At 44.9% G+C, this 72,089-nt stretch overlaps 1 protein-coding gene, 1 long non-coding RNA gene and 1 pseudogene across 2 annotated transcripts; 2 read left to right on the top strand and 1 right to left on the bottom strand.

Moving 5' to 3' along the window:
* The first annotated feature begins 7,619 nt into the window (after nt 1–7,619).
* On the top strand, nt 7,620–22,968 carry LOC145517642 (histone-lysine N-methyltransferase PRDM9-like). The gene is made up of 11 exons (XM_081520607.1): nt 7,620–7,804; nt 8,685–8,782; nt 9,189–9,312; nt 9,620–9,727; nt 14,069–14,118; nt 15,864–16,020; nt 17,123–17,224; nt 17,441–17,712; nt 18,424–18,491; nt 19,612–19,805; nt 21,500–22,968. Exons 2-11 carry the CDS (start codon nt 8,708–8,710, stop codon nt 21,676–21,678), a joined length of 1,329 nt encoding a protein of 442 aa, XP_081376733.1. The 5' UTR covers nt 7,620–7,804; nt 8,685–8,707; the 3' UTR covers nt 21,679–22,968.
* On the top strand, nt 10,583–10,714 carry LOC145519330 (small nucleolar RNA SNORA26; annotated as a pseudogene).
* Nucleotides 22,969–53,503: 30,535 nt separating the features above from the next.
* LOC145517648 (uncharacterized) lies at nt 53,504–65,093 on the bottom strand. Its single transcript, XR_014062230.1, has 8 exons — nt 65,040–65,093; nt 64,637–64,741; nt 60,774–60,832; nt 57,438–57,611; nt 56,423–56,547; nt 56,024–56,154; nt 54,158–54,482; nt 53,504–53,617 (listed from the first exon to the last, which is right to left on the bottom strand). It is a non-coding gene; the product is annotated as an uncharacterized LOC145517648 (long non-coding RNA).
* Nucleotides 65,094–72,089: the final 6,996 nt, after the last annotated feature.

Below are 72,089 nucleotides of genomic sequence, written 5' to 3'. Positions count from 1 at the left end.
AGAGTTCTGACAAAACATGGTCCACTGGAGAAGGGAATGGAAAACCACTTCAGTATTCTTGTCTTGAGAACCCCATGACCAGTATGAAAAGGCAAAAAGATATGACACTGAGAGATGAACTCCCCAAGTTGGTAGGTGCCCGATATGCTACTGGAGAAGAGTGGAGGAATAAGTCCAGAAAGAATGAAGAGATGGAGAAAAAGTGAAAACAGTGCCCAGTTGTGAATGTGACTGGTGATGGAAGTAAAGTCCGATGCCATAAAGAACATAGGAACCTGGAATATTAGGTCCATGATCACGGTAAATTGGATGTGGTCAAATAGGAGATGGCAAGAGTGAACACTGACATTTTAGGAATCAGTGAACTAAAATGGACTGGAATGGGTGAATTTAATTCAGATGATCATTACAACTATTAGTGTGGGCAAGAATCCCTTAGAAGAAATGGAGTAGCCCTCATAGTCATAAAAAGAGTCCAAAATGCAGTACTTGGGTGCAAGCTCAAAAATGACAGAATGATCTCTGTTCATCTCCAAGGCAAACCATTCAATATCACAATAATCCAAGTCTATGCCCCAACTTGAAAATTAAAAGATGCTTACTCCTTGGAAGGAAGGTTATGGCCAACCTAGATAGCATGTTTAAAAGCAGAGACATTACTTTGCCAACAAAAGTCCGTCTAGTCAAGACTATGGTTTTTCCAGTGGTCATGTATGGATGTGAGAGTTGGACGGTGAAGAAAGCTGAGCGCCGAAGAATTGATGCTTTTGAACTGTGGTGTTGGAGAAGACTCTTGAGAGTTTCTTGGACTGCAAGGAGATCCAATCAATCCATCCTAAAAGAGATCAATCCTGGGTGTTCATTGGAAGGTCTGATGTTGAAGCTGAAGCTCCAATACTTTGGCAACCTCATGCGAAGGGTTGACTCATTGGAAAAGACCCTAATGCTGGGTAGGATTGGGGGCGGGAGGAGAAGGGGACGACAGAGGATGAGATGGTTGGATGGCATCACCGACTCGATGAACATGGGTTTGGGTAGACTCCGGGAGTTGGTGATGGACAGAGAGGCCTGGCGTGCTGCAATTCATGGGGTCGCAGAGAGTCGGACACGACTGAGCGGCTGAACTGAACTGATGCCCCAACTACTAATTCCAAAGTAGCTGAAGTTGAATGGTTCTATGAGGCCTACAAGACCTTCTAGAACTAATACCAAAAAAAAAGATGTCCTTTTCATCATAGGGGACTGGAATGCAAAAGTAAGAAGTCAATCAGACTATACTACAAAGCTACAGTCATCAAGACAGTATGGTATTTGCACAAAGACAGAAATATAGATCAATGGAACAAAACAGAAAGCCCAGAGATGAATCCACACACCCATGGACACCTTATCTTTGACAAAGGAGGCAAAAATATACAATGGAGAAAAGACAATCTCTTTAACAAGTGGTACTGGGAAAACTGGTCGACTACCTGTAAAAGAATGAAAATGGAACACTTTCTAACACCATACACAAAAGTAAACTCAAAATGGATTAAAGATCTAAATTTAAGACCAGAAACTACAAAACGTTTAGAGGAAAACATAGGTAGAACACTCTCTGACATAAATCAGAGCAAGATCCTCTATGACCCACCTCCCAGAGTAATGGAAATAAAAGCAAAAACAAAAAAACAGGACCTCAATTCAGTTCAGTTCAGTTGCTCAGTCATGTCTGACTCTTTGCGACCCCATGAATCGCAGCAGGCCAGGCCTCTCTGTCCATCACCAACTCCCGGAGTCTACCCAAACCCATGTTCATCGAGTCGGTGATGCCATCCAACCATCTCATCCTCTGTCGTCCCCTTCTCCTCCTACCCCCAATCCTTCCTAGCATTAGGGTCTTTTCCAATGAGTCAGCTCTTCGCATGAGGTGGCCAAAGTATTGGAGTTTCAGCTTCAACATCAGTCCTTCCAATGAACACCCAGGACTGATCTCCTTTAGGATGGACTGGTTGGATCTCCTTGAAGTCCAAGGGACTCTCAAGAGTCTTCTCCAACACCACAGTTAAAAGCATCAGTTCTTCGGTGCTCAGCTTTCTTCACCGTCCAACTCTCACATCCATACATGACCACTGGAAAAACCACAACCTTGACTAGACGGACCTTTGTTGGCAAAGTAATGTCTCTGCTTTTAAATATGCTATCTAGGTTGGTCATAACTTTCCTTCCAAAGAGTAAGCGTCTTTTAATTTCATGGCTGCAAGCACAATCTGCAGTGATTTTGGAGCCCAAAAAAATAAAGCCTGACACTGTTTGCATTGTTTCCCCATCTACTTCCCATGAAGTGATGGGACCAGATGCCATGATATTAGTTTTCTAAACGTTAAGCTTTAAGCCAACTTTTTCACTCTCCTCTTTCACTTTCATCAAGAGGCTCTTTAGTTCTTCTTCACTTTCTGCCATAAGGATGGTGGCATCTGCATATCTGAGGTTATTGATATTTCTCCCGGCAATCTTGATTCCAGCTTGTGTTTCTTCCAGCCCAGCGTTTCTCATGATGTACTCTGCATATAAGTTAAACAAGCAGGGTGACAATATATATCCTTGACACACTCCATTTCCTATTTGGAACCAGTCTGTTGTTCCATGTCCAGTTCTAACTGTTGCTTTCTGACCTGCATACAGGTTTCTCAAGAGACAGGTCAGGGACCTAATTAAACTTAAAACCTTTTGCACAATGAAGGAAACTATAAGCAAGGTGAAAAGACAGCCTTCAGAATGGGAGAAAATCATAGCAAATGAAACAACTGACAAAAAATTAATCTCAAAAATACACAAGCAGCTCATGCACCACAATACCAGAAAAATAAATGACCCAATCAAAAAATGGGCCAAAGAACTAAACAGACATTTCTCCAAAGAAGACATATAGATGGCTAACAAACACATGAAAAGATGCTCAATATCAATCATTATCAGAGAAATGCAAATCAAAACCACAATGAGGTACCATCTCACACCAGTCAGAATGGCTGCCATCAAAAAGTCTACAAACAATAAATGCTGGAGATGGTGTGGAGAAAAGGGTACCCTCTTACACTGTTGGTGGGAATGCAAATTAGTACAACCACTATGGAGAATATTGTGGAGGCTCCTTAAAAAACTGGAAATAGAACTGCCATATGACCCAGCAATCCCACTACTGAGCATATACACCAAGGAAACCAGAACTGAAAGAGACACCCATACCCCAATGTTCATTGCAGCACTGTTTAGAATAGCTAGGACATGGAGGCAACCTAGATATGCATAAGCAGATGAATGGATAAGAAAGTTGTAGTACATATACACAAGGGAATATTACTCAGCCATTAAAAAGAACACATATGAGTCAGTTCTAATGAGGTGGATGAAATGGGAGCCTGTTATTCAGAGTGAAGTAAGTCAGAAAGAAAAACAGTATATCAATACAGTATATTAACACATACATGTGGAATTTAGAAAGATGGTAACAACGACCCTATACACAAGAGCAAATGAGACACAGCTGTAAAGAACAGACTTTTGGATTCTGTGGGAGAAGGCGAGGGTGGGATGATATGACAGAATAGCATTGAAACATGTATATTACCATATGTGAAACAGATGACTAGACAAGTTCGATGCATGAAACAGGGCACTCAAAGCTGGTGTCCTGTGACAACCCAGAGGGATGGGATGGGGAGGGAAGCCGGAGGGGGCTTTGGGACAGGGGGACACATGTACACCCATGGCTGACTCATGTCAACGTATGGCAAAAGCTACCACAATACTGTAAAGTAATCAGCCTCCAATTAAAATAAATAAATAATTTTTTTAAAAAGTAGGAAGTCAAGAGATACCTGGAGTAAGAGGCAAGTTTGGCCTTGGAGTACAAAATGAAGCAGGGCAAAGGTTAACAGAGTTTTGCAAAGAAAATGCATTGGTCATAGTAAACACCATCTTCCAACAACCCAAAAGAAGACTCTACACATGGATATCACAAGATGGTCAATACCAAAATCAGATTGATTATGTTCTTTGCAGCCAAAGATGGAGAATCTCTATACAGTCAGCAGAAACAAGACTGGGAGCTGACTGTGGCTCATATCATGACCTCCTTATTGCAAAATTCAGACTTCAATTGCAGAAAGTAGGGAAACCCCCTAGGCCATTCAGGTATGACTTAAATAAAATCCCTTATGATTATACAGTGGAAGTGACAAATAGATTCAAGGGATTAGAGCTGATAAACAAAGTGTCTGAAGAACTATGAACGGAGGTTCCTAACATTGTACAGGAGGCCATAATCAAAACCATCCATCAAAATGAAATGCAGAAAGGCAAAAGGGTTGTCTGAGGAGGCCTTACAAATAGCTGAGAAAAGAAGGGAAGCTAAAGGCAAAGGAGAAAAGGAAAAAGATATACCCATCTGAAAGCAAGGTTCCAAAGAATAGCAAGGAGATTAAGAAAAACCTCTTAAGTGAACAATGCAACAACAAAAAAAAAAATAGAAACAATAGAATGGGAAAGAATAGAGATCTCTTTAAGAAAATTAGAGATACCAAGGGAACATTTCATGCAAAGATGGGCACAGTAAAGGACAGAAAAGGTATGGACCACTTCTGAAGCAATAAATATTAAGAAGAAGTGGCAAGAATACACAGAACTATACAAAAGAGATCTTAATGACCCAGATAACCACGATGGTGTTATCACTCACCTAGAGCCAGACATCCTGGAATGTGATGTCAAATGGGCCTTAGGAAGCATCACTATGAACAAAGCAAGTGGAGGTGATGGAATTCCAACTGAGCTATTTTAAGTCCTAAAGGATGATGCTCTTAAAATGCTGCACTCAATATGCTAGCAAATTTGGAAAACTCAGCAGTGGCCACAGGACTGGAAAAGGTCAGTTTTCATTCCAATCCCAAAGAAAGGCACTGCCAAAGAATGCTCAAACTATTGCACAATTGCGCTCATCTCACATGCTAGCAAAGTAATGCTCAAAATTCTCCAAGTGAGGTTTCAACATATGTGAACTAAGAACTTCCAGATGTTCAAGCTGGATTTAGAAAAGGCAGAGGAACCAGAGGTCAAATTGCCAACATCCACTAGATCATAGAAAAAGTAACAGAGTCCAGAAAAACATCTACTTCTGCTTTATTGACCATGCCAAAGCCTTTGACTGTGTGGATCACAACAAACTGTTGGAAAATTCCCAAAAGATGTAAATACCAGACCACCTTACCTGCCTCCTGAGAAATCTGTATGAAGGTCAAGAAGCAACAGTTATAACCAGACATGGAACAACGGACTGGTTCTAAATTGAGAAAGGAGTACTTCAAGGCTATATATTGTCACCGTGTTTACATAACTTTTGTGCAGAGTACATCATGTGAAATGCCAGGCTGAATGAAGCACAAGCTGGAATCAAAATTGTCGGGAGAAATATCAATAACCTCAGATATGCAGATGACACCACCCTTATGGAAGAAAGTGAAGCAGAACTAAAGACTCTCTTGATGAAAGTGAAAGAGGAGAGTTAAAAAGCTGACTTAAAGCTCAACATTCAGAAAATGAAGGTCATGGCATTCAGTTCCATCACTTCATGGCAGATAGATGGGGAAACAATTGAAACAGTAACAGACTTCATTTTCTTGGGCTCCAAAATCACTGCACGTGGTGACTGAAGCCATGAAATTCAAAGACTCTTGCTCCTTGAAAGAAAAGCTATGACCAACCTAGGCAGCATATTAAAAAGCAGAGACATTACTTTGCCAACGAAGGTCCACCTAGTCAAAGCTATGGTTTTTTCAGTAGTCATGTATGGGTGTGAGAGTTGGGCCATAAAGAAAGCTGAGTGCCAAAGAACTGATGCTTTTGAACTGTGGTGTTGGAGAAGACTCTTGAGAGTCCCTTGGACTGCAAAGAGATCCAACCAGTCAATCCTAGAGGAAATCAGTCCTGAATATTCATTGGAAGGAATGATGCTGAAGCTGAAGCTCTAATACTTTGACCACCTGATGTGAAGAACTGACTCATTTGAAAAGACCCTTGATGCTGGGAAATATTGAAGGCGGGAGAAGAGGATGACAGAGGATGAGATGGTTGGATGGCATCACCGATTCAATGGGCATGAGTAAGCTCTGGGAGTTAGTAATGAACAGGGAAGCCTGGCGTATTGCAGTCCATGGGATCACAAAGAGTCAGACACAACTGACTGAACTGAACTGATTAGGGGAAAGAATATGAAGAAGAATAGATATCTATATCAATATCAAGAATAGATATCTATATCTATACCAGACCAGCTGGAATGTAAGGGATGCTTATGGTGACTGGTTCTAACTGTCAAGACTTCAATCAACTGAAGCTTGGAGTCTGCCACAGCCCAAGACCCTTAATGAACATGCCTGTAAATTTAACATGTTAGTCACTTACTCGTGTCTGACTCTTTGCAACCCCATGGACCACCAGGCTCCTCTGTCCGTGGGATTCTCCAGGCAAGAATACTGGAGTGGACCGCCACGCCCTCCTCTGGCGATCTTCCCCACTTAGGGATTGAACCCGGGTCTTCTGCTATGGGCAGATTGTTTACCGTCTGAGCCACCATGAAAGCCTGAACATGCCTGTACCCATAGATTAAAGCTTCCCCAAGTTTGCAGTTTAGAGAGACACTGCTCTGGAAAGCTCCATGGTGTTCTCCATAGTTCTGCAAGTAATACACTTTTCCTTCCCATGAGCTTTGGCTGGGTTGTATCTTCTGACTCAACACCCCCCAAGAGGTAAACTCACTTTCCTGGTAATATTTCTCTGTCCAGACTCCAAACCACCACTTGATACTAAATCCACAGTCAGTTGTCTTGCTTCCAATACATGGAAATCACGTTGTTTTTCTGTGAGCAAAGCTAGTTAAGGGCCAGAAACAGCGTCCCTATTTTATCTTGTGAAGCCAGCAGGTGTCAAGCAAACTCAGCTCTGTGTATCCTTTGTCCTCCAGTCCGATGCTTCGTTTTACAGAAAACACTTGCAAGGCTTTGAGGTTTTATTTATACCTCATTTCTGAAGGCTTTTAATACCTACATTAAATATACAGATGACTCATCAGTGCCACTTCTACTTTGAGGTTTAAAATCCTCCAAGTTTTTTCTAACATACTTATTCCATGCCTTGCGTTTAAATCTTTGACCATATGTTGTTTATCCTGTGTCTCAACAGAATTTAGTTAATTGCACCCTTTTGCCCTGAATAATGCAGTACTCATCACATAGAGTTCTTGCCAAAACTGGATTTGACAAGGTAGGGCACAGGTGGGCCTAGAAGAAAGTCCGGGAGCACGACTACAGTCTGGGGGAGCCGAGATTCCAGTTGAGGGCGCTGGAAGGAAACATCGAGCCTGAGGACAACCCGCCCACTTGAGGATCCAGGCGTAAGAGGCCTTGCCTGAAAACCAGCAAAAACGACCAAGACGCGCCTGCGCGCTGGAGGCTTCTTGACAGACACGCCCCCAGAGCAGTCAATCCCTGAGCTGTTGGGCGGGGCCTTCATCGCGCTCCGCACCCTCCCGGCGCCTATTGGCCAGACTGCCTCGGTCGCAACGCCGATTGGTCGCTCGTGCCTGACAGGGTACAGGCCGGCTGCTCGCCCTTCACTTCGCCTCAGCGCGGGAGGAGTGGACTTCGCTAGCTACTAGCGCGCCCCAGGCCGGGTTGGGCAGCGCCGCAGGACAGCGGGGAGACTGTCGGGAACACACCCTGAACAAACCTCATAACCCCTTAGCCTGATGGCTTCAAATTCCAGGGTGGGAGGCCCCAAATCCCATCAGCTTTGAGGAATCTGAGTCCTAATCTGAAGGAAGCTTGCCTCTTGTCAGCTTCAGGGACTACAAGTCCCTTCACCCACAGAAACACCGAATCCCCTAGTGCTGCGACCCTCAAATACCTAGAGTAACCCCAGTTCCCCTTAGCCTGAGGCACCCTAAAAATAGCATCACAGAGAGACCAAATTTCCTTAACCTCGGAGACCCTGAATACCTCAGCCTGGGAGCTCTTAAAACTCTTCGTCCTCAAGATCCCAACTGTCCTGCCTGTAGGAGACCTAAAGCGCCTTAATAAAAAAAAAACCCGATTTCCTCAGCCTCAAAGATCCCAAGTTCTCTCACCCTGTGCATTCTACATCAGCCAAAAGATCCCCAGTCCCCTCTGTCTGAAGAGCCCAGTTCCTTCAGCCCGTGTGACCCAGATCTCCTCAGGCCAAGTGACCTGTCGCTTAGACGTAGAACCCACGTTATGCCCAGATTTTTCTGAGTCCCCAGGCGGAGAGCCTTAAAACCCTTCTTGGAGAAATATTCCCTCTCCTGCGCTAGAACAGAGCCCTGATTTCAGCCTGAACCCAGTCCAGCAGTTAGGGGCTTCCAGGTCTCCTCAGGACTCCCTCCGTCACCCACAGACACGTCCCTCCCAGTGCCTTTCCTCGGAGGGGCTGGACTGTAGCGGAACCAAAGAAACCAAAGCTAGTTCACATCAGGCTGGTCTGTCATAGCTGGTCAGGGTCCGTCCATCCCACCAATACCCTCACCCCGACTCTCCCCTCACCTTCCTGCCCTGGACACTCCACTCAAGGAAGACAGACCAGGCTCTGGACAGTGATCTGGGCTATCTCAGCACCTTCTTCTTCCACAGGCACCTTGGCCTTGAGCACTCCAATGGCCATGAGGCCGAACAGGTCTCCAGAGGAGAGCACTGAGGGAGATGCCAGGAGAACAGTGTGGAAGCCCACGGTGAGAGACAGAGGCGGCAAAGCTGGGCTCTAAGCCAGCTCTATAGGAAGGACACGGCGCTGGTCCCTGAAGGACCACAGACTGCTTGCTTGGGCAGCTGAGTGAAATTCTCTGTGACCATACACAGGATGGGAATGCCTGGTCCTGTCTGAGATAGTGGGGTGCAGTGGGACAAAACAGGACACTAGCATCATCAACTGCTCTGTGTCCAGGGAGAGTTAGGAAAATGTTCAGTGTTTGTTCAGTTAAGCAGGACACAGTCGGGAAGGAAAGTCTTCATCCCTGCCTCACAGAGACCATCCAGTAGCTTCAGGCTACTCCCTGCATAAAAGGTGGAGGAGAAGGCCCAGCTCTAAGGTCTGACTTATATTAGTAAATCACTGATGAAATCTATTATTTTCCTTAGGCCAAAGATGCTTTCAAAGACATCTCTGTATACTTCTCCAAGGAAGAATGGGAAGAGATGGGAGAATGGGAAAAAATCCGATATAGGAATGTGAAAAGGAACTACGAAACGCTGATTGCTATAGGTAACAGGAAGTGCTGAGTGCCTGTAAGCCTGGGAAACATGAAACAGGTCTTCACCCTCAGTGCTCACTTGGCCCTCTCTTAGGTGGCTTCATTTGCTCACAGTTGCCTTTTGTGTGGAGACTAACCTGGAGGAAATTTTTATTGTTTTGTACTAAAGGGAAGTTGACCCTGCAGTGCAGAGCTCACCTCTTGCCTTGTTCTAGATTCTCCCAGCTCATCCTACTGATTTCCCTGACTTTGTGACACTTTCCATTGCTTCTGTGCTTTGTTCCTCCTTCTTATAACAAATATTTTGCTTCTTTCCAGGTTTCAGAGCCACTCGACCAGCTTTCATGCATCACCGCAGGCAGGTCATCAAACCCCAGGTAGATGACACTGAGGATTCTGATGAAGAATGGACACCAAGGCAGCAAGGTGAGGGGCCAGGAGGATTTAGAGGTGTCTTCCTGAAGCCAGCCTGCACTTAGGTCTCAACTACATCTCAGCCATTAGCAAAGAAAACATAATTTTCAGCATTCCAAAGTAGTTGTGGCCGAAAATTGACATAAGCCTGAGTGAAGATGAATGTATAGGTTTTCCAGTGTAAGTCTCAAAAGTTTTATGTTTAAAATTTATCATTCTTTTTAAATAGAATTATTTTTGCTAAACATTCTTAATGAAAGGCAGTTAAAGAAAACTTAGAAATAAATTCACCAAAGAGATTTAATACTAATCTCCTAATTGGTTATTGGATTAAATCTCTTAGAAGAGGAAATGATTAACATATTATGTCAAGATACATTATTTATGTATGTATATAAAACAACAACACATGATCTTCTTACCCTAAGGTGAAACTAATTCTTTGTTTTAATTCTGGGAAAGGGTTTGAGAGAACTGTTTATTCTCCCTGATCTTTCCCACATTTCACTGACCAGAGACAGCATCAGGTAAATAAAATGAAGCGCACTCATTATAAAATAGAAGTGAGCAGCTCACTTCCTCTTCTGCTGCTCAGACAGTGTAGAAGAGTTAATCTTGCTAGACTGGAGAAAACAATTTAGATAGTTCTATAATTCTCCATCTATGAACTTCTGCTCTCCCAGATTTTTAAAAATTGTTTATTTAGTTTTGGCTGCACTGGATCTTCGTGGCTGTGCACAGGCTTTCTCTGGTTGCAGTGAGTGGCTTCTCATCGCAGAGCACATGCAGGCTCAGTAGTTTGTGACACTGTGTCCTCTGCATCAGCAGGCAGATTCTCATTCACTGTGCCACCAGGGAAGTCCTTCTGTTCCCTTAGGTTATTAAAACTAGTGGACACAGTGCCTTCAGAGGCTAACATAGGAGGGTAAAGAAAGTCTCCATAAAACCCAGAGAAGAGATTTTAGAACTCCTCTCTGGATCCTGTCTGGAGTCACAACTGAACCAGAAGATTTTAAGTCTTAGCACTTACTAGTATGTGTATAGTTAATACCAAAGTCATTAAATTTAAACTAGAAAAAAAATAAAAGTAGTAAAAGGGACATGAAAACCAAACATTTGGTTGTCTGCAAAGGTTTTGACATGATGAGAGATTCTTCATAGGGAATACATACGCCACAGTTCACCATACCTCTGCACATCTTTATTTACCTTCTTAACAATTTCTGAGTGTATGGTACGCTCTTGCTATTTATGTACGCATTAGTGTTAGTGGCCATAGTGTTAATCGCTCCATCGTGTCCAACTCTTTGCATACCCATGGACTGTAGCCTGCCAGGCTCCTCTGTCCATGGGATTCTCCAGGCAAGAATACTGGAGTGGGTTGCCATTTCCTGCTCCAGGTGATCTTCCCAACCCAGGGATTGAACCTGCGTCTGTTGCATCTCTGCATTGCAGGCGGATTCTTTACCTCTGAGCCACCAGGGATATATATACACATTGCTGTACAACAAATCTGTAGAACTTTTCCATCTTGCTTGACTGAAGCCCTAACCCACTGAGGAACAATTCTCTAATCCTTCCTCCTCATAGCCCTTGAAAACCATGATTATATTTTCTGTTTCCATGGATTTGATTAATTTAGATACCTCATAGAAGTGGAATTAGGCACTATTTGTCTGTTTTGGATTGGTTCATTTCACTTAGCATATCATCAAGGCCCACCCCTGATGTAGCATATGACAGAATTCTTTTTTAAGGCTTAAAAACATTCCATTGTGTCCATGTGTATATAACAGATATAAGATATATCTTACATATAATCTTTGTTTATCCACCAATGAACATTTAGATTGCTTCCACATCTTGCCAACTGGGAATAATGCTGCAATGATGCATAGATGTCCACACTATTTATTCAAGATCTTGCTTTCAATTTTTTATGGAAATACACTCTTGAGTGCAATTGCTAGATCATACAGCATTTCTAATTTTCTGAGGAAACTCCATACTGTTTTCTATGAAGATTGCAACATTTTACATTTCCAACAATAGTGTATAAGGGTTCCAATTCCTCCATATCCTTACCAAACTTGCTATTGTCTTCTTATTCATATTGCCCATCACAGAAGGTTTCAATTTGTATTTCCCTATTGATTAGTAATATTGAGCATCTTTTCATATGATTGTTGGCCATTTGTGTATCTTCTTTGGAGAAATGTCTATTGAATTCCTTCTCCCACTGTGTTAGTCAGCTCAGACTGCCATAACAAAACAAACTGCATGCCTTAAATCACAGAAATTTGTTTTCTTACAATGCTGGAGCATGGAAGTTTGATATCAGGGTGCCATCGTGGTCAATCAGGTTCTCTTCCTGACTTATAGGTAGGCTTCATATTGGTGAATGCTTATTAACCCCTTATCAGATACATACTTTACAAATATTTTCTACCATCCTTTTCACTCTGTTCACTGTGTCCTTTTGCTGCACAGAGGTTTTAAGATTACTGTGATCTCATTTGTCTATTTTTACTTTGTTACTAATACTTGTGCACTTGGTACCATATCTAAGAAATCATTGCTGATTCAGTGTCATGAAGCTTCACCTTTGTTTTCCTCTAAGAGTCTTATCAAATCTTGCATTTAGGTCTTTAATCCATTCTGAGTTGATTTTTCTTCATGATGTAAGATGTTTGTTATTTTGCATATGGATATTTTGTTCCCCAGCACCATTCATTATAGGGATTAAACTTTCCCTGTTGTCTTGACGCCCTTGATGAAGATCATTAGACCATGTATCCAAGAGTGTATTTCTGTTTATTTCTGGCTGTCTATTCTGTTCCATTGATTGACATGTCTGTCTTTATGCCAACGGGCTTCCTCAGTGGCTCAGCAGGTGAAGAATCTTCCTTCAATGCAGGAGACACAGGAGGTACAGGTTCAATCCATGGGTTAAGAAGAGCCCCTGGAGAAGGAAATGGCAACCCAGTCCAGTATTCTTGCCTGAGAAATCCCCTGGACAGAGGAGCCTGGTGGGCTACAGCCCAAAAGGTCACAAAGAGTCAACACGACTGAGCGACTAAGCACACACTTTATGCCAAAACTACACTCTTTTGGTTCCTGTACCTTTGTAATATGTTCTGAAATCAGAGGCCTCCAGCTTTGCTGTTCTTTCTAAGATTGTTTTGCCTATTTGGGGTCCTCTGAGATTTGGTATTAACTGTAGGATGGATTTTCTATATCAGAAAAAAATTCCATTGGGATTTTAATAGGAATTGCATTGAATCTTTAAATTGCTTTGGGTAGTATGAACAGCTTAATAATACTAAGTCTCCAAATCCATAAACATGAGACGCCTTTCTATTTATTTGTGTCAGATTCCTTTCAGCAATACTTTGTAGTTTTCAATGTATAAGTCTTTCATCTCCTTAAGTTCACTCCCAATTATTTCATTCTTTTTGATGCTATTATAAATAAGATTATTGGGACTTCTCTGGTGGTCCAGAGGCTAAGACTCCACACTCCCAATGCAGAAGACTTGGGTTCAGTCCCTGGTCAGGGAACTAGATCCCACATGCCGCAACAAAGACCTGGCACAAATAAATAAATAAAAATAAATATATTTTTTAAAATTTAAATTTAGATCTTGAATATAGTTTTAAAAAAATAAAAAATAAATAGGATTGTTTTCTTATTTTCCTTTTTGGAATGGTCATTGTTCATGCATGGAAAGATATTTGAATGTTGATTTTGTACCATGCAACTTTCTGTGCAGGTTTTTTTTGTGTGTGGAATTTTAAAGATTTTTCTGTACATAAAATCATGTCCTCTGTGAACAGACATAATTTTACTTCTTTCTTTCCAAATGTAAGCCTTTTTTTCCTTTTCTAACCTAATGCCCTGGCTAGGACTTCTAACATTATAGTGAATATAAATGTTGAGAATGGGCATCCTTGCCTTTTTTTCTGAATCTTAGAGAAGTTTTCAGCTTTTCACTGATGACTATGATGTTAGAGGTAGACTTTTCATATATGACCTTTATTATATTGCAGTCACTTCCTTCTATTTCTACTTTGTTGGGTATGTTTGTCATGAAAGGCTAGCAAATTTATTAGATACTTTATGGATATCAGATGAGGCACAGATGAAGTTTCATATTTTTTTTTAATTTTAAGAAAATTATGTAATGCTCCCAGTGGAAGCATAGGAGTTGATGATACAGAAATCATTTTCCATTCCTCCTTTGGTAATCCTTGTCCTTGTCACTCTCTGGCTCAGAATTATGTGTCCTTAATTAGAATGCCCAGTGTTTGGAAACATTTACCAACCAAAACACTGATTCTCATCATTTTTTAGGGAAACCTTCTTCAGTGGCCTTCAGAGTGGGGCACAGTAAACACCAGAAGGTGAGTATTTCCCAAATCCTGTTGCCAAAATATCCTTCTCATGAACTCAGTCACAGGTGAGGACAGGAGAGAACACAGAGCTCCTGGAGCCAGTTGCCTTCCTGTCCTGAGTCTTTAGCACCGTGTCTGGTATCATCACCATCTTTATAGTTAGTAAGAACAGCAACAACAGTAGGCTGTTCTATTGTTACTTTATTTTCCCAATATTTCAGACTTTAAGCATTTTATGTGAATAAACTTACTTAAACCTTAAAACAATCCTACAGTACCTATAAGTAGGTATATAGTTATCACCATTATAGACCACAAAACTGAGGTAAAAAAAATGATTGATTATATGCCTGAGATCACAGTATCACTGGTAGTGCAATCTAATCCAAAGCACTTTTTCTAAACTCCTTACAAAATGATTAAAACTTCCATAGTTTTATGGAGTTTATTCATACATCTTTATATCATTCATCTGAGAGATGTTTTCAATCTCAGTTATTTTGTGCTGTGCTAGGGAGGGATATGCTAAGACATCAACTAAGGGAAGCTTAAGGACATGCTGGGCAGTTTGTAGAGTGGACGGTCCAAGATGATGAAGGCGACAGGATCCCTACCTCTGAGCCTCCCACTCCAATAAGAGGAAGCAACTCGCAACCCTGACACGCCTCTGGTTTATGACTGAAAAGCAACAAATAAGAAAATAACTGAAGGGCTTCACATAGGTTACCCACTTTATTGAGTAGAAACTCATCATCTGGGCATCACTTCAAATGCTCATTCTTGCAGGAGGAAGTAACAAGTCCTGCCCCTGAGCTCTGATTAGGAAACTCTCATGTTTGGAATCATTTGTTTAGCCTGCCCTGTGTTGTGAGCTTTGAGAGCCTAGCCCATACCCATTAATTCTCAGAAGTCTAGACCCAGCTCAAAGCCCCCGAGGGCCCCCTGAATGTTTTGTGAATGAGTGACTCCACATTTAAACATTCATCTAGGATTAAGAAGGTCAAAGAATGATAAAGATAGTATCAGTGAGCTAGACTTCAAATATAGAGGCAGTTGAAAGGGTAAATTGATGGCACGGATGTACGCTCACATTCACACTGTACTAAATGGCTCACACAACGATTTGTTGAAATGTTATTAAATTCCATGTCCACTGTAACATTAAGAATTAGCATGTATACCAATTTACGGATCAGGAAGCTGAGGAGAACCAGCTAGTCATACAGCCTTGTTCAAGCAGAACTGATGAGGCCAGCTACTTTAATTCCAAACATTGTCTCTAGGACACAGCAACCTGCAACTTTCAGCTCATTTTCTTTATTGTCTAAATGTGTTTCTGCCGATCGTCTTTTCTCTTCTCAATCTCACTGCTTTGTCACCTTATTTTCCAGATGTGTTTTGTCCCCTCCGTAATTTTCCATACTTCCTCATCCATCAAAGGTCCACTAATAAATAGAAAACCCCCGGATTTCTCTATGAGCCCTTACCCTCTTCTTTCCCTGACCTCCAGCTATTCTCCCTGCCTTGCTCTCACTTTTATGCAGAAAGTTGAAGGGAAAGAACCTTAAGATATGAATTCTAGTTTTGATTCACTACCCACTTAGGTCCTTATTTTACACTCCAGTGTTCAGACCCCCCCCCCCAAGGTATTTCCAAGAATTGTCAAAGTATTAACTAAAGTCATGCATGTGACAACACTTCATAAAGTCCTAAAGAACTAAAGAAATGCATGCTGTCTTTTACTCACCTGGAAGGGAATGTCCAGGGCACCATTAAGTAAGGAATCTAGTTTGAAGGAATTGCCAGGAGCAGCAAAATTGCTGAAGACAAGTGGCTCCAAGCAGGCTCAGAAATCGGTGCCCCCTCCCAGAAAAGCAAGGACCCCTGGACAGCACCCCAGACAAAAAGTCGGTAAGAGAAAATTTGGGGAGTTCCTCTAATTCCTGTAGAAAAGCTAATAAGTATGGCCTAGGTATGTGTCATGGACTTTGGGTAGGCTTGGGTTTAAGATGGACTGATCTGGAGAAGGCAATGGCACCCTACTCCAGTACTCTTGCCTGGAAAATCCCATAGACAGAAGAGCCTGGTAGGCTGCAGTCCATGGGGTCGCGAAGAGTCAGACACGACTGAGCGACTTCACTTTTACTTTTCACTTTCATGCATTGGAGAAGGAAGTGGCAACCCACTCCAGTGTTCTTGCCTGGAGAATCCCAGGGACGGGAGAGCCTGGTGGGCTTCCGTCTATGGGGTCGCACAGAGTTGGACACGACTGAAGCGACACAGCAGCAGATCTGAGACATGAAGTTAGCAATGGGGCCTTGGGGAAATCTTATATATTTTCTGAGGTCCTGATTGCTCATCCGTAAAGTGAAGATAAGGATACATAACTCATATAGTGTTAGAAAGCATTACATTAAATGCAAAAGTGCTGACACTTTTTTGAACTAAAAGTAGTTCAATAAATCCAGCTGTGATGATAGGGACCACGCTTTGTTAGTGTTTATGCCCAGACCTCTGCTCAATGCCTTATGAGTCATGTGCCCTTAACATATATTTTCTGAGTAGATGTGTCAGTGAACTATTTCCTAATTAAGAATGTTGGGAAGTTAAACCTACTTACAGGAAGTGCAGGACACTATCACTGAACCTGGCATCTGTGTTCAGTGTGGAGCCTCAGCCTCCTGAACCAGTAGTTAAAGGGAGAAGAAACAAAGTATAGAGAAGGGACTTCCTGGCGGTTAAGTGGTTCAGACTCCAGGCTTCCACTGCAGGAGGCGGGGGTTCCATTCCTGGTCGGGGAACTAAGATCCCACAAGCCATGCATCATGGCCAATAAACAAATAATGTAACATTGAAACATAAAATGACAAAAGTAAAAGTTTGAAAAATACATGTAAACAAGTTTTAACAAAGTGTATAGATGGACAGGTAGGAGATCTCACACTTTCCGATAAAACAGGGACTAACTCTCCAGACCCCACCAGCCTTGCTTAGCTTCTGTTCTCCATCTTAGAACTCAGAAGGAAGGAGATTGGAGTGAAGAGGTACAGCCTACGAGAAAGAAAGGGCCATGTGTACCAAGAGGTCAGCGAGCCCCAGGATGACGACTACCTCTGTGAGTGACCCTGCTGCCCCACTCACGGAGAAGGGGTTACGAGGCCTTGGTCCAATAACCTCACCTCACCGTTTGGTCCCCCAATCATCCCCTTCCTCTATGACTTGGGGTACAGGGTCCAGGCCAAATGCCGTGAGTGCCCCAGTTCTTTCTGAAGGTCTTTACGACCAGCAACATCATTATACCTCCCCTCATCCCTGTTGCTCTCGCCTCCAGATTGTAAGGAGTGTCAGAACTTCTTCATCGACAGCTGTGCTGCCCACGGGCCCCCAACCTTTGTAAAGGACTGTGCAGTGGAAAAGGGGCATGCCAACCGCGCAGCCCTCACTCTGCCGCCTGGGTTGAGTATCAGACTGTCGGGCATCCCTGAAGCTGGGCTTGGAGTGTGGAACGAGGCGTCCGATCTGCCGATGGGCCTGCACTTTGGCCCCTACGAGGGCCAGATCACAGACGATGAAGAAGCCACCAACAGTGGATACTCCTGGCTGGTGAGAAATACCCCTGTTTCCCTGTCCTCTGGCCTCTAATCCCTTGTGTGTGGTGGTGGTGGTGGGGGGTACTTCATGTCTACCTGGGAGGATGCAGATGGTGATGACACGATCGGCAATGACACAGGCAGCCCTGTGTACTGTGTGCACTGGGCATGAAGGGCAGGAACACAGGACTTCCATCTAAAGGTCAGAGGAAGGTGGAACCACAGTGGTATAGGCACTCAGGACTTCTGTATAAAGGTCAGAGGAGAGTTGGGGCACAGTGGTACAGGCACACAGGACTTCCATCTAAAGGTCAGAGGAGAGGTGGGACCACAGTGGTACAGGCACACAGGATTTCTATCTAAAGATCAGAGGAGAGGTGGGAGCACAGTGTACAGGCACACAGGACTTCTGTATAAAGGTCAGAGGAAAGGTGGGAGCACAGTGTACAGGCACACAGGACTTCCATCTAAAGGTCAGAGGAGAGGTGGGAGACAGTGGTCCAGATACACAGAGGTGACTCCTCCCTTGTGGAGCCCTTGCCTTCAATGAACCAAGAGACTCATACTTGGAATGATGAATAAGGAGCTTATCGTGTGGTCCGACTGGCAGTTGAATCCATGCAGGCTGAAGAGCAACAATGACAGCAGAGAGGAATAGTCCTTCTATTACTTCCTACCAAAAAAATAAGAGAAGAAAGCTTGTAACTCTTTTTCTGACACTCAGATCACCAAAGGGAGAAGCTGCTATGAGTATGTGGATGGAAAGGACACCTCTTTGGCCAACTGGATGAGGTGAGTGCAGTGAGTCTGCAGTTTGTAGATGTCCCTCCTCCCTCAAGCCCACACCCCTTTCCTTCTCAACCTGTCTCCCTCAATAGCTTTCACATCTTCTTTCCTCTTTTCCCTCCATATCATGCTTTTTCATTTCAAAAGACATTAGAAAGAAGGAAATAAAAATATAGCATGTGCCCTCAAAATACAAGTCTATATGCTGAACAAAACTGGGGGACTTGAAAACAACTTTAGGAGTCTAGATTCACTAGGAACACTTTAACTCACTTAATTGACACTTACCAAGCACTTAATGTTTCAGTTTAGACAGTGAACTTCATTACTGAAGCAGATCACACAACCCATGTCCTTTTGGAGAACATACTGCAGAAAGACATTACCCAATTGATTTTAGGAACAGTAACCTTAATTTTTCTATCTTTGAGTAACTGCACAGAGCCAGGATAACCTAACACGGGAGACCTTGAGTCCATGTGGGCAACAACCTCCCCAAGCTCGGTTCCAGTGAGAAGTGAGCCCTGAGGCCTGGGAAGGAATGGGGGGCAGGATGGCTGTGAGCATGGCCATCCTCTGAAGGCCTCTCCTTTCATCAGGGCAGGCAGAAAGTGAATAAACTATTACTGTTCTGGGTCTCAAGCTAAGTCAGAGCACTCTCCAAGTTTCCATGGAAGGGGGTGGGCAAGTAAATAGGGACCTGCATACACGTGGAGAGATTGGAGGAAAACCTTGGGAGAGAAGGCAGGCTGGGGTGAGTGCTGAGGGGTGTGTGCTAGCAGAGGAGCACCAAGTCCTGTGGAATGAAAGAGAACTTAATTCAGAGTTTAGAGGAGCTGGAGGTCACCAGCCTCAGGGGCAGTCCAGGTGGAGACATGTCTGGAACTGGGCTCTATAAAACGGCTAATTAGGTAAGGAGAGAAAAGCAGCCAAGAAGAGGACCAGAAACAGGATCTGGAAATGGGAATTCACACGGCCTGGTCGAAGGTGTGAACAGAAGGTCCCCATGAGGGGTGGTCGGAGCCACGGCGGCCTCAGAGCCTGAAGGCAAGGAGCTGGGCATGGTCCGACAGTGGAGGGCAGTCATCACCTGAGGTTTCTTTCCCTTTCCCGGCCTCGACCCCAGGTACGTGAACTGTGCCAGGGATGACGAGGAGCAGAACCTGGTGGGCTTCCAGTATCATGGGCAGATCTTCTACCGAACCTGCCAGGTGGTCAGGCCGGGCTGTGAGCTGCTGGTCTGGTACGGGGACGAGTATGGCCAGGACCTCGGCATCAAGCGGGACAGCAGGGGGAAGCGCGAGCTCGCAGCCGGGAGAGGTGAGCGCAACCCCTCTTCCAGCACCCCAGCCCATCCTGGGGAGCCTCCCTGGTCCGATTCCGAAGCAGAGTACAGTCCAGTCTAAAGTCAGTCAAGTCATCATTAAAATGCCTCAGAATTTGATTCATTTCATATGACTGTTAGGAAAGATTTTTATATTAAAAATGTTAGTTCTAATTTTCAAAATTTTATGCAAAAACTATGTCACATCACCTTCTGCTGAAAGGCTCAGAAGCAAACTGCAAGTTTCCCAGCACCGACCCGCCCTCTCACCTTTCCCTGTTTCTTCCTCATTTCCTCCCATTTCTAAGCGACACGTGTACAGTGATTTGCATTCAGTCCCTGTTTCAGTTTGTTGTCATGTGAGCTCATACTCTGTGCCAGACAGGGCTCCACCCACCGAAACAGACAGAACCACTGCCCTGGGGCAGCACGGGCTTCATACCAGACAGGGGCTGGTGCTCTGAGGGAAACAGCGCAGGAAAAGTGCCTCGGATCAGCGTGAGCAGAGGGTGGACTGTGGCGCAGGATGGTGGGGCAGGGTCTCTGCAGAGATAACACCCCTGGGAAAGGATTCCAGGCAGGGGAGCAGCCAGTGCCGCAGCCCCAGGGCCGGGACGAGAGGCCATGCCCGTGGTCGCAGGAGGAAGCACAGAGGGAGAGGAAGGAGGCTGGAGAGGAAGGAGGCTGGACCAGACATGGAAGCCTCAGGGCCCGTGTCCACGTGCAGGCCCCGGGGGTCTTCCTGGGTGACACAGAACAACCGTGAGGCTTTCAGCTGCAAGCGGCACGTTCTCTGTTCTGTGACGATGCTTTGGTTCATTTTGGGGAAGAGACAGCAGCGGGGAGTCCCCTCAGAGGTCAGCTCATTGCCAGACACGAGGTGAGAGTGGGCTGGCTGAAGATGCACGGGAGTGAGGGTGTGAGGAGTCTGGCCGGAGATGTATTTTTAAACAGGACTTCCTAGTGCATGTTAAATGGACTAAGACTGAATGAAATAAATGAGGTATGAATACTGCTGAGGCTTGAGAAAGGACATGCCTTTATTTTATGATTTATGGAAAACTGAGAGAGGAGCAATTTGTGAACCAGTTAGGGCAGCAGGAGCCAGAGACCTGTAGTCAGTGGGACCTGGGCCACTCGGTCTCGTCCATTCTGAAACCCACTTCCTGCAGAGATCGGCACAAAGGCTGCTCTTTGAACAAGGACCCATAAATTCAGCTTTACTCACACCTGCTCTAACTACCCACTGTGCTCCCTCCCATATGCAGGGAGCTCCAGGCCAGGCACCCCTAACTTAATAGACCCTTTCTCCTCACAGGGAGCCGCTCAGGAAGATTCCACCTATGTCATCAAGTCTTATCGCTCAGTAGGGTAAAATACCTGTGACCAGGGTGACATGACTTTTCAGATACTTACACGCATGGAAAAGTCCCTGCAGATCCACCTCTATCAGGAGAGACGCTGCCTCTGATGTTGCAGGAAGGTCCCTAGTCTGGGTGATATGTAGAAAAGGCCCTTGACACAGGCTTCCTGGATTTCTGTAGATGTAGTGAACAAGAATGGAATGGAAAAGTGGACTGTAAAGACTCACTTGATGGGAGACAAATCGTGCGCTGTCAACACTTAGCTGATTAGTGGGCAGGCCTTCCCATGACAAACCAGCTACCTGACCAAAAGCTTCCTCTTTCAGGAGAACTGAAGCCCAAGATCCACCCATGCGCCTCCTGCTCTCTGGCCTTCTCCAGTCAGAAATTCCTCAGCCAACACGTCCAACGCAATCACCCCTCTCAGACGCTCCTGAGACCATCTGAAAGAGACCACCTCCAAGCAGAGGATCCCTGCCCAGGCAATCAAAATCAGCAGCAGTAATATTCCGATCCACACAGCCCGAGTGACAAACCTGAGGGTCGTGAGGCCAAGGACAGGCCCCAACCTTTGCTGAAAAGCATAAGGCTGAAGAGGATTTCAAGGGCCTCTTCCTACTCACCCAGAGGGCAAATGGGGGGTTCTGGGGTGCATGAGAGAATGACAGAAGAGCCCAGCACAAGCCAGAAACTGAATCCAGAGGACACAGGCAAATTATTCTTGGGGGCAGGGGTCTCAGGGATTATGAGAGTCAAGTACGGAGAGTGTGGGCAAGTCTCCAAGGATAGGTCAAGTCTCATCACACATGAGAGGACACACACAGGGGAGAAGCCCTGTGTTTGCGGGGAGTGTGGGCAAAGCTTCAGTCGGAAGTCCGTTCTCATCAGACACCAGAGAACACACACAGGGGAGAAGCCCTATGTGTGCAGGGAGTGTGGGCAAAGCTTCAGTGATAAGTCAAATCTCATCTCACACCAGAGGACACACACAGGGGAGAAGCCCTATGTGTGCAGGGAGTGTGGGCGAAACTTCAGTCAGAAGTCAGTCCTCATCAGACACCAGAGGACACACACAGGGGAGAAGCCCTGTGTTTGTGGGGAGTGTGGGCGAAGCTTCAGTCGGAAGTCCGTTCTCATCAGACACCAGAGGACACACACAGGGGAGAAGCCCTATGTGTGCAGGGAGTGTGGGCGAAGCTTCAGTCAGAAGTCAGTCCTCATCTCACACCAGAGGACACACACAGGGGAGAAGCCCTGTGTTTGCGGGGAGTGTGGGCGAAGCTTCAGTCGGAAGTCCGTTCTCATCAGACACCAGAGGACACACACAGGGGAGAAGCCCTATGTGTGCAGGGAGTGTGAGTGAGTCATGACCAACAAACCACATCTTAGCCACAGGAGGATTACTGCAGCCACCCCATGCCTCAGCTCTAAGGGGGCCTCAGAGGAGGTCTATGACCCGTTACTGTCCCCAAGAGTATGAGGAGAGACTTCCCAGGTGGTCTAGTGGCCGAGACTCCAATGGAGAGACCCATGTTCAATATCTGATTGGGGAACTAGCTCCCACATGCTGCAACTAAGACACAGCTCAGCCAAGTAAATAAATACATAAATAAATATTTTAAAGAAAGAGTGTGATAAGCACAGAATTAGTTGATTAAATAGACCTTCCACTTTCATGACAGGAGAGGAGGTAGATAAACAGCAGAGGGTTTCTTAAGTGTTCCGGAGATGTTCATGCCAATTGCCTTCGTGGTTTTTTGTACTCCTCTTCTAATAAATTTTGTCTCCAAACAAATCTGAAGCCCAGACTACGTATGCATTCTCCCCTTATTACTGAGAGCAGTGGGGTCCAGTGGTAGCTGAACCCCTGGGAAGGCATAATTCTGGAGCCAGCACAGTTAGGCACTGGACAGTCAGTTCCTGGGTCCAGGGAGAGGAATCTAGGGTTTGAGACAGACTCATCAAGGAAGGGAATTCCCCGGCCTCCTGGGAAGTGTGGCCTCTCCTCATTATAGAACTTGACCCTCCTTTGGCCTCTCCTGGTTGCCCTCTGGTTTCCTCTGTTTTCTGTGGCCTCAAAGGTGAAGGCTTCATGCATGGTGTGTGTGCGTGTGTGTGTGCCTCCCTCAGCCTGGGCCATCTGGTCTTTGCCGCTCCCTCAGGGTCATCACAGCATGTGGACTCCAGATTCGACCACAGGGGTCCAGTTCTCAGCCCTGCCCTCAGCAGCTGTGCGACCTGGGGCAAGATGCCCAGCCTCTCTGTGTCTCTGTTCTCATCTGTGATACATGGTGGAGGCAGCAGCATTTTGGTCTGATGCATGAGCACAGGGAGAATCTGGCAGAGGCTGGCTGAGAAGGCAAGCCCCACCTTTGCTGTTCTTTGTGTTGTTTTCTTCAATCTTATTTTTTAATTGAAGGATAACTGCTTTACAGAATTTTGTTTTCTGCATGTCCTTCAGCCCCCACACCTTCCAGGTCTTCAGAGCTAGACGAGGAAGGGGCCATTTAGGCACTTGGCTGCCCTGATGAGTGGGTGTGAAGTCAGGGGTGCTAAGGGAGGTGACCTCCCTTCCCACCACTGCCGTTCCTGCTGAGCTGGGCAGCCCCAGAGCCCCTCCACAGACAGGCAGTGCCGACAGTCGTCCGCCTGCCAAGAACAGAGCCTGGAGCCGCGTGTGAAGGAAATCCCTGTCCGGCCCCCATCCCACCCCCACACGGAGGGTCCTCAAAGCCCACACAGTGGCTTCTCTATGCACGGGCCTCGTACCTGTGTCCACGTGCTCTGGCCAACGGTGTCATGACCTTGAAATTCTTAACTATGGAATAGTTCATCCTTACACGTCCCTTTTATGAGTGAAGTCTGATGGACCCGGGGTGTGCTGTGAGCAGAGCAGATACGCACAGCACGGGTCCCAGGGGTGACCAGGCTGCACGAGGGGACAAGGTGGACACAAAGGCCCCCCGGTGAGTGAAGGTGGGGACGGCATCAGGAAGCTACTCTTGCTTAGACCCAGAACTGAGTTCCGACAGAGAGTGGAGACAATGGCGTTCTAAAGAGTCGACCACACCCTCCCCTCTGTGAATGACCTCTGCCCTGGCCTCATCCTTCCAGGATGTGTTTAGGAGGCTGAAGTCCGCCCAGTCACCAGAAGACACCAAGGGGAGAGTGGGCCACGGGGCAGGGGGCGGAGGGTGCAAACTCCAGGACTGGGGGTGACGGCCCTCAGTTCCCTCCCTGTGCCAGGCTTCTGAAGCGTCTCTACATGAACCATGTCAGTAATAACCACCCACTATTATTTTCTCGTTTCTTTCATGCTTTCTCAAAGGAACACGTTTGTCTGTGGCTTGATTTCCCTACAGGAAGGGAAGCCATATAGAGTCCCCATCTTCTGCGGCTTTAGGCAGGGGCCACGGGAGGGAGAGTTAAGGGTGGTGCAGGCAGAGGGGCTTCAACTGAAATACGGTGGGGACCCAGCAACTTGCAGGGGCTTCTCACCTGCACCTCCCACCGGAGCTGGGCCTGGAATCCCCTGGGAGCCTGAGCAATTCATAGCTTCTCCCTCCCCTCTGCTCCCCTCTCTTCCCCTCAAAAAGCTGGCTCCTGGGCCAGCCCACAACACCCCCAAATCCCCCATCACCCACAGCCCCGCACAGGCCCTCCCTCACAGAAGTGGGACGACCTGCATGGTGGCGGGGATGGTGTGTGACCCCAGAGCTTGGGGTCTCAGCTGACCTTGAGCAATGGGACTGGTGCTTTACACAGCCTCCCAGCCCAGGGAGCTGACAGCAGCCACAAGCCACGATCTGAAGTGGGGGGGTGGGGTGGGGATGTGAGCTGTCTGAGGTCCCATCCTGTCCCCACGACAGTGGCCAGGCCTCACCTGACACCATGACTGCCCTGCACGGGCACACAGGACAGCAGCAGTCACGGGGACGGACAGCCAGCTGCCTCCGCCGCAGGCTCCACTCTGACTGCAGCGGTCCCACGGCTGTACCAGCCCCACCTGCGCGCCGCTCTGCTTGGCTGCCAGGGCTCAGGGACCCTACGTGAGTCGGTGAGGGCAGAGGTCCAGAGGCCAAGCCTGTCTTCAGCCACCAGTCCCACCCTGGTTGCCAGACTCATGGGCCCAACCGGTACCTGAAGCCTTTGGGAGAATGACACCACAGACGCTGACCTCAGAGCTCAGACCCCTGAAAACTTACTAAACAGATTGCTTTTAGTCTTTTTTTAAAGGAGGAGGTTGGCAGGAAGGAGGGAGGGGAATGACTTCCTTGGTGGTTAAGAATCCACCTGCCAATGCAGGAGACATGGGTTCAATCCCTGATCTGGGAAGATCCCACCTGCCATGGAGCAACTAAGCCCATGCACAACTACTGCAGCCATGAAATTAAGATGCTTTCTCCTTAGAAGAAAAGTTATGACCAACCTAGCATATTAAAAAGCAGAGACATTACTTTGCCAACAAAGGTCCATCTAGTCAAGGCTATGGTTTTTCCACTAGTCATATACGGATGTGAGAGTTGGACTATAAGGAAAGCTGAGAACCTAAGAATTGATGCTTTTCAACTGTGGTGTTGGAGAAGGCTCTTGAGAGTCCAGTCGTCTTCAAGGAGCACGAACCAGTCCATCCAAAAGGAAATCAGTCCTGAAATATTTATTGGAAGGACTGATGCTGAAGCTGAAACTCCAATCCTTTGGCCACCTGATGCCAAGAGCTGACTCATTTGAAAAGACCTTGATGCTGGGAAAGATTGGAGGTGGGAGGAGAAGGGGACGACAGAGGATGAGATGGTTGGATGGCATCACTGACTCGATAGACATGAGTTTGAGTAAACTCCGGGAGTTGGTGATGGACAGGGAGGCCTGGTGTGCTGCAGTCCATGGGGCCACAAAAAGTCAGACAAGATTGAGCGACTGAACTGAACTGAACTGATTCTTAAAGATCTTATTCAGAAAATCAAAAGACAAGCCACAATCTGGGAGAGAAGTATTTGCAAAACTCATATCTGATGAAGGATTTGGACTCAAAATAGACAAAAGACCTCTTTAACAACCCCATAAAAAACGAATAAAGATCTGAACAGACACCCAGCCAAAAAAAGATATACAGATAGTCAAAAACAAAAACATGCTCAACATCATACACCATTAGGGAATTATAAATTAAAATCATGAGATATCACATCACACATATTATTAGGACTGTAAATTCTAAATATATGACAATACCAATTACTGGAGTCTGAGGAACAGCAGGAATGCCCCCTCACTGCTGGTAGGCTGCATGCAGAGCCACTTTGTAACACAGTTGGGCAGTTTTCTCCGAAGCTAAACAAACCTCACCTTGGGATCCAACAATCATTATTTCCAGTATTTAGGAAACTGCTTTGAAAAATCCATGCCCAAATGCAAACAAAGATGAACTTAGGCACAGCAGCGCTATTCATAATAGTCAAAAACTTGAAGGCAAGTAGAGTAGGCCACCCCAAAATAAGCCTCTCTGGTGTGAGGATTATTTACATCGGCTTCAAGGGGAAAAAAAGAGGACTCCCAGTAAACTAAGTAGCAATTGCCTTTTGTGAAGGACATTTACAACAGAGAAATCTCTGCATTTAAGGGTTGCCCCTGTTTGCACCAGAAATAGAAGGATAATTAACTCAAGTAACTTATCAATGGAAAGGTCCTATCTTAAATCTACCAACAATCATCCTTCTTTACTGTGTCTTGATGATAACCTTCCATAACTGGCTTCTCTCATTCCCCAAGGTCTTACTTCTGTCTTCAGCTGAAGATGGTATTTAAGGTGATGGCTTAGGACATTTCAGGGAGTGACTCACTTTTCTTTGGTAGCTCCCCTGTATACAGTAGGCATTTGTTGTTTTAGTCACTAAGTCATGTTCAACTCTGGGATCCCATGGACTGTAGCCCCCCAGGCTCCTCTGTCTATTGGATTCCCCAGGCAAGAATACTGGAGTGGGTTGCCAATTCCTTCTCCAGGGGATCTTCACAACCCAGAAATCAAACCCATCTCCCCTGTTCTGCAAGCCATCAGGGAAACATAGAGGAGGTATGCTTCTGTTTTTTCTCCTGGTGATTTGTCTTTTATTATGGAAGGGCAGAATGAAAATTGTTTTTCCTCCCATACACATGCAGTGGAGTATTACTCATCAGTAGAAAGGAATGAACCACCAACCCTCAAAAGGCATGGTTAAATCTCACGTGCATATTACTCAGTGAAAGAACGCAGTCTGAAGAGACAGCGCGCAGCCTGACCTCATTGATGAGGGATGGGCTCGGTTTGGTTGGTCCTCCTGTTTCCTGGTTCTCAGAGGGAGCAGGCCCCAAGGGGCTGTGGAGCAGATATGTGGGGTTCTGCTGCAGATAAGAAATTCAAACTGAAATAGAGATGAATATCTTATGATTTCTCCAAAATAGTTACAGAACAATCAACTGGAAACCATATGAAATGAAATGACTGTAAACACAAACTGTCAAACTTACACCAAATTCACTCAGATTCATTAACAGACATTTAAAATGCAAAACAATCAAAATTACTTGTATATATAAGAAAATATACATGACTTTGGCTTTGGTCTGCATATCATGAGCTTTGAGTTGTAACACAGAAAACACCAATACACAAAAGAAAAAAATATGTGGACTTTATAAAATAAAAGATTTCTCCCCTGAAAGACCTTATTCAGAAAGTCTAAAGACAAGCAACAAACTGGGAGAATAATATTTGCAAACACATATCTAATAAAGGATTTGGACCTAAAATAGACAAAGACCTCTAAAACAGCCCCAGTTTAAATTAAAAAAAAAAAAAATGGGTAAGGATCTAAACAGAAACACCTGGCCAAAGGAGATATGCAGATGCTCAATATCATAGAAAAATTATACAAAAGTATCATACTACTAGGGAATAACAATTAAAATCATGAGTTAATACACTGCACCTATTAGCACTGCTGAGCTCCGAATATATGACAGTGGCGATTGCTGGAGTGTGAGGAACAACAAAAGCTCTCCTTCATTGCTGGTGGTGTTGAAGGAAGGGGGACCCCTTCCAGGCCCCGAAATTGGGCTCTTGTCTAACACTCGGAAATGAATTGTCCGAGGAGACACACGTGCTGACAAAGAAAGAGATTTTATTGGGAAGGGCGCCTGGATGGAGAGCAGTAGGGGAAGGCAACCCAGGTTTTATGGTGATGGGATTAGTTTCCAGGTTGTCTTTAGCCAATCATTCTGACTCAGAGTCCTGTCTGGTAGTGCTGAAGGAGGAAAGTAGGCCAAACAGACTCCATCTTGAAAATCAGTCTCCGTCATGAAACCACTGTGAAATTTGGACTATATGCCTGGGTGCTCACCCGATGGACACTAAATTATATGCCCAGTATCCATGGAGATGACGTATCAATTGGAAAACTGACCCCCGGATAAAAGGCCTTCAGGACTGTCACCAAAGGAGTGTACTAATTTACCCCAAAGCAAAACAAATTATCTGTACAATATCTATTGATATATGTTACCCTGTTTATCCAACTAAGACTTACTGCATATAAATCACAGCTAGCCTTGATTATATCTCTCCTTTACACTATCCAGACTAGTTTCAAGGAATCTGGGGATGTGGGTTTAAACACGTACACTTATGGTATATAAGGTTGTCACAAAAACTGGTCAGGGTCCTTGGCTAAGAGGAGACTCTGTAATAAATTGCACTCTACTATTTGCGTTGTCCTTCTGAGTGAGTTTGCTTCCCGGAGAACATGGCTACAACAGTGCACACCCTGTTCAGCCAAGATGGATGCCAGCGAGGATTCTAGGAGGTGGTTGGACATATGGTGTCTCCTTTTGACCTTTCCCGAACTCTTTCGGTTGGTGGTGGCTTATGTGTTCCATGTTCCTTACCAGGACCTCCAGTCATAAAACAACTCAAGCAAATGGTTACCATGGTGCCTGGGCAGGGTGGGCGGTCTCAGTCAGTGTGCTTCCCCTAACAGTGGGATGCCTGTGCAGCCACTTTGTAACACAGCTGGGCATTTTGTTCCAAAGCTAAACAAGTCTCACCTTGGGATGCTCAGTATTTAGTCAACTGCTTTGAAAACCTATCTCCAAATTCAAACAAGGAGGAAATTATGCACAGCAGCACTATTAATAATAGCTAAAAACTTGAACAAATAAGGATATCCTTGAATGCACAAGCAAAGTGGGATACATCCATGTCAAGACAAACAGAATATGCCGTCCCAAGAAATGCCTTTCTGGCATAAGGAATATTTCAGTCTCATTAAAAAAAAAACAAACAGGAATCTCAGAAAACTGTATGGAGATGAAGGACATTTACAATAGAAAAATTTCCATATATAAGGGCTATCCCTCTTTGCACCAGAAATAGAAGGATGATTAAACCTCAAGTAGCTCTTTTCAATGATGGAGCCCTGACTTAAATCTGCAAACAATCATACATTTCTTTACTGTGTTTTGCGTGATAACCTCCCCCAAGGACTTTCTCCTATTGTTTTTATCTGAAGATAGTATTTTAAATAATGGCCTTGGACGTTACAGGGAGTACCTCACTTTTTCTGGGTAGCTCTTGTATATACAGGAGGTATGTGCTTAGTCGCTCAGTCATGTCCGACTGTTTGCGACCCCATGGACTGTAACCCGCCAGGCTCCTCTGTCCAGGGGGGCTCTCCAGGCAAGAATACTGAAGTGAGTTGCTGTGCCCTCCTCCAGGGGATCTTCCCAACCCAGGGATCGAACCCAGGTCTCCCGCATTGCAGGTGGATTCTTTACCATCTGAGCTGCCAGGAAAACCCATACAGGAGGTATACAGGTTATTAAACTTCTGTTTTTCTCCTGGTAATCTGTTTTTTCTTTTTTACAGGGGAAGTCTCTACCAAAAATCTGGAAGGGTACAAGGAAAATTGTTTTTCTTTACAAGCATAAGCAATGGAACACCACTTAGCAATAGAACGGAATGAACCATCAGCTCATACACTGTTAGTGAAAGAATCCAGTGTAAAGAAGCTGCACACACTATTTAACTCAACGAGGCAGCAGTTGTAACCAGGGAGGGTTAATTTTAAATTTACACTGGCTCTGCTTCTATGACTGTAACTCTTTTTTGTTATAATAAATATACATAATGGCCTGCCTCTGGGAGATAATCTGAGCCCCCTATGAAGGACTGTAAGGAAGTGAGACTAACACATCCCCCTGCCTGAGGCTTGCCATTCTAGGAGACATCTGCAAGGATTGAAAAGTCTTCTTGCTTTGTTTCCTCACCTGCCCCCATTTCTGATCCATAAAAGAGCCTGGCTACCAGGCCCTGACAAGATGGATATTTTGAGGCACTAGCCTGCCGTCTTCTCAGTCAGCTGGCTCCCCAATTAAAGTCTCTTCATTGCCTCGACACCTTGTCTCTTGGATTCATTGGCCTGTTGTGCGACGAGCAGAGTGAGCTTGGACTTGGTAACACAGTGAGCAGGGCATGAAGCAGGATCTTAATTCCCTGCCTAGGAACTGACCCCGGCCAGCCTGGATGAAAACCAGGAATCCTAGACACCAGAGCAGCAAGGGCTACAGGCTAGAAGATGTTTTCCCTTGACTCTTTGTCCCAGGGGAAAATGCATTTATCCTGGAGGCAGAGACTGTAAATGCAAGTATAAAATTCATTATCATAGACATAGTGCAACAACAAGTGGGAGAGCACATAGAGAAACCATTTGTTTAGTTGAGACAGAAGCAAGGCAGAGACGCGCATCTGGAGAGAAAGTGTGTGGGCAGCCCCCCCCCAGGGAGGAGCAGCGCAGTAAAGAGGCGGTTAAGTCATTCATACAGGTCAGTTCTTCCAGGTCTTCGTCTTCCATCATCCAGTTATCTGGTTTCTTTTTCAACCTGATCTATGCTGGGACCCTCCCCTTGGTGTGCACACACCCCTCAGCCAAGATGGACCTCAAAGTGAAGGGAGGCGCAAGACTCTTTATCGCCTGGCACTGTCCCCAGACTTTCAACCCACAAAGAGCCTTCCTGTGCATGTGGAGTATCTCCTTTGTCCCAAAAGACGGGGAGCAGCAATTACTGACTCCTTTTCTCACACAGGGTTTTGCCCTTCTTTGTCCTTGCCTTGACTATTACCTTGCCTATTGCCATGACTGTTACTTTAAGGTGTTTCCAAGAGACAAACCCTGGCTATTTACCCTGTTTCTGTTGTTACTGCCATTTCAGAAGGCAAACAGGAGGCTGATTGTAAATGCCTTAACCGGCGTCCAGCTATCTCTTATCTCAGGAAATGCTAACCGTTGTGAGTATCCAGCTGAAGCCCACTTCTTCATGCCCTGTGAAATGCAAACAGGAGGCCAGTTGCTAGTGTCTAACCTGGAGCCCAGCTATCTCCTACATCAGTGTGACCCCATTTATGACATCCTGGATGAGGCAAAGCTACACAGATAATAAGCAGAGCATGGGGTGGGGGTTTAAAGGATTCCATGTGATACTTTAGAATGGATACCTGTCACTATGCATTTGTCTGAGCCTGCAGATGTGTATAGCCCAAGGGGTCGATTATAATCAATTTGATTTTAGTTATTTTGGGTGTAGGAGTGGAACACACAATGGGACACCGCATCTGACTGTAATAGAACTACATAGAAAAACCTCACTGTGTGGGATGAGGCAAAAGGGGCTGACAACTGTGGGCATGAGCAGAATCTGTAGACTAAAGGCAAAACGGAGCTTCATAAACAGTGGGCTTGATTTTACAGAGGTCTCTCCAGGGTGTGGTAGCTGAGAATGCTCAAACCTCTGAACATGTCATCTGGAAAGGAGCAGCACACAGAGAAACGGCGGAGGGTGGGCACCGGGTTCCTCACTGTGGGACTGACAGCTACACATAAAGGGAGAGAGGGCCTCTGCCCTGGTGACCCTGGGTCTGGGCTTCCTGGGAGGATGACGTGGGGAGCTGACTGGCCGGGGAAACGCACAGACCTCTGCACTGGGAAGGCCCTGCACACGCAGGAACCTCACACCCCATGGTTTCCCCATACCCGCTGGAAACACTCAGCCCTCCATGATATGCGAGGTGCTGTTTTTAAGACATTCTTGACCCCAGGCAGGTACAGGAGTGTGAGGGCCTTCCTTACCCTTAAACTATCACAGAAGCCAGGCGCTGGAGCCTGGAGCCAGGATGGGGATGCCTGGGCCTCTAACCAGCAGCTGGTTGGAAGGAGGAGCCAGTCCTGAGGGCAAGAGCTCCCTGTCGTCTGTGAGCCTCGGGGCCCTGATGGGGCTCATCGCCAGTGAGGACACGGGCAGGGCCGGCAGTGGTTCTGTTTTCCCAGGGACCCTTTGATGAAAAGGCTTCCCGGGTGGCTCAGTGGTAAAGAACCCACCTGCCAAAGCAGGAGACACAGGAGAAGGGGATTCGATCCCTGGGTTGGGAAGATTCTCTGGAGGAGGAAATGGCAGTCCACTCCAGCATTCTTGCCTGAAAAATTCCAAGGGCAGAGGAGCCTGGCAGGCTACAGTCCCCAGGGTCAGACATGACTGAGCATGGTCACATGCCCTTTGATGAAACCATGCAACACTGGTCTCAGAAGTCTCATGATAGGGTTTCAGACTGACACAGGGGTTTCATAGGAACAGAGAAAGAAGCTGAGCTCCTGACAGGCAGCCCTTTCTGGCTGTGAGTTTATTCCACCAGGACTGCACCACAGTCACCCGCGTGGAGTCTGCTATGACCCACATGCACCTGCCCAGCCTCTCCTCTTCCTGCAACGATTCCAGTGACATTTCCTGCCTGGACCCTCTCCCAGACCAGGTGCATCTGTCCAGCCACCGCATCCCCGTCTCACCTTGAGGGCCAAGAGGCCTCACAGAGGACTGTGATCCCGCTGCTCCCACACCCAGGAGGCAGCCTGACCTCCCCTGGTTGCTGAGCCCAGACGCCCAGGGCCTCCCAGTCTCCCACTTCCTTGTACCCCAGCAACTGCCAGTTCCCCCTCCAGAGCCTATGGCCAGTCCCCACACTGATTTCCCTCTAGGGCCATAACCTTGGCTCAAGCCTGATCCCTCCATCAGGCCCTGACAAAGCTCCCTGCCCCCACGGTGACTCTTACACCCCATCTCAACATGGTCTTTCTGAAGCATGAACTGTGGAACCACATGCTGGGGTCATAGGGCAATATTTCCAGAATTAGCGAAGCTCCATGGCAACCACCGTCATGGGCCATTCTGTTTGTCATTCGTCATTCTGGCCCTTGGACTTCCCTGGTGGCTCAGACGGTAAACTGTCTGCTTACAATGTAGGAGACCCAGGTTCAATCCCTGGGTCAGGAAGATCTTCTGGAGAAGGAAATGGCAACCCACTCCAGTATTCTCGCCTGGAAAATCCCATGGACAGAGGAGCCTGGTAGGCTACAGTCTATGGGGTCGTGAAGAGTCGGACACGACTGAGCGACTTCACTTCACTTTTCACTTCACATTCTGTCCCTAAATAGCAAGTTCCAACCTCCATATTAGGCAAGGTGGACAATCAAAAGACCCCCAACCAATGAGAACACCATCCCATTTCATAGGAACTTTCTTTGTCCTGAGACTATAAAAATTAGCTCAAGCCCATGAAAGAGATCAGCTCTTCCTGGTCGGTCAGGAAGTCTGCCTGCTCTCTCATCAGTGGCCCTCCCTACCTCAGTCCTCTGTTCTCAGCAAATTCTCTCTAAAAGACTGTCTGCTCTGCCTGTGTGTCTCTCTGTCTCTCTCCCTGCCATGTAAGGACACAGTGTTCCACATCTTATCCTTTGCTTATACTCACAACACTCCCTTTCCCTTGTAGTTACATATCAGAAAGGCCATAGAGTCACTGAACTGCTAGACTCAATTACTGGGCTATTGACACCAGCCCAGGACTGTTTTTGACAAGATCCTAACACCTCTGTTCCCCATCTCTAAGTCCTGACTGCAAGCCCTCGTCTTATATAAGCCCCTGGACTCCTCATGGGAGGGGGCGCAGTTCTCGAAGCATGATCCTATGGGGTTCCCCTCTCCACTGGCTGGAAATTTCTTTTAGGAAGTTCTATGTTCTGTAACTTCAGAGTTAAATTTTTATGCCTTCAAAGATTGTATAAGGTATTCAGCACAGACCTTTTTCAATTTATAAATCGAGCCAAAGCAAAATTCCTATTTTTAAATAAGAGGTTCTGGGATCACCAGAGTAGGGTAAAGCTGAGGAAGTCAGGCCCTTTTTGCCTCAGTTTCGTTCAGTTCAGTCACTCAGTCATGTCCGACTCTGCAACCCCATGGACTGCAGCACACCAGGCCTCCCTGTCCATCACCAACACCTGGAGCTTACTCAAACTCAAGTCCACTGAGTCGGTGATGCCATCCAACCATCTCATCCTCTGTCATCCCCTTCTCCTCCTGCCTTCAATCCTTCCCAGCATCAGGGTCTTTCTCAGTGAGTCAGTATTCCCATCAGGTGGCCAAAGTATTGGAGCTTCAACTTCAGCATCAGTCCTTCCAATGAATATTCAGAGCTGATTTCCTTTAGGATGGACTGGTTGCATCTCCTTCCAGTCCAAGAGACTCTGAAGAGTCTTCTCCAACACCACAGTTCAAAAGCATCAATTCCACAGCGCTCAGTTTTTTTATGGTCCAACTCTCATGTCCATACATGACTACTGGAAAAACCATAGCTCTGACTAGACAGACCTTTGTCAGCAAAATATGTCTTTTCTTTTTAATGTGCTGTCTAGGTTGGTCATAGCTTTTCTTCCAAGGAGGAAGCGTCTTTTAATTTCATGGCTGCAGTCACCAACTGCAGTGATTTTGGAGCTCAAGGGAAAAAAAAAAAACACTCTCACTGCTTCCACTGATTCCTCATCTATTTGCCATGAAGTGATGGGACCGAATGCCAAGATCTTCGTTTTTTGAATGTTGAATTTTAAGCTAGCTTTTTCACTCTCCTCTTTCACTTTCATCAAGACGCTATTTAGTTCTTCGCTTTCTGCCATAAGGGTGCTGTCATCTGTGTAACTGGGGTTATTCAGGCAGCCTCTCCCTCTCTTGGTGCTGGGAAGCCCAGTTCCAGCCTCCTGCCTGAGAATGCAGCCTTCTAACTCCTGAGAACCCCCAGCAGTGCACTGTGGACCCTGAAGGGACTCGTCTAGAAGGGCTGTTTGTGAGATGCTGTAGGGGGAAAGGGGTGAGACTCAGGCCAATCTTCTTTGCTCAGGCACATCCCACTCATTTATTACACAGCCAGGAAGCCAGCTGGCCCTAAGGCTCCGCTTGCCCCCAGGATCCAAAGGTGGGCATGGGAAAGTGCTACCACCTTGTGGCCATTTTCTGTAACTACAACATGACAACAGGAACCTCAGCTCAATCCACAAGGCCTGGGCTTCCCTTCCAGCCAGCTGCCCCCACGGAATGGCAGCTGATGTTTAGAAAGCCAACTGCCAAAGGAAAATCGCCCTCACACCCTTAAAGGAGAAGAAAGAAAGAAAAAACCAGAAAGCACAGACGCACTCAACCTCCCCCACCAAACAAGGCGCTCATCATCCCTGATTAACGCAGGAATGCCAATGGAAAGGACAATGGGAAGTCACATTGCAACACTCACAAATGCCAACATGGCAAGGCTATAGGCAATCAACATGGCAGAGAGTCTGAAGGAAGAAGAACCACCCTGGACTGTGGCTGGGAGCACCCATTGACAGCAGCCGCTAGAAGGGAGACAGCAGACTCTGAACGCCTGAAAGAAACACTCTCAAGTCAGGCCTTATGTCATTCCCACACCTTGGCCTGTATCCTGAGAGCTCCATCGATCAAAAGGCACATGCACCCTCAACAGACCGCCAGCACTGCTTCCTTCAGGAGCCTAGATGTGCAACCTGCAAAATCCCCAACGAGAGACTGAAGCTTAAAGAAAACATTGTACACAGTTCCGGTAGACGGTTTCTCACTCACAGAAAAAAAAGATATGGAAAGTAGGGAACTCCAACCCTGGGAGACACGGATGGATGGCCCAGGAAGGATCAGAGGCCAGGAGTAGTCAGGCAGGCAGAGGAAGAACTCGGTATATGAGGTGTAGTCTAGGCCAAGCGAGGACAGAGAGAGAAGGCGACAAACTGACATCCCAGGAAGAGATGCTGAGAATTCGAAGTCAAAAAAGGGTTTTGGAAAGAAAGAAAGAGCACGGCCTGGAACAAATTAGCAAGTAAGTACCCAAAGCGAAAGCAGATCTGTACCTGTAATGAATCACCCACGTGGGCTGTACCCTTTCCTCCTCCCTTCCATCCACACAGACATACAACTCTGTAGCGCTAAGAGATGATCCATACCAGTTTTCTGTTATCTTCCTGCTTTCCATTGGCAAAAAAAAAAAGAAAGGGTACCTGAAGTATAAAAGGCATGAAGACCTGATGCTCACCACTAAGCTCGACCTCCTAAAGCAGATAGTCTCCCCAACACCATAGAGAAAACCCATAGATGATTTCATACCTGAATCAGGCGACTGTGCAGTGACAACCGTCACAGCAAGTCAATTGGACTATGCTGCGGGTAGTATTGGCAAGATGTTAAAGAAAAGGGAAGGAAAGCAGTGTCTACTGTATGACGTTCGACCTCCCTAAGTTGGGACGCTACAGCATCCCTGGAGGCCGAGCAGGCTTGAGTCCCACTGCTGAACTGGGGTGGGGTCAAAACAGTCTGGCAGTGAACAATTTTTAAAGGTTTAGTGTGCGCTGTGTCAGGCTGGGACAAAATTACATTGTGGGATCGAGGCCGCTAGAAATTTCAAGGCAAAATTTAGCCAGTCTTCACCTCTGCTGGTCCTGGGGATCTTAGCTCAAGCCTCCTTCCTGACAACGCTGCCTCCTGGCATAGAAGCACCCTCAGTAGTGTACTGTGGACCCTAAAATGATGAGTCTGGATTGGGTGTTTGTGTGATGCTTTATGGGGAAATAGTAGCGAGACTCAAGGCCTTTTCTGTTTGTTCAGGTAGAATCCAGATAGATAGTTCAGGTAGAATCCAAAACACAGAAAACTAATTAAACTGATCACAACAACCACAGCCTTGTCTAACTCAAAGAAACTATGAGCCATGCCATGTAGGGCCACCCGAGACAGACGGGTCATGGTGGAGAGTTCTGACAAAATGTAGTCCACTGGAGAAGGCAATGGTAAACCACTTCAGTATTCTTGCCTTGAGAATCCCATGAACGGTACAAAAAGGCAAAAAGATAGGAAACTGAAACATAAACTCCCCAGGTCAGTAGGTGCCCAACATGCTGCTGGAGAAGAGGAGAGAAATAGCTCCAGGAAGAATGAAGAGATGGAGCCAAAGTGGAAACAATGCCCAGTTGTGGATGTGACTGGTGATGGAAGTAAAGTCCCATGCTATAAAGAGCAATACTGCATAGGAACCTGGAATGTTAGGTCCATGAATCAAGGTAAATTAGAAGTGGTCAAACAGGGGATGGCAAGAGTGAACATCAACATTTTAGGAATCAGTGAACTAAAATAGACTCTAATGGGTGAATTTCACTCAGATGACCATTATATCTACTACTGTGGGCAACAACCCCTTAGAAGAAATGAAGTAGCCCTCATAGTCAACGGAAGAGTTGGAAATGCAGTACTTGGGTGCAGTCTCAAAAATGACAGAATGATTTCTGTTCGTTTCCAAGACAAACCATTCAATATCACAGTTCCAAGTCTAGGCCCCAACCAGTAATGCTGAAGAAGCTGAAACTGAATTATTCTATGAAGACCTACAAGATGTTCTAGAATTCACACCCAAAAAAGATGTCCTTTTCATCATAGGGGACTGGAATGCAAAAGTAGGAAGTCAAGAGATACCCGGAGAAACAGGCAAAATTGACCTGGGAGTACAAAATGAAACAGGGCAAAGGCTAACAGAGTTTTTCCAAGAGAATGCACTGGTCATAGCAAACACCCTCTTCCAACAACACAAGAGAAGACTCTACACACGGACATCACCAGATGGTCAATACCGAAATCAGATTGATTATATTCTTTGAGCGAAAGATGGAGAAGCTCTATACAGTCAGCAAAAAACAAGACCGGGAGCTGACTGTGGCTCCGATCATGAACTCCTTATTGCCAAATTCAGACTTAAATGGAAGAAAGTAAGGAAAACCATTAGACCATTCAGGTATAACCTAAATCAAATCCCTTACGATTCCACAGTGGAAGTGAGAAATAGATTCAAGGGATTAGATCTGATAGACAGAGTGTCTGAAAAACTATGGATGGAGGTTTGTGACATTGTACAGGAGACAGGGATCAAGACCTTCCCCAAGAAAAAGAAATGCAAAAAGGCAAAATGGTTGTCTGAGGAGGCCTTACAAATAGCTGTGAAAAGAAGAAAAGTGAAAGGAAAAGGAGAAAAGGAAAGATATACCCATTTGAATGCAGAGTTCCAAAGAAGAGCAAGCAGAGATAAGAAAGCCTTCCTCAGGGATCAATGCAAAGAAATAGAAGAAAACAATAGAATGGGAAAGACTAGAGATCTCTTCAAGAAAATTAGAGATACCAAGGGAATATGTCATGCAAAGATGGGCTCAATAAAGGACAGAAATTGTATGGACCTAACAGAAGCAGAAGATATTAAGAAGAGGTGGCAAGAATACACAGAAGAACCATACAAAAAAGATCTTCATGACCCAGATAACCACGATGGTGTGGTCACTCACCTAGAGCCAGACATTCTGGAATGTGAAGTCAACTGGGCCTTAGGAAGCATTGCTACAAAAAGCTAGTGGAGGTGATAGAATTCCAGTTGAGCTATTTCAAATCCTAAAAGATGATGCTTTGAAAGGGCTGCACTCTATATGCCAGCAAATTTGGAAAACTCTGCAGTGGCCACAAGACTGGAAAAGGTCAATTTTCATTCCAATCCCAAATAAGGGCAATGCCAAAGAATGCTCAAGCTACCACACAATTGCACTCATCTCACACGCTATCAAAGTAATGCTCAAAATTCTCCAAGCCAGGCTTCAACACTACATGAACCATGAACTTCCAGATGTTCAAGCCGGATTTAGAAAGGCAGAGGAACCAGAGATGAAATTGCCAATATCCATTGGATCATAGAAAAATCAAGAGAATTTCAGAAAAACATCTCCTTTATTGATTATGCCAAAGCCTTTGACTGTACAGATCACACCAAAATGTGGAAAATTCTTCAAGAGATGGGAATCCCAGACCATCTGAACAGTCTCCTGAGAAATCTGTATGCAGGTCAAGAAGCAACAGTTAGAACCAGACATGGAACAATGGACTGGCTCCAAATGGGGAAAGGAGTACATCAAGGCTGTACATTATCAACCTGCTTATTTAACTATATGCAGAGTACATCGTGTGAAATGCTGGGCTGGATGAAGCACAAGCTGGAATCAAGATTGTCAGGAGAAATATCAATAACCTCAGATACACAGATGACACCACCCTTTTGGCAGACAGTGAGGAGGAACTAAAGAGCCTCCTGATGAAAGTGAAAGAGGAGAGTGAAAAAGCTGTCTTAAAACTCAACATTCAATAAACAAAGATCATGACATCTGTTCCCATCACTTCATGGCAAATAGATGGGCAAACAATGGAAAACTAACAGACTTTATTTGGGGGGGGGGGCTCCAAAAATCACTGCAGATGGTGACTGCAGCCATGAAATTATAAGATGCTTGATCCTTGAAAGAAAAGTTATGAGCAACCTAGACAGAATATTTAAAAGCAGAGACAATATTTTGCCGACAAAGGTCCATCTAGTCAAAGCTATAGTTTTTCCAGTAGTCATGTATGGATGTGAGAGTTGGACCATAAAGAAAGCTGAATGCCAAAGAATGATGCTTTTGAACTGTGCTGTTGGAGAAGACTCTTGAGAGTCCCTTGGAATGCAAGGAGAGCAAACCAATCAATGCTAAAGGAAATCAGTCCTGAATATTCTTTAGAAGGACTGATACTGAAGCTGAAACTCCAATACTTTGGTAACATGATTCGAAGAACTGACTCATTGGGAAAGACCCTGATGCTGGGAGAGATTGAAGGCAGGAGGGGTAGGGGACGACAGAGGGTGAGATGGTTGGATGGCATCACCAACTCAATGGACATGAGTTTGAGCAAGCTCTGGGCATTGGTGATAGACAAGGAAACCTGGCATGCTGCGGTCCATGGAGTCACAAAGATTCGGACACGACTGAGCAACTGAATAACAAGATGTGCTGCATGTATACGGTAGACTATTTCTCACTCATATAAAACTGCTGCTGAAGTTAGGGAATTATGACACTGGTAGTCACAGGGATGGAGTTTGAAGGATCATACACTAAGGCAGAGGTAGAACATGGTGTGTGAGGTATTGTCCAGGTAAACTAAAAAATAGATGTGCAAGTCAACAAATTTCCAATTCTGAAAGAGACTCTGAGAATTCAAATCAAACAAATGGTTCCAGAAAACAATTTAAGGGATGGGATGCATTAGGAGGTCCATACCTAAATTGACAAGAAATCAATATATGTAACAAGTAATCCACAAGGAAAATCCTCTGCCTGCCTTCCTTCATTCCTTCCTTCAACATATGCACAGAAATCTTTGTCTCTAAGAGATAATTCATAAAATTTATCCCCTATCTTCCTGTTTATATTCACAGAAAAGTGTATCTGATATAAATAACTCACATGGACCTGATGCTCACCACTCTGCTCTACCTTCTAAGGCATAAAGTTGGGGGGGGGGAAGTAGAGATTTCATAGAAAACTTTCATTCCAGTCCCTATGATGAAAAGGACATCTTTTTTTGGTGTTAGTTCTGGGAGGTCTTGTAGGTCTTCATAGAATCTCTATTTTAGCTTCTTCAGTATTAGAGGTTGGGGCATAGACTTGGATTACTTTGATATTGAATGAATTGCCATGGAAATGAACAGAGTTCATTCTGTTGTTTTTGAGACTGCAGCCAAGTACTGCATTTCACATTCTTTTGTTGACTATCAGGGCTATTCCATTTCTTCTAAGGGATTCTTGCCCACAGTAGTGGATACAATGGTCATCTGAATTAAATTCACTCATTCCCATCCTTCTTAGTTCACTTATTCCTCAAATGTCAGTGTTCACTCTTGCCATCTCCTTCTTGACCACATCTAATTTACCTGGATTCATAGACCTAACATTCCAGGTTCCTATGCAATATTGCTCTTTACAGCATCGGACTTTATTCCACCCCCAGACACACCCACAACTGTTTCTGTTTTGACTTAGCCTTTTCATTCCTTCTGGATTTATTTCTTCACTCTTCTCCAGTAGCATATTGGGCACCTACCAACTAGGGGAGTTCATTTTTCAGTGTCATATCTTTTTGTCTTTTCATATTGTGCAGCTGAATATTAAATGCCAGCTGAATTGCTAGGCAGTTAATATTCAGGAAGATCCAGGTTTTTGCCATTGTTCAGTTGCTAAGTCATGTCTGACTATTTGTGACCCCATGGACTGCAGCACGCTAGGCTTCCCTGTCCCTCACTATCTCTGGGAGTTTTCTCAAACTCATGTCTGCCGAGTGGGTAAAGCCATCCAACCACCTCATCCTCTGCTGCCCCTTCTCCTCCCATCCTCAATCTTTTCTAGCATCAGGGTCTTTTCCAATGAGTCAACTTTTCACATCAGGTGGCCAAAAGATTGGAGCTTCAGCTTCAGTCCTTCCACTTCCAATGAATATTCAGGGTTGATTCCACAAGAACTTTCTCTCCAACACATACAAATGATTAGTACACCTCAGCTAAAGAAAAAAAAAAAAACTCAACAAAAAAATCAGCCAAAGGTCTAAATGAATGTTTCTCTAAAGAAGTCATAGAGATGGTCATAAAGCACATGAAAAGATGCTCAGCGTCACTAGTTCTTTGAGAAAGGCAAATCAAATGTAGAATGAGGCATCACCTCACATTGGTCAGAATAGCCACATCAAAGACCTACAACAATAAATTCTGCAGAAGGTGTGGAGAGAAAGAAACCCTCCTACACTGTTTGTGGGAATGTAAATTGGTACACCAATTAGGGAGAACATTATGGCGGTTCTTTGAAAAACTAAACATAGAAGTACCCGGTGACCCAGCAATCCAATACCTAGAAGTAGATACAGAAAAAAAAGCAAAAATTTAAAAGACAGCTGCACTCCACAGATCATGGCAGTGCCGGGTACAACAGTCAAGACAAGGGAGCGACTTCAGTGAACAAGGACAGACAGACAGATACAGAGAATGAGGTACATATACACTGGGTACAACAGTCAAGACAGGAGGCAACTTAAGTGAGCAAGGACAGACAGATGGATCCAGAGAAACAGCCAAGACAGGGGGGCAACTTAAGTGAACAAGGACAGATGGACACAGAGAATGAGGCACATATACACAATGCAATATTGCTCAGACATAAAAAAGGATGAAATAACACCATTTCCAGTTACAGGGAAGAAACTAGAGGTGAACAAACTAAGTGAAATCACTGAGAAAGGGAAAGACAGATAATAGAGAGTATCACTTCTGTGGAATCTAAAAATGGATACAAATGAACGTCATTACAAAAGGCAAACTGATTCACAGACTCAGAAACTTATGGAAAGGTGACAAAATGGAAAGATGGCAGGGGGTGGGGGGAGTAATTAGCTGGTACAGACCAAGATTTACATGTCAAAATGGGTGTGATTGTTGTTGTTCAGTTGCTCAGTCATGTCCGAATCTTTGCAACCCCATGGACTGTAGCTGGCCAGGCTCCTTTGTCCATGAGAATCTCTAGGCAAGAATAATGGACTGGTTTGCCATTTCCTTCTACATGGGATCTTCCCAACCCAGGGATTGAGCCCAGGTCTCCTGAAAGTCTCTTGCATTGCAGGTGGATTCTTCTGCCACTGAGCGAGCAGGGAAGCCATAAAACAGGTGCTGAAGGGTTCTAACTAGTCACAAGTTTGACAGGGTTTTAAACGACATCTGTCCTCAAGAAATGTCCTGGGGTATTTCATCAGAAAAGAATTCCAAACAGGGCCAAGATTCAAGAAGCCATTTTCAAGAGGTAAATTGTACTCCGAAAGTATAAAATAATAAAAGCACATGGAAAGATACTCCACACCAATAGTTATTAAATCAATGCCAATCAAAACTACCATAAGGTATCACCTCACGCTGGTCACAATGGCCATCATCAAAATGATCTACAAAGAATAAAGATAAAATAAATAAGTAAAATAAAAGATCTGCAAAGAATATACAGAAAATGAAATCCTCCTACAATCTTTTTGAAAATGTAAATGGTGAAGCCACTATGGAAAACAGCATGGAGCTTCCAAGAAACACGAGACATAGGTATCATATGACCCTGCAATCCCACTCATGGGCTTAGGTCCAGAGAAAGTGAAGGGAAATTAGCTCAGTTGTGTCTGGCCCTTTGCAACCCCATGGACTATACAGTCCATGGAATTCACTAGGCCAGAACACTGGAGTGGGTAGCCTTTCCCTTCTCCAGGGGATCTTCCCAACCCAGGGATCAAACCCAAGTCTCCCTCATTGCAGGCGGATTCTTTACCAGCTGAGCCACAAGGGAAGCGCAGGTCCACAGAAAATCACCATTCAAAATGACACATGCCCCTTGATTTTCAGGGCAGCACTATTTCAACAGGCAAGACATGGAATCCACCAAAAGGTCCACTGACAGAATAATGAAGACTAGGGGGTACATCTATACACTGGAATACTACTCAACCATAAAATAGAATGAAATAAGGATGCTGTCAGCAGCATGGATGGACTAAGAAATCATCACAGTAAGTGAGGGAACTCAGAGAGAAAGATAAATATCGTGAGATATCACTTACAGGTGCAATCTATAAATTCATACCAATGACTTAATGTACAAAACAGACTTCAGAGCCTGAGAAAATCAAACTATGATTATCAAAAGAAAGTTAGAAAGAAGGGATAACCAAGAGTTTAGGATTAGCTATACACGCTAATATCTAACAAATTAATAATCAAATAGGACCTAGTGAATATAACAGGGAACTCTACTGAACAGACTGTAATCATCTATATGAGGGAAAAAATGGAAAAAGAATAGATATGCTTCTATGTAAAATCACATTAAGTTCCTGTACCGCTAAAACTAACAAAACAATGGAAATCAACTTGACTCCAATAGAAAATAAAAATTAAATTACCTGAAATCCATCTAGGGAACCCCAACGCCCCATCTAGGGCGACCCTATGGATTAGATATGTGATATGCTATGACATTAATATGACACGACCAAAGGTTTTCACTCAGCAGAACACAGAGCAGAAACCCATTCAAAGGTGGCTGACCTCACGTGAATGTCCCAAGATGAAGAGAAGAAAAAGGATCACAGGTGAATCAGGGCAACACCCTCAATTCAGATGTTGGGAATCTCCGAGGGGCAAGAGCAGACACAGGGTCTCCAAGTACGGGATCCGGACCCACGTGGATGGGGGGAGACCCACACAATCCCCGGATCCTGCATCTGGGGTCGAGTGACTCTTGGTTAGGACACCAGGTCTCTGCTGGCTGGACCCCTAAGGTGGAAACGAGTGGGTTCCTGGAGCCTCCTGGGATGTTAGAAAGAAGCGTAGGGTCTCCTCTCCCCACACTTGTCCCAGGGAAGTCCTCCTCTCCCGCCCTTCGGTTCTGTCTGATACCGTTTTTACAGCTGTCACGATAACGTTGAAGACACTACCTTGGTTCCATAGGCTCAGCCCTTTGTTTTCCCACTGAGGTGTTGAGAAAACACACCAGGCGCGGGGCTAGGAGAGAGGGGCAGGTCTGGTCTCTGCTGAGCAGGGACAGCCGACCGGAAGGCGATCATCATAGCAACCTCACCTGCTGCCCGTTGGTTTTCTGCCTCATCCCAGTACCCTGGAATCAACTTAGCAGGTGAACCTTCCTTCTTACTCAAACTGAATGCGCTAGAAAAGGGAAATAATTACCAGGTGGCCCACCTGAGGTGTCTCCGTGAGCCCTAGGGCAGGTGAACCTGGCAGGAGGAAAGACTAAGAGCCCTACGGCAGCCCTGACTCCTGGGAGGGCCACGGAACCCCACTCAGAGGAGGGCACGTTACCCAGAGGAGCCCACCTCAGCTCCAGACCCCAGGCCTCTGAGCACTGACATTCAGACACAGGCATGGAGTTTTCCAGGACAGAGGACAGGCCCAGTCTGCACCCAGGTGTCCACGTCCTAGTGCACACAGAACATGGTCGGTGTCAATATTCTCACACTATTTCAACAAGCAAGACATGGAATCATTGTACAAAGCACGCAGTCTTGTCTAAATATAATAAATGCAGACAGGACTTGAAAAGTCAAGGTGTTCGTCATTCAGACGTGTGACTGTTTGTGACCACATGGACGGTAGCCCTCCAGCTTCCTCTGTCCGTGGGATTCTCCAGGCAAGAATACTGGAGTCGGTTGCCATTCCCTTCTCCAGGGGATCTTCCCGATCCAGAGATCAAACCCACGTCTCCTGCACTGCATGCAGATTCTGCACCATCTCAGTCACGTTCTAGAGAGCAAAGGAGTCAGGGATCAGTGAGAGGAGGCGACAGGTCCTAGAGAGGAAAGACGTTACAGAAAGACGTCAGAGATCAGTGAAAGGCAACGTCACGTCCTAGAGAGGAAATACGTCACGGATCAGTGCGAGGCGGCGTCAGGTCCTGGAGAGGAACGATGTCACGGGAAGACGTCACGGAGCCGTGAGAGACGGCCAACGTCCTAGAGAGGAGGACCTCAGGAATCAGTGAGAGGCGACGTCAGGTCCTAGAGCGGAAAGGCGTCAGGGAGCGCCGCCTCTCACTGATCCCCGACGGCTTTCTGTGGCGTCTTTTCTCTCCGCTGCCTCTCACTGATCTCTGAGGTCTACCTCTCTAGAACGTGACGCCGCCTCTCACTGATCCCTGAGGTCGTCCTCTCTAGGACCTGACGTCGCCTCTCACTGATCCCTGAGATCGTCCTTCTTAGGACATGTCCCCGCCTCTCACTGATCCCTGATGTCTTTCCTTGACGTCTTTCCTCTCTAGGACGTGACGCCTCCTCTCACGGCTCCCTCGGGTCGTCCTCTCTAGGAAGTGACCCGCCGCTCACTGATCCTTGAAGTCGTCCTCTCTAGGACCGGACGCCGCCTCTCACTGATCCCTGAGGTCGTCCTCTCTAGGACCGGACGCCGCCTCTCACTGATCCCTGAGGTCGTCCTCTCTAGGACCGGATTCCGCCTCTCACTGATCCCTGAGGTCGTCCTCTCTAGTCCCTAACAGCGCCTCTCACAGTTCCGTGACGTCTTTCCTCTCTAGGACTTGACGCCGCCTCTCACTGATCCCTGAGGTCGTCCTCTCTAGGACCGGACGCCGCCTCTCACTGATCCCTGAGGTCGACCTCTCTAGGAACGGACACCGCCTCTCACGGTTCCGTGACATCTTTCCTCTCTAGGACTTGACGCCGCCTCTCACTGATCCCTGAGGTCGTCCTCTCTAGGACCGGACGCCGCCTCTCACTGATCCCTGAGGTCGACCTCTCTAGGAACGGACACCGCCTCTCACGGCTCCGTGACGTCTTTCCTCTCTAGGACTTGACGCCGCCTCTCACTGATCCCTGAGGTCGTCCTCTCTAGGACCGGACGCCGCCTCTCACTGATCCCTGAGGTTGACCTCTCTAGGAACGGACACCGCCTCTCACGGTTCCGTGACGTCTTTCCTCTCTAGGACTTGACGCCGCCTCTCACTGATCCCTGAGGTCGTCCTCTCTAGGACGTGACGCCGCCTCTCACTGATCCCCGAGATCGTCCTTTCTAGGACCTGTCCCCGCCTCTCACTGATCCCTGACGTCTTTCCGCGACGTCTTTCTGTAACGTCTCTCCTCTCTAGGACGTGACACCGCCTCTCACGGCTCCCTGAGGTCGTCCTCTCTAGGAACTGACCCGCCTCTCACTGATACTTGAAGTCGTCCTCTCTAGGACCTGTACCCGCCTCTCACGGATCCCTGACGTCTTTCTGTGACGTGTTTCCTCTCTAGGACGTGACACCGCCTCTCACGGCTTCATGACGTCTTTCCTCTCTAGGACTTGACGCCGCCTCTCACTGATCCTTGCGGTTGTCCTCTCTAGGACGTGATGCCGCCTCTCATGGCTCCATGACGTCTTTCCCCTCTAGGACTTGACGCCGCCTCTCACTGATCCCTGACGCCTTTCCTCTCTAGGACCTGACACCGCCTCTCACGGCTCCGTGACGTCTTTCCTCTCTAGGACTTGACGCCGCCTTTCACTGATCCCTGACGCCTTTCCTCTCTAGGACGTGACGCCGCCTCTCACTGATCCCTGAGGTCGTCCTCTCTAGGACCTGACGCTGCCTATGACCGGCCCTGACTTCTTTCCTTCTCTATGCCCTTTGACGGCCCCCTTCAGGTCCTCTCCACAGACCCCGTGCACTGCCACTCGTCCACTTATGACTCCCCACCTCAGGTCCGCTTGACTACTCCCCTCAGGGTCCTCTCCGCGTACCACCACTTCCCAGGTTCTCTCCGTGGGTCCTCCCCCACCAGGTCCTCTCATGGGCCAGAATCGGATCCCCAGCTGCTCTCGACGGCCCGCCGCTAGTCCCCTCTCGTCGCCTGCCAATGGTCCTCTCATTGGCCCACTGCTGGTCCTCACTACATCCTGACCCCGGTCCTCACTACTCCCTGACATCGGTCTTCACCATGGCACGTCTCTGGACCTCCTACGACCTGACTCTGGTCCTCGCTATGCCCTTACTCTGGACCAGACTACACGTTGATTTTGGTTCTATGTCCTGACACTTTCCCATTCAATTCCTGACACTGCTTCTCACTTTGCGGTGACTCTGGTCACTACATACTGTCTTAGTTTACTCTACATCCAGACTTCGGCCCCACTGCGGCCCTGACTCTTTGCCTCACTTGGACGTTACTCTGATCCTCACTCAGCGCTGTCTCTGGTCCTCATTTGGGCCGGACTCTAAAAGAACTGTTAAAATATGCCAAACAATACCTACATAATGAAGTTATTTCAAACACAAATACAGATCACTTCAAAGGAATTCAGAAGCACCTTGCAGATGAGATTTCCTGGAATGAACCACCACCAAAATGGGAACCAAGATTATCCTAAGTCTACAGAACCACAGAGTGCATGCCAGCAAGTTATCACAGTGTCTGAGTTCTTGAAACACCCCAAGTGCTACTTTCCTGGTTTCCCAGATTAATTCCTTGGAGTAGGACATTTGCAACAGTCCAGACAGGATGAAGAGAGGATTGTCCTCAAGGCACAGCTGGCCTTGGCAGCGGCTAGGGCAGTCCCTCTTCACTGTCTGCTCCTGCCCTTGAGTTCCAGTTGCCAGATGGGGTATGACTCGGTCTCCACCTTCCCAGGCAAGAATGCCAGGTGATCTGCCCTCTAATGGAATTCTCCAACCTTCCACTCGCTTCAAAGAGGCTGGCATGGAGAAAATCTTGGAGCATCTGATCAAGTCAGAGGACCCACAGGGGCCATCCCCAAGTCAGCCCGACAATGAGCACCAAATCTGATCCCAAAACGCCACTTCTGTACACCTGTGCTAAACTGAATCTCAGAGATAGTTTCAGGTGAGGTAAAAAGCACTGCTTTGCTAGCAAAGAGGGACACAGAAAACTCATGCCTTCAAAAACTGCCCCAAGGCAGAAGGATTTGCTTAGGAGTTTTATAGCTATGGGCTTCCCTGGTAGCTCAGCTGGTAAATAATCGGCGTGTAACACAGGAGACCCTGGTTCAATTCTTGGGTTGGGAAGACTCCCTGGAGAAGGGATAGGCTACCCACTTTAGTATTCTTGGGCTTCCCTGGTGGCTCAGCTGGTGCAGAATCCACCTGCAATACGGGAGACCTAGATTTGATCTCCAGGTTGGGAAGATGCCCTGAAGAAGGGAATGGCTACCCACTCCAGTATTCTGGTCTGGAGAATTCCATGGACTGTATCGTCCATGGGATCACAAAGAGTCGGACTGAGTGACTTGCACTTAACTGCAATGGATAAAGGGCAGAGTTGTTGTAAGGTTTAGGGTGTGTACAGGGCCTGAACTCCCTTTATCTGACCTCAGGTGGTCTCTTGGTGAGCTTCTCTGGAATGAAGAATGCTACAATTTTCCATTTTGCTGGAGAGGATGTTTACTTGGGTAAAAAGTTTAGAGATATTTTTGCGTGTATCCCTTTTGACAGAAACAGGACCCTGACCCAAGACAGAATACTTTCTTGACTGCTCTTTCCTTCTCTCTGCATCCCCTCCCTCCCCTGATTAGCACCTCTTCCAATCTGCCCATTGGAGCTCAGGGTAGGTCATGGAGCCGGGAGTCTATTCCTGACAAAGAAACAGGGGACATGGGAAAGGCTTCTGGGCCCAGGAGCCCCACAGGGTCCTGCTCGATTTCACTCCCAGGCCCTGGCCCTACACTAACTACGGCCCTGAGCTGTCCATGATGGCCTGAGCTTTCCCAAACTGTCCTCTTAACTCTCTCTCTAACTAAGGCCCTGATGCTGGTTGTAACGAACACCCTGACAATATCCCTGGGACAAACGGTCTAAAGTGTCTATTACTAAGGTCTTCAGTTTTCTCTGAGGCCCTGACACTCTCCCTAACTAAGCCCTTAACGCTGTATTTAGGTGACGGCCTGATGCGCTCCCTCTCTCAGGCACTGAAGATGCACCCCTGATGCTCTCCCTCACTTCAGGGCACTAAGGCCTTGAAGAAGTCTCTACCTGAGGGGCTGGTACTGTCTGTAACCAATTTTCTGACTCTTTCCCTAACTAACATCCTCATTTTGCCTCTAAATAACACCCTGAGACCCATCCTAATGCCCTGATGGTGTCCCTAATAGCCCTCAATATCCTTATTTTTGCCATGATCCTGTCCATAACTAAGGCCCTGAATATGTACTGAAGTAGGTCTCTGATGCTGTCCCTAACTAACACCCTGACACTGGACACAACTATGAACCTGACGCTAGCCCTATTAAGGTCTGAGATGCTGCTAAGTAACAGCCTGAACTTGAAGGCCCTCAAGTTATCTCTAACTGAAGCCTTGAAACTGTCTTTAACTAAGCCCCAGACACTGTCCCTACCTAAAGCCTGAACTATACTTTATGAAGGCCCTAAGCCTGTCCCTAACTCTGACACTGCCCCTAATTGAGGCCGTGATACTGCCCTTTATAGCCTAAGCTGTCACAAAATAACACCCCGATCATATTACTAAGGCCCTGACTATGTCCCTAAGAAAGTCACTGAAGTGCATCTAACTAACAGCCTGAACTAACTCTTACTCAAGCCATGAAGTTATCTCTGAGGTCCTAACAAGGTCCCTAATTAAGGCCCTGTTGCTGGCCCTAACTAATGTCTTACTGCTGAATCTGAGTCCCTGATGCTCTTCCTGTTAGCTTCTGTCCTACCAACAGAGTTTTGCCAAGAAAACACACTGGTCATAGCAAACACCCTCCTCCAACAACACAACAGAAGACTCTACAGTCAATACTGAAATCAGATTGATTATATCCTTTGCAGCCAAAGATGGAGAAGCTCTATACAATCAGGAAAAACAAGAATGGGAGCTCAGATCATAAACTGAGTCATAAGACTGTAGCTCAGATCATCAACTCCTTATTGCCAAATACAGACTTAAATTTAAGAAAGTAGGGAAAACCACTAGACATTCAGGTCAGCAGTGACCACAGGACTAGGAAATGCCAAAGAATGTTCAAGTTCAGTACAGTTCAGTTCAGTCGCTCAGTCGTGTCTGATTCTTTGAGGTAGTTTGAGCATTCTTTGGCATTGCCTTTCTTTGGGATTGGAATGAAAACTGACATTTTCCAGTCCTGTGGCCACTGCTGAGTTTTCCAAATTTGCTGACATATTGAGTGCAGCACTTTCACAGCATCATCTTTTAGGATTTGAAATAGCTCAACTGGACTTCTATCACAATTGCACTCATCTCACATGCTAGCAAAGTAATGCTCAAAATTCTGTAACCCAGGCTTCAACAGTACATGAACCATGAATGTCCAGATGTTCAAGCAGAATTTGGAAAAGGTAGAGGAACCAGAGATCAAATTGCCAACATCTGCTGGATCATCAAAAAAGCAAGAGAGTTCCAGAAAGATATCTACTTCTGCTTTATTGACTACACCAAAGCCTTTGACTGTGCAGATCACAACAAACTGTGGAAAATTCTTAAACAGATGGGAATACCAGGCCACCTGACCTGCCTCCTGAGAAATCTGTATGCAGGTCAAGAATTAACAGTTAGAACTGCACATGGAACAACAGACTGGTTCCAAATCAGGAAAGGAGTATGTCAAGGCTGTATATCGTCACCTGGCTTATTTAACTTCTCTGCAGAGTACATCATGCGAAATGCCAGGCTGGATGAAGCACAAGCTGGAATCAAGATTGCCGGGAGAAGTAACAATAACCTCAGATACCTAACGACACCACCCTTATGGCAGAAAGCAAAGAAGAACTAAAGAGCCTCTTGATGAATGTGAAAGAGGAGAGTGAAAAAGCTGGCTTAAAACTCAACATTGAGAAAAATAAGATCGTAGCATCTGGTCCCACCACTTCATTGCAAATAGATGGGGAAACAATGGAAACTGTGAGAGACTTCATTTTCTTGGGCTCCAAAATCACTGCACATGGTGACTGCAGCCATGAAATTCAAAGATGCTTGCTCCTTGGAAGAAAAGTTATGACCAACATAGACAGCATATTAAAAAGTGGAGACGTTACTTTCCCAACAAAAGTCTGTCTAGTCAAAGCTATGGTTTTTCCAGTAGTCATGTGTGGATGTGAAAGTTGGACCATAAAGAAAGCTGAGCACTGAAAAATTGATGCTTTCAACTGCAGTGTTGGAGAAGACTCTTGAGAGTCCCTTGGACTGCAAGGAGATCCAACCAGTCCATCCTAAAGGAAATCAGTCCTGAATAGTCATTGGAAGGATAGATGCTGAAGCTGAAGCTCCAATACTTTGGCCACCTGTTGCAAAGAACTGACTCATTAGAAAAGACCCTGATGCTGGGAAAGATTGAAGGCAGGAGAAGGGGATTATAGAGGATGAGATGGTTGGATGGCATCACTGACTCGATGGACATGAGTTTGAGCAAACTCTGGGAGTTGGTGATGGACAGGGAAGCCTGGGCTGCTGCAGTCCATGGGGTCACAAAGTGTTGGACATGACTGAGTGACTGAACTGAACTGAAGCTCTTCCTAACTAAGGTCTTGATGATGACTCTACCTAAGGCCCAGACACTGTCATTAATAACCTAACTCTTTCCATATATAACACCCTAATTGTGGCCCTAACTCATGACTTGACAATGGTCCTGTTTCTCTGATCCTGTTCCTTCGTAAGGTTAAGAACCTCCTCCTCACAAAGGCCCTGACACTGTCAATAATAATGACCTGACTTTTTCCCTAAGTAACACCCTGATTTTGTCACTAACTAATGCCCTGACACTGGTTCTAACTACAGCCCTGACGCTGGTCCTATTGAAAGCCCTGAGATATCCCTAAGGAACAACCTTTCCTGAAGTCTTGACACTGTCCCTAGCTTAGGCCTTGATGCTGCCCCTTATAGTCTATGCTGTCACTAAATATCCCTCTGAATCTGTCCATAACCAAGGCCCTGAATATGTCCCTAATAAAGTCTCTGAAGTGTCCCTAATGAACAGCCTTAACTGACTCTTGCTAAGGCCATCAAGTTATCTCTGAGGTCCTGACACTGTCTCTTAGGCCCTGATGCTGGCTCTAACTAATGGCCTGACGCTGACCCTTACTAAGTCCTTGCCCAGGAGTTGTCCTGGCTGCTGGACAGCTTTCTGTTTTCATCTCTCTCCAGCTGCCTGCCATTGGCCAGTCTAAGATTCTGTGATGTGGTTGGTCCCACATAGGATGTGCCTGAGGAGGCTTACCTACCGGAGGATGGTCATGGCCATTCTACCCTCCAAGGGACAGTGGTTCAGGGTGGGAATCTCTCAGCCAGTGTCTGACCTCAGGTTCTGTGTCCCTATTTGTTGTAAAACCCTTGGAGTTACTTCAGTAACATTTTTAAGTGGGTCTCCCCCTTGGCATATTTATAAGATAAATTTTTACTGAATTAAAATTCAGGAACAACATTAGAATGAGCAGGAAGACAAAGGACACCCCCAGTGATCTATTACTTGGAGGATTTTACAATTCTCATGAGAAAACACTCACTCTCCTCACCCTCTAGGCATCAGCACGAGGTAGGAATCATCTGCATTCTTTATTTATCCCTCTGAATCTTTCAGAACCTTTCCTTCAGGAGAAATCTCTGGGCTCTTCAGGAACTGTGAGTGGTGATGTCAGGTAGATCTGAAACTGAAAAGCAGAGGAAAAGAGAAGGTAAGGAGATCAGAGTTCTTGATGGAGAAGCAGGGGCATCCATGTTCAATCTCAGCCTGTTGAGTCTGAGTTAGGATCCAGGGAACGTAAGGACCACCAGGACCTGGCCCCCTGGCCTTGTCACCTGGTGTGGGGACTGGAGACACCCAAACTGCCCTGGCCACTTTCAGAGAAATGAAGAAGGTGGGAGAACACCACGGGAGCCACATTGGAAAAGGTCACTGCTATGAAGTAAGATGCACTTTTCAAGACAGTGAAGGATGATCCCTTGGTTCTCAAAGACTTGCAAAGATTCTGTGTTCTTCTGGAGACATGGTGAAGCCTCCAGTCTTTGAGGGCAGTGATGAGAAGGAACTGTGCTCAAAACCATCCAGCACTCACTCCTTGAGGGTGCTGAGGATGACCAGTGTCCAGCCCAAGGGTGTTGTGGGCCTGAAACCCCCTTATCACCTGGGACGGGAGGGGTCCCACGTGCACCCCCTGAGCCAGCGGGGTCTCGGCTTGTAGGCTACAGACCTTTATCAGGTGCATGATCTGCAAACTTCTTGTGCCATTTTGGATGGTGGATCTTTTTCTTACTCCTTTTGTGCACAACAACTTTTGTTTTGAAGAAGTCTAATTCATCTCTTTTGTTGTTTGTGGTTTTGGTAGCAGATCTAAGAAATCATGGCCAAATCCAATGTCGTGAAGTTTTTCTCTCATGTTTTCTTCTATGGGGTGTATAATTTTGGTTCTTACATCTAGGCTTTTGATCCATTTCGAGTTGATTTTGTATAGTGAGGGAAGTAGGGGTCCAACTTTGTTCTTTTGCATGTGGGATCTGGTTGTCCCAGCACCTGTACTAATTGTTGGGGAAAATATTTGCAAATGATGCCACCAAAAAGGTCTAATTTCCAAAACACACAAACAACACATGCATCTCAAAAAAAAATTTAAAAATGGGCAGGTCTAAATAGACATTTCTCCAAAGAAGACATACAGATGATCAACAGGCACATAAACCAGAATTGAAAGAGACGTGTGTACCCCAATGTTCATTGCAGCACTGTTTACAATAGCCAGGAAATGGAAGCAACCTAGATGTCCATCAGCAGATGAATGGATAAGGAAGCTGTGGTACATATACACAATGGAGTATTACTCAGCCATTAAAAAAATACATTTGAATCAGTTCTATTGAGATGGATGAAACTGGAGCCCATTATACAGAGTGAAGTAAGCCAGGAAGAAAAACACCAATACAGTATACTAATGCATATATATGGAATTTGAAAGATGGTAACGATAACCCTATATGCGAGACAGAATAAGAGACACAGATGCACAGAACAGTCTTATGGACTCTGAGGGAGAAGGTGAGGGTGGGACGTTCTGAGACAATAGCATTGAAACATGGATATTATCATATGTGAAACAGAACACCATTCCAGGTTCGATGCATGAGACAAATGCTCAGGGCTGGGGCAATGGGATGACCCAGAGGGATGGGATGGGGACGGAGGTGGGAGGTGGGTTCAGGATGGGGAACATATGTAAACCCATGGCTGATTCATGTCAATGTATGGCAAAAACCACTACAATACTGTAAAGTAATTAGCCCCCAACTAAAATAAATAAATTTATTAAAAAAAAAAAAAAAGAAAAACAACAGGCACATAAAAAGACACTTCACACCGCTAATTATTAAAGCAATGCAAATCAAAACCACAATGAGGTATCACCTCATAGTCATCAGAATGGCATCGATAAAATGTCTACAAATAACAAATGCTGGTGAGGGGGTGGAGTAAACGAAATCTCCTACACTGTTGGTGGGAACTGATGCAGCCACTGTGGAAAACAGTATGGAGGATCCTCAAAAAACTAAAAAGTTGCCATATGAATTAGCAATCCCACTCCTGGGCCTATATCCAGACAAAGCTATAATTCGAAAAGATACAGTCACCACTATGTTCATAGCAGCACTATTCACAACAGCAAAGATGTGAAAGCAACCTACCTGTCCAACAACTGATGAATGGATAAAGATGTGTGTGTGTGGCTGTTGGGTGTGTGTGTGTGTGTGTGTGTGTATAGTCCATGGGGTCGCAAAGAGTCGGACACAACTAAGCAACTTCACTTCACTTCATATATGAGTATCTCCCATGCACATGAGGTACACACATTATTTAACTTATTTGTGCAACCATGTGAAAGTAATTAACATCACAAAAGTGCATACTTAAAATGAATTAAATGGTTAATGCCACATTTTGTATTTTTAATGACAACAAGAAAAAAGTGTAGTGGTCATAATTGTTATAACATAAATGAATATTAAAAACGTCCTTAGTGAGAAAAGCCATACCATAAAAGGCCACCCAGATCCCATATTCATCTTACCAGCTTTAAATCCATCAAGGCTGTCCAAATGAGGGGAAAATTCAGTAATAGTTCCAGGAAAAGAAAACTGGACCAGGATGGAAAAAGGTATCTTCACACAGTTGGGGTAGCAGGTGACAGTGGAAGTGGGCCTGTGTATTAAACCATAACACAGAATTCATGCTTGCCTCATGGGGGGGCTAGGTGTTGGTTCCTCAGGAGAGTGTCACTGTTTTGGGTAAAACACACTGAACATTCTGTGTGCATTTGCAAATATGAGTACTTTTTGCCATTATTAAAAGCTTTCTGTACATTTAAAATTAATGGAAAGAGAGTTACTTTTCAAAACAACCATGACAATACCATTCAAGAACTCAGGCAAGACAGGCATCAGACTTTGTTATAGAGGCCAAGACTTACCAAACCAAGTTCAACCACAGTTGTGACACTTATTTCCCTTGTAGGAGTCCATGTGGTATTAGTATTAAGAGGCATCGTGGGAAAAGGGTGTTAGTAGCCACTAAGTCGTGGGTCCTGTGGATGATCTGGATTGCAGGAGAAACAGTGAGATTTTAGCTTCACAATCTTTTACATTATTTCATAAAATATGTTAAAAGACAAATTCAGCAAAAAAAAAATGGAATACACACAAATCAATTTTGTTTCTATACATGAATAACAAACCATCAAAAAGAATAAGGAAACAATCACATTCACAATTCAAGAAAAAAAAACTATCTAGGAATAAATTTAACCAAAGACATAAAAGACCTATAATCAGAAAACTATAGGGTATTGATAAAGAAATTGAGAACAGAAAAGAAAAATATCCTATACTCATGCATCAGGAAAAATATTTTTAAAATTTTTCTACTGAGCCCAAGAGCCTAGCAGTCCATGCTCCACAGCAAGAGAGGCCACTTCCAAGGGAAGCCCACACACCGTAACTAGGAGCAGCCCCACGACCACAACTAGAAATGGCCCATGCACAACAAAGACCCAGTGCAGCCAAAAATAAAAATAAAACAAAAAGTAACTTTTAATAAAAGTCTATCAACAAAAGAAAAAATAATGTGGACTTTATAAAATTAAAAATTTCTACTCTATGGAAGACCTTATTGAGAAAACCAACAGACGGAGCACACCCTGTATGTATGCTCAGTTACTTCAGTCATGTCTGACTCTGTGACCCTATGGACTGTAACCTGCCAGGCTCCTCTGTCCATGGGGTTCTCCAGGCAAGAGTGAGTCGCCACACCCTCCTCCAGGGGATCCTCCCAGCCAAGGGGTCAAACCCGCATCTCCCACGTCTCCTGTATTTGCAAGTGGATTCTTTATCACTAGTGCCATTTCCAAAACACATATCTGAAAAAGGATCTGACTCAAATTATACCAAACGACCTCTTTAAAATTTGGTGAAGACTGAAATACACACCTGGTCAAAGAAGGTAGATAGTAAGTAAGCATGCAAGAGTACACTCAAGATGCTGGTGGAATGCATGTACAGTCAACTTTGGAAGACAGTTTGGCACTTTTCTCCAAATCTAAACAGTCTCACCTCAGGATCCAAGAAGTGTATCTCTTGTATTTAGACACCTGCTTTGCAAAACTGTGAAATAAAAACTAGCATCAAGTAATGTACGAGTGCTCTAGTCATAATAGTTAAAAACTTAAAGATATCAGAACATCCTGCCATAGACGCATTCATAAGTAAATCAGGACACAGACATGTCAAGGGGAGCACAATACAGCACACCCAGAATATGCGCATTTGACAAAAGGGTTATTTTGGGCTGATTAATTTTTAAAAAACAGCAGCACCGGGAGAATCTTGGAAAACCAAGTAGAAATGCCATTTTATGAAGCAGATTTACATTTATTAAGGATATCTCCATCTGTAAGGGTGTGTCCCTCTCTGGGACGGGAACTGGATGATGACTAAATATCAAGAAAAGCTTGTCTAAGCTGGATGTTAATCTGCAAAACCACCATACTCTTATTTACTGTGATTCACATAATAAATGCCCTTAAATGGCTTCTTCCATTCCCTAACCTCCTCCTTTCATTCTTAGTTGATGACAGCGTTTAAGGTAAAGTCTTGGACCATTTCTTGGACCAGTCTTGGAATGCAAAAGTCAAGAGGCATCAGAAGTAACAGGCAAACTTGGCCTTGGAGTACAAAATGAAGCAGGGCAAAGGCTAACAGAGTTTTGCCAAGAGAAGGCACTGGTAATAGCAAACACCCTCTTCCAACAACATAAGAGAAGACTCTACATATGGACATCTCCAAGATGGTCAACACCGAAATCAGACTGATTATATTCTTTGCAGCCAAAGATGGAGAACCTCTATACAGTCAGCAAAAACACAAATGGGAGCTGATTGGAGCCCAGATCATGAACTCCTTACTGCAAAATTCAGACTTAAATTGAAGAAAGTAGGGAAAATCACTAGACCATTCAGGTATGACATACATTAAATCCCTATGATTATCCAGTGGAAGTGACAAGTAGATTTAAGGCATTAGATCTGATAGACAGAGTGCCTGAAGAACTATGAATGGAGGCTCGTGACATTGTACAGGAGGCAATGATCAAGACCACCCCCAAGAAGAAGAAATGGAAAAAGGAAAAATGGTTGTCTGAGGAGGTCTTACAAATAGCTGAGGAAAGCAGAAAAGCTCAAGGCAAAGGAGAAAGGAAAGATATACCCATTTGAATGCAGAGTTCTAAAGAATACCAAGGAAAGATAAGAAAGCCTTCCTCAGTGATCAATGCAAAGAAATAGAGGAAAACAATAGAATGGGAAAGACTAGAGACCTCTTCAAGAAAATAAGAGATACCAAGGGAATATTTCATGCAAAGATGGGCACAATAAAGGACAGAAGTGGTATGGACCTCACAGAAGCAGAAGATATTAAGAAGAGGTGGCAAGAATACACAGAAGAACTATACAAAAAAAGATCTTAATGACCCAGATAACCACGATGGTGTGATCACTCACCTAGAGCCAGATATTCTGGAATGGGAAGTCAAGGGGGCCTTAGGAAGCATAACTACAAACATAGCTACTGGAGGTGATGCAATTCCAATTGAGCTATTTCAAATCCTAAAAGATGATGCTGTGAAAGTGCCACACTCTATATGCCAGAAAATTTGGAAAACTCAGCAGTGGCCACAGGACTAGAAAAGGTCAGTTTTCATTCCAATCCCAAAGAAGAGCAATGCCAAAGAATGTTCAAACTACTGTACAATTGCACTCATCTCACACACTAGCAAAGTAATGCTCAAAATTCTCTAAGCCAGGCTTAAACAGTACATGAACCATGAATGTCCAGATGTTCAAGCTGGATTTAGAAAAGGAAGAGGAACCAGAGATCTAATTGCCAACATCTGCTGGATCATAGAAAAAATAACAGAATTCCAGAAAAACATCTACTTCTGCTTTATTGATTATGCTAAAGCCTTTTACTGTGTAGATCACAACAAACTGTGGAAAATTCTTAAAGAGATGGGAATACCAGACCACCTGACCTGCCTCCTGAGAAATCTGTATGCAGGTCGAGAAGCAAAAGTTAGAATTGGACAAGAGGGACTGGTTCCAAATTGGGAAAGGAGTACATCAAGACTGTATATTGCTACCCTGTTTATTTAACTTATATGCAGAGTACATCATGTGAAATGCTGGGCTGGATGAAAGACAAGCTGGAATCAAGGCTGCTGGGAGAAATATCAATAACCTCAGGTACACAAATGACACAACCCTTATGGCAGAACATGAAGAGGAACTGAAGAGTCTCTTGATGAAAGTGAGAGAAGAGAGTGAAAAAGTAGACTTAAAACTCAACATTCAAAAAACTAAGATCATGTCATCTGGTCCCATCACTTCATGGCAAATAGATGGGGAAACAATTGAAACAGTGAGAGACTTTATTTTGGGAGGCTCCAAAATCACTGCACATGGTGACTGCAGCCATGAAATTCAAAGATGCTTGCTCCTTGGAAGAAAAGTTATGACCAACCTAGACGGCATGTTAAAAAGCAGAGACATTACTTTGCCAACAAAGGTCCGTCTATGGTCTTTCCAGTAGTCATGTATGGATGTGAGAGTTGGACTAAAAGAAAGCTGAGCGCTGAAGAATTGATTCTTTTGAACTGTGGTGTTGGAGAATACTCTTGAGAGTCCCTTGGACTGCAAGAAGATCCAACCAGTCCATCCTAAAGGAAATCAGCCCTGAGTATTCATTGGAAGGACAGATGCTAAAGCTGAAACTCCAACACATTAGCCACCTGATGCGAAGAACTGACTCATCTGAAAAAACCCTGATGCTGGGAAGGATTGAAGGCAGGAGAAGGGGACGACAGAGGATGAGATGGTTGGATGGCATCACTGACTCGATGGACATTAGTTTGAGCCAGCTCTGGGAGTTGGTGACGGACTGGGAAGCCTAGTGTGCTGCAGTCCATGGGGTTGTAAACAGTTTGTCTCAACTGAGTGACTGAACTGAACTGAACTGAACTTGCACCATTTCAGGAAATGACTCAGTTTTCAAGGTATCTTTCAAGTATACACGAATGCATGGCATATATTAAACCTCCAACTGTTTTTCTCCAGTTCATCTCCCTTTCATTATGAGGATCTCAATGAAGAACATCGAAGGGTAGGGGGAAAATTATCTTTCCTCTCATATAATGCAATACAATAGTATTCATAGATACAAAGGAATGAACCACCAACCCATTTATTAAAAAAGCATGAATCTAACACTTACATTACTAAGTGAAGAAATCAGCCTCAAGTGCTACACACTGTACAAACTTATCAGACATTCTAGAAAAGGCAAAACAGACATGATAAACAGTTTATGAAATATGTGGGTGAAATATTTCATATGGTATTGTAGTGATGAATACCTGCCACTATGCATTTGTCTAAACACATATATTTTTGTTTTTAGAATCCAACAAGTAAATTATTACCTATTCAAATTTATTTATTTATAGTATGGGAGTGTCAAAGACTGGAATGCAGAATTTAACAAAGAATCTAACTGATGGAGAAATGTATGAAAAACTTCAGGACTTCCCTGGTGGTGCAGTGGTTAAGACTCCACGTTGCCAATGCAGGAAAGGTGGGTTCAATTACTGATCAGGGACCTAAAATCCCACATGCCATATAGCACAGCCAAGAGATTTTTTTAAAAAAGAAGAAAAAGAAAGAACCCACTCTTGGTGGTAGGACAAAATGAGCTGACCTAAGTTCACTGTGGAAATGAATAGGATCTGCAGGCCAAAGGCAAAGTGTACCATGCATAAACAATGGACTCTGTAAGTTCTTTCCTATGGGAGGTGGAGCTAACAGGACTGGAACTACTGTATCAGTCATCGAACGGAACAGGCACTGGACTTGATAAATGACAAGTAGTGGGAGCTGGGTTTCTTACCCCTGGAGTGGGAAGTTACAGGCAGACAAAGGGAGAAGGTTACAATACCTGTGTCATAACAGGTCAGGTAGGAGACATAATTATAAACTATCTTTAGCCTAATACAGAAACACATAGCTCCCTGTGAAAATCTTCGTAACTGTGTGTATGCATAGTCTGGGATACATGCATATGTATTTTCATGCATTGTCTGCTGAGAACAGTAAGTTACCACATGCAAGTTTTTATTACCATTCTCTAATAAAAAGGAATAAGGGTTCTTTAAATATGTGGCTGATACTAGGACTGAGACAGTAAATATGTAAAGCAAGATCATCTTAAAATATGAGAAAGAAGTACCAAAAAACCCCATGAAAGCTGAATTATGTAAAATAAAAACAGGAGAGCATGGAAAAAGCTCTCAATAGCCAAAGCAAGAATAAACTAAGCAGTCTAATAACGTAATGCTGGATTATAACCAAACGTTTAAAATAATTTTCATGTGTCCAAACTGGTTTAAAAAAAAGTTACATAGGTTTTATCAGTAGTGTTGAATAAAAATCTCTATGCAGAAAGATTCTAACAATTGATACAGACACTCAGCTGTCCATCAAGTATGTGAAGCTAACTCCCCTCTCTCCTCCGTAATAAGGCACACAGGATGGACATGGGGAAAACCGACAATAAAGACAAATTACAAAGGTTGGCAAAAATGTACAGAAATTGGAACTCCAACTTTACTTGTGGAGATGTAAAATGGTGCAATCATGTGTGTAAAACTTCAGTAATTTCTCAAAAATATAGAAATGTAATTATCATACATTTTGGAAGCTCCACTTCTAGACATACATACAAAGAATTTAAAACAGGTGTTCAAATATAAAGCTGTACACCAATATTCATAGCAGCACTGTTCTCAACAGCCCAAGGTAAAAATAATGAAAACATCCACCAACAGGTGAATGAATAAGCAAAATAAGGTAGATCCGTCCATAAGATGCATTCCTCTGCCATATAAAGGAATATAGTAAAATAGAGAAGCAGCTTCAGAAAACAGTAGGGGGTTCCTCAAAAACAAACACAGAGTTAACACAGAATCCATCAATTCCAGTCCAGGGAATACACCCAACATATTTAAAACCAAGAACTGGAACAGATATCGTATCCCATATTCACAGAAGCGTTATTCACAGTAGCCAAAAGGTGGAAGCAACACGAGCGTTCCACAGATGAATGGATAAGCACAGTGTAGTAGATACACAACGGAACATGATTCAACCTTTAAAAACAAGACAACTCTCACACATACTCTAACGTGAATGAACCTTCAAGTCATCATGTGAAGTTGAAACAAGGCTGACACAAAAGGAAAAATGTGCTATGATTCCACCAGTACGAGATATCCATATTAAGACAAATTCCAGGTAGAATAAGGTAGCCAGGGATTGAGGGTGGTGATTGTTTAATGGTTACAGCGTCACTTCGGGGAAAGAAAAAGATTCTGGAGATAAATGGTGAGGATATTTTTACAACGTGAGTGCAGCTAATGCTAGAGAAGTGCATACTTAAAATGACTCAGATGATAAATATTATATGTTTGTAATCACAATTAAAAATGATACAGGTTACAACATGGAAAAGCACTGAAAACATCCTCAGTGAAAGAAGCCACACAGAAAAAGCCATGCAGATCATAGTCATCTTGTCATTTTAAATCCACGGAAGTTTTTAACATGAGGGAAAGCCCCAGTGGTGGTCCGAGAAAAAGAAAACTGCATTAGAATGGAGAAAGACATTTGCACAAAGTTTGGGCAGCTGATGGAAGTTGAAGTGGTCCTATGGATAGGATTGTAATGTGGACACCATAACTATCCCCCATTTGGGGGTTATGGGCTGGTTCCCTGGGAAAGTGACCCTGTTTTGGGTAAAACACATTGCATTTTTTGGTGTGAATATAGAAAACTTTGTACCACTATTTAAACTTGACACTTTTGAAATTTTACTAGAAAATAAATTACTTTTCCATACAACCATGTAAGTCACATGCCAGAAAATCAGAGATGGCATCAAACATTGCAATAGAGTCCAAGCCTTAACCAAACCAAATTCAACTAAAGTAGTGATGCTAACTGCCTTGCAGTAGTCCACATGGTATTAAAGGTCGCCATAGGAAGAGTAGCCACCATGCCTTGGGTGCTGTGGATGGCCCTGATGGAACTGAAACTATGAGATGTCTGAATTCTAGTTTTCCATGTAACACCACACCAAAGCAACTGGCAGAACTATAAAGTGAATTCAGGGACTTCCCTGGCAGTCCAGTGGTGAAGGTTCTGCACATCCACTGCAGGGGATATGGGTTTGATCCTTGGTCAGGAAACTAAGGTCCAACATGCTGAGTTGCATGGCCAAAAAATAAACCAGTAGAACTGCAAGATCATGTGTGATTCTCTACACTAATAATGAACTATCAGAAAGAGAAATTAAGAAAATAACCCCCTGTACAATTGCATCCCCCCAAAACTAGAAATTTAACCAAGGACTTGAAAGAACTGCAAGCTAAAAAATGCAAGATACAGTGCTCAATTAAACTGAACAATATGAAAAGATATCCCATGCTCATGGGTGACAATACTGTTAAAATCTCCATTCTAACCAAAGTAACGTACACATTCATACAATCACTACCAACATCTCATTGACATTTCTCACAGAAACAAAAACAATGTTAACATCTGTGTGGAACCACAAAGGACCCAGAAGAGCCAAAGTGACCCTGAGAAAGGAGAACAGGCTGGCAGCACCTCCATCCCCGACTTCAATCTACATTACACACCTACAGGCACCACAAGTCGTGTGAAACTGTATCAGAAACAGGCACAGATACCAGAAAGCCCAGAAATAAATTGATTACCAATTTATTTTACAATTGCATCAAACATTGCAATAGAGTCCAAGACTTGTAAATTGTAATCAATTTACAAGGAAGGAGCTAAGAACATACACCCAGGAAAGGACAGTCCCCTCAACAAACTGTGCTGGGAAAAACGGACACCACACACCAAGGAGCAACACTGGACACCATTCTATACCACAGACAAAAACTGACTAAAAACCCACAACTTTCCACATCAAGCCCTAACTGTCCTGGGTCCTCTGAAGACAGACACTCAGAAACAGCCACACGCAGAAAGTTTCTTCCCAATTTTCCTCACCTTTTCCTTCAGCGGCACCACCTCCCTGCAGGTCCTGAGGAAACCAGACTCCTGTCAGACTCAACTGAACCCCACAATGTACCAAAGACAAAGCCCCAGCAGGTCCTGAGGAAACCAGACTCCCGTCAGACTCGACTGAACCCCACAATGTACCAAAGACGAAGCCCTAGCAGGTCCTGAGGAAACCAGGCTCCTGTCAGCCTGAACTGAACCCCACAATGTCCCAAAGCCAAAGCCCTAATGGGTCCTGAGGGGCCAGACTCCCATCACCCTGGATTGAACCCCAAAATGTATCAAAGCTGAAACCCCAGTGGGTCCTGAGGAGACGAGACTCCCTTCAGCCTGAACTGAACCCCACAACGTCCCAAAGCTGAAACCCCAATGGGTCCTGAGGAGACCAGACCCCTGTCAGCAGCCACACGCAGCCAGGTGCTCAGCCAGAGCGGAAATTCCGCTTGGAGTGGGAGTGGGTCAGGGAGGCGGGCTCCTCGCTCCCTGCCAGCCAATGAGAACTGCAGATCAAGCCTCCCGCACTCGCGCAGGCACAGGAAAGTGGAGACTCCGCCCCTCAGGGCAGTTCTGCTAGGCCCATTAAACTATGGAAATTCAAACTGAAATATTGCCAATATCCAAAACTTCTCCAAAATAGTTAAGGAATAATTAACTTGACACTGTATAGAATGAAATGTAGTCACCAAATTCACTCAAATTTATTAACAGACATTTAAATTTTGAAACTATCAAAATTGTGGACATAAACATAGAAAATCTACATGACCCTGGGTTTGGCCTGTATATCATGAGCTTTGAGTTTTAACACACAAGCTGTCAGTCCACAAAAGAAAACTATTGTGGACTTTATAGAAATAAAGATGTCTATTCTGAAAGACCTCATTTGGAAAATCAAAATACAAGCCACAAACTGGGAGAAAAATATTTGCAAAATTCATATCTGATACAGGATTTGGACACAAAATAGACAAAGACCTCTTGAACAACCCTATAAACAATAAGTAAAGATCTGAACAGATACCCAGCCAAAAAAACTTATGCAGATAGTACAAAACAGAAACGTGCTCAACATCATACACCATTAGGGAATTACAAATTAAAGTCACGAGCTATCACACTACACATATTAGGACTGCTAAACTCTAAATATATGACAATACCAACTGCTGGAGGCTGAGGACTAGCAGGAACGCTCCCTCACTGCTGGCAGGACGCACGCACAGCCACCTTGTAACACAGTTGGGCAGTTTTCTCCAAAGCTAAACAAACCTCACCTTGGGATCCAACAAGCGTACTTCCAGTATTTAGGAAGCTGCTTTGAAAAATCCATGCCCGAATGCAAACAAAGATGAACTTAGGCACAGTAGCACTATCCATAATAGTTAAAAGCTTGAAGTAATCAGGGTATCCTTCAATAGATGAATGCATAATCAAAGTGGTGTATATCCATGTCAAAGCAAGTAGAACATGCCACCCCAAAATATGCCTCTCTGCTGTGAAGATTGCTTAAGCCCACTTCCATGAAAAAAAAAAAAAAAAGAGGAATCTCTGGAAAATATATAGCAATTGCCATTTTGTGACAGACATTTACAACAGAGAAATCTCTGCATTTAAAGGTTGTCCCTGTTTGCACCAGAAATAAAAGGATAATTAAAACTCAAGTGACTTATCAATGGAGAGGTCCCGACTTAAATCTATAAACAATCATACCCTTCTTTACTGTGTTTTGTATAATTACCTTCCATAACGGGCTTCTCCCATTCTTCAGAGTCTTCTGTTTTTAGCTGAAGATGGTATTTAAGGTGATGACTTTGGACATTTCAGGGAGTGACTCAGGTTTCTTTGGTAGCTCCCCTGTATACAGAAGCTATTTGTTGTTTTAGTCACTAAGTTGTGTTCACCTCTTTGTGACCCCACGGACTGTAGCCTGCCAGGCTCCTCTGTCCATGGGATTCCCCAAGCAAGAATACTGGAGTGGGTTACCATTTCCTTCTCCAGATCTTCCCAACACAGGGGTCAAACCCAAGTCTCCTGTGTTACAGGAAGATTCTTTACCACAAAGCCACCAGGGAAGCATAGAGGAGGTATGCTTCTGTTTTTTCTCCTTGTAATTTGTCTTTTATTATGGAAGGGCAGAGTGAAAATTGTTTTTCCTCTCATATACATGCAATGGAGTATTACTCATCAGTAGTAAGAAATGAACCACCAAACCTTGAAAAGCATGGTTAAATCTCACATCCATATCACTCAGTGAAAGAACACAGTCTGGAGAGAAAGCACACAGCATGACCTCCTTTATGACATTCTAGGAAAAGCAAAGCTACATAGATGATAAGCAGATCATCTGCTGAAGGGGGTTGAAGTATTCCTTGTGATGCTTTAGAATGGACACCTGTCACTATGCATTTGTCTATGCTCATCAATTTGTATAGCCCAAGGGATCAAACAATCTATTCAAGTATAGCTATTCAGAGTGTAGGAGAGTCGCAGGACAGAATACACAATGGAACAAAACCTAACCACATTAGAAATGCACGAAAAAGATATCTCACTGTAGGAAATGGGGCAAAATGTGTTGACTTTGGAAATGAATGAAATCTATACACAAAAGGCAAAATAGCCTGCACATAAACACTGTGCTTCATTTTATAGAGATCTTTTCAGAGTTCAGTAGCTAGCAATTCTGAGACCACTGTACATGTAATCTGAAGAGGAAAAAAGAGCTGACAAATGCAAATGGTGGGGCCCAGGCTCCTCGCTGCAGGAGTGGGAAGTTACAGATAAGCAAAGAACAAGAGGATGAAGCTGAGCCCCTGACCACCACTCCTTATGGCTCTGAGTTGTGTCCAACAGGACCACCATCACCTGCACGTAGGTGCTATAACCCACCTGCCCCCTCCTGGCCTCTCCCCTTCCTCCCTGCGAAGATTCCAGCGACATTTCCAGCCTGTACCTCTCTCCCAGGCCAGGTGCATCTGTCCGTCCACGGCCTCGCCATCTCATCCTGGGGGCTGACAGGCCCCTCGAGGACTGCGATCCTGCTGCTGTCCACAGCCAGGAGGCAGCCCCAACTTCTCCAGCTGCTGAGCCCAGACACCTGATGTAACCAAGCAGGAGCCTATGGGGGCCTCCCAGGACAGATCCCGTCCCGTATCCTCTGCTGCAGCTCCTCTCTGAAGTATGGAGATAACAGTATCTGAGGCACACTCAGGGAGTTGTTTTACAGCTGCCAGAAGCCCCACTGAGTGGAAGAACTTGATGAGCATGAACGCGTCACCCCCAGAGTGTCCAGTGCCTGAGGATTTGTGAGGTTAGCCGCCTGTTACCTCACCAACCAGAGAACCGTGCACCAGCGAATCACATACTCTATGAGCCCCCTCCCTCATGTGGCCTGTAAAACTGCTTTCCTTCAGGGATTTCAGGGTTTAGAGCACGAGCTACCTGTCTCCACATATTGGTGCCTTTACAATTAATGCTGCACTTTCCTTTACTGCAACTGGTGTCAGGAAACTGGCTTTACTGCACTCAGGTGTGTGGACTCAAGTTTGGTTCAGTAACACGGAGGCCTCCCAGGTTCAGTTCCTTGTGCCCCAGGGACTGTCAGCTCCTTCTCCAGGGCGTATGGCCAACCCCCACACTAATTCTCCTCTACACCCTCAGACCAAAAAAGGACAAACATTCTGTGATTCTGCTAGTATGAGATAGTGGAATCATGTCAAAGCAAGTCAAGTTCAAAGACAGAAAAAGCAGAAAGTGATTCCCAGTGGTTGAAAAGAGTTGATGTTTCATGGATGCAGTTTCACTTCAGGAAACTGACTTCCAATGACACCTTCAAAAATTGTTATATAAATAATTGGAAACCATACAAAATCAAATGAAAGTAGAAAGAAATTTTACAACTTACACCAAATTCACTCAAACTTCTCAACAGACGAAATACAAAGCTGTATATGCAATACCTCAGTTTTGCTTATAAATTTCAGCAAAACAAAAAACAAAATAAATAAAAACTAAAGTCTATCCAAAAAAGGATATAAAATACATAACATGACCTTTAAAAAGTTAAAAATTTAAACTCTGTAAAAAACCTTATTCAGAAAATCTAAACATAAGCCACAAACAGAGAAATACATTTACAAAATACATACCTGATAAAGGGTTGTACTCAAATAATACCAAAAAATCTGGAACAAACAACCTCATTAAAGATGTATAAATCTGAACACCTAGCGAAAAAAAAATACAGCTAGTAAATAAACACATCAAAAATACTAAAAAATAATATATCATTAGGAAATTACAAATTGAAACTACAGTGAAATAGCACTGCACACCTATTAGAACCAGTAAACTTAAAACCAAACCCAGGGGCTTCCCTGGTGGCTCGGTGGTAAAGAATGCACTGGACAATGCACGAGACGCAAGTTTGATCCTTTATCCAGGAAGGTCCCACATGCCACAGAGCAACTTGGCAGCTTTTTTTTTTTCCCTCAAAGCTAAACAAGGCTCACCTGAGGATCAAACACTGCACATCTAATATTTAGAAAACGACTTTGAAAAAGTGTCCAATACCTGTAATAACTACAAACTTTAAAATATCAGGATGTCTTCCATAGATGACTGTGTAAGCAAACTGGGATACATCCTAACAGAGAGGGAGTAAATGTTACCCCAAAATACACCTCTTCAGCATGAGTAAAGTACAGTTTATTACACCGGCCAGGCGAGGCTGAGTTTCCTCTTTATCCAGGGACCCCGACCAATTTTTGTGACAACCTCTTATACCCAAAGTATACGTGGCCAAGCCTCTCACAGCTCCCCGACGTCTCTCCTCTCTAGGACCTGACGCCACCTCTCACGGCTCCCTGACGTCTTTCCTCCCGGACTTCTTTCCTCTCTAGGACTGACGCCGCCCCTCCCGGCTCCCTGACGTCTTTCCTCTCTAGGACAGACGGCGCCGCTCACTGCTCCCTGATGTCTTTCCTCTCTAGGACTGACGCCGCCTTTCACTGCTCCCTGACATAACCATAAGCCTAAATCCTAACCCTAACCCTAACCTTAACCCTAAACCCTAACCCTAACCCTAAACCCTAACCTTTAACCAAACCCTAACCCTAAAGCCTAAAGCCTTAAGCCTAAACCATAAGCCTAACTCTAACCCCTAATCCTAAACCCTAAATCCTAACCCCTAACCCTAACCCTAAAGCATAAACCCTAAGCCTAAGCCTAAACCAAAGCCTAACCCTAACCCCTAAACCCAACCCTAACCCTAACCCCTAACCCTAAAGCCTAAAGCATAAAGCCTAAGCCTAACCCTAAACCCAAGCCTAAGCCTAACCCTAAACCCTAAAGCCGAAACCCTAAGCCTAAACCTAAACCAAAGCCTAACCCTAACCCTAACCAGCACCCCTAACCCCTAAGCCCAACCCTAACCCTAAAGCCTAAAGCCTAAACCCTAAACCCTAAGCCTAAGCCTAACCCCTAAACCCAACCCTAACCCTAACCCCTAACCCTAAAGCCTAAAGAATAAAGCCTAAGCCTAAGCCTAACCCTAAACCCTAAAGCCTTAAGCCTAAACCCTAAGCCTAACTCTAAGCCTAAACCATAAGCCTAACCCTAACCCTAACCCTAACCCCTAAATCCTAACCCCTAACCCTAAGCCTAAAGCCTAAGCCTAAGCCTAAACCCTAAAGCCTAAAGCCTAAAGCCTTAAGCCTAAAGTCTAAACGCTAAGCCTAACCCTAAGCCTAAGCCTAAACCAAAGCCTAACCCTAACCCCTAAACCCAACCCTAACCCAAACCCTAAAGCCTAAAGCATAAAGCCTAAGCCTAACCCCTAGCCCCTAAACCCTAAGCCCAACCCTAACCCTAAAGCCTAAAGCCATAAGCCTAAAGCGTAAACCCTAAACCTAACCCCCAACCCCTAACCCTTAAGCCCAAAATCCTAAACCCTAACCCTAACCCTCATCTAACCCTAACCCCTAATCCTAACCCCTAAACCCTAACCCTAAACCCTAACCCTCACCCCTAAACCCTAACCCTAAACCCTAACCCTGACCCTGACCCTAGCCCTCTAACCGTGACCCTAACCCTCTAACCCTAACCCTAACCCTAACTGCAAGGAGATCAAACCAGTCAGTCTTACAGGAAATCAACCCTGAATATTCAATGGAAGGACTGATGCTAAAGCTGAAGCTGAAGCTCCAATACTTTGGCCACCTGATGTGAAGAGCTGGCTCACTGGAGAAAACCCTGATTCTGGGAAAGCTTGAGAGCAGGAGGAGAAGGGGGTGGCAGAGGATGAGATGGTTGGGCAGCACCACTGACTCAATGGACAAGAGTTTGAGGAGACTCTGGGAGGTACTGTAGGACAGGGAGGCCTGGCGTGCTGCAGTCCATGGGTTAGGGTTAGGGTTAGGGTTAGGGTTAGGGTTTAGGGTTAGGGTTTAGCCTGCAGTCCATGGGTTAGGGTTAGGGTTAGGGTTTAGACTGCAGTCCATGGGTTAGGGTTAGGGTTAGGGTTTAGGCTGCAGTCCATGGGTTAAGGTTAGGGTTAGGGTTAGGGTTAGGGTTAGGGTTTAGGCTGCAGTCCATGGGTTAGGGTTAGGGTTAGGGTTAGGGTTAGGGTTAGGGTTTAGGCTGCAGTCCACGGAGTCACAAAGAGTGAGACGGGACTTAGAGAGTGAACAACAACAAAACTTAAGAAAAATATATTCAACTATAAATTCTCATCCCACTGTTTAAAAAAAGAGCCCCCCTATGTTAACATGCTGAATATCATGATTTATAAGAGGCATGCAAGTCAAGAGCACAACGAGTGATCACTGCACAGCAGTGTGAAAGGCCATAATGAAAATTCTATGGGGAAGAAATGATGCAACTACACGGAGAAGTGGGAGCACATGTATGGTACTTATAGCACATAAAAGATAAAAACGATGAGGAGAGAAAAATGGAACTGCCTTAAAGAAATAAAAATAGAGCTATTATAAGATCCTGCAGAAACATTCTAAGGAAAATTTGAGAAGACAATGTTTTGAAAAGGCACATACTACCAAGTGTGCACTGGACTACACTTTACAATAGTCAAAAAGTGCAAGTAAACATATTAGTTATGGAGAGAGAAATGGATAAAGATAAACAGACCCATGCATGCAATGAAACCTGACTCTGCCAGAAAACAGAATTAAATAATGTGATTTTCAGGAACATTAATAAAACTAGGGATGATCAAACAACATGAAGAAAATAAGAATCAGAAAAAGATGTATCTTTAGATATCATTCATAGCTGGAATCGAAAAATACACACCAATATATTCATTGAGAGACATAAGAAGACTCAGACCTAGAAAACAATCTTCTGATTACTAGAGGATAAAAGCAAATGGAAAGGGATAAAATACAAGGTTACAGTAAACAAATGTAGTCATTTCATGTAA

The sequence above is a fragment of the Giraffa tippelskirchi genome, chromosome 8, assembly GCF_054371585.1.
Source record: "Giraffa tippelskirchi isolate mGirTip1 chromosome 8, T2T-mGirTip1v1.2.pri, whole genome shotgun sequence".
In the NCBI taxonomy this organism is placed as follows: Eukaryota; Metazoa; Chordata; class Mammalia; order Artiodactyla; family Giraffidae; genus Giraffa; species Giraffa tippelskirchi.
Note: the sequence above shows the minus strand (reverse complement) of the source record. Positions and strands in the feature narration are given on the sequence as shown.

Coding starts and splice junctions, on each gene's coding strand:
- LOC145517642 (XM_081520607.1), top strand. CDS start 8,708: ATGGCCATGAGGCCGAACAGGTCTCCAGAGGAGAGCACTGAGGGAGAT. Junction 8,783..9,188: donor GAACAGTGTGGAAGCCCACG/GTGAGAGACAGA, acceptor TATTTTCCTTAG/GCCAAAGATGCTTTCAAAGA. Junction 16,021..17,122: donor GCACCCCAGACAAAAAGTCG/GTAAGAGAAAAT, acceptor TCTCCATCTTAG/AACTCAGAAGGAAGGAGATT.